Below are 72089 nucleotides of genomic sequence, written 5' to 3'. Positions count from 1 at the left end.
CTGGATATCCCCATTCCCAGAGCCTGGCCCTGTACCAGGGGCTGCCCTCTGGTGCTGGTGCAGAGCAGGGCACAGATATAAAGGCATACTCTAAGCTTCAAACAGCCCAGTAGACTCCCAAATTTAACACCTCTATTGAGCTATAAATATTGTTTGATTAGACTATGTTAATCTATAATTATCTTTTTCCAAGACAAAATAACTAAGTGGTATGTTTCCATTTAACTGGTACATGCCAAATTAATCTGTAACTGTAAATAGAACTAAACATCCTGAGAGACAAAGGAAAGACAAAGGAAGCACTTCACTATGTACTATGTACTATGTACTATGTACTATGTACTATGTACTACTTGGAAAATATAGCCAAACATGCTGTGATAATTATCATCAGGAGTTTTTTCCACAGTATAAGACTCTCTTAAAAGTAAGTTGCCTAAAAATATCTTCTCTACGCAGAAGGAATTGCAAGATAGTGATTGTGCACAGGAAGGAGAATTTCCTATTTGACTTATACAGATATAATTTTGCAGGTTGTGACAATACAATCTGTGAAAAGTTTCTGTTCCCCACATCTTTCCCTCTTTTCCAACCTATATGAATCTATGAGTCTATGACTAGGTAGAAAGTGTTATTTTTAACAAGACTCACCAGTGCATATGTTTACTCTTGTTTGCTACTGAGTAGAATCTCCATAGAACACTTCTATCATCTACAGAAACCCTGTCACTGTTTTCAGCAAGATTCCACTGTCTGCAAATTTTCTGTTCTCTGCCTGCATTTAATGCTCTTTCAACCATATACACTAAGAAGTAAATAACTTTTCCCCCAGATTTTTGCCTCTGTCCTTGCTATATTAACCAGGCTCAGAGCAGTAGCTTTGTTTTCGCCTCATTTTTGCTGAGTGAATTTGTTAGCAAACAATGACAAATTTTCATGAGCTAGCACCAGTTTTCTCTAATTGCTGATTTCTCTAACACAGCAGAAATAGAGAAACAGGTGCCAAGTGCAAGGTTAAATACAGTACTAAAACTATGTATTTAATAAGAAATCCTATTAGACAGTTTTAAAAAGCATTTAATAATTTGAAGCTAAGCTCTAAGTTCCCTCATCTTTCTAATGAAGGAAAAAAGTAAACAAGAGGATGTCAAAAGTTGTGAAATACTCACAAGTCTCGGAGTGCTGAGCAGCAAGTCGACACAACACACAAGTTAGGATAAGGTTTGCACAAGTGACACCAGCAAATGCTCCACCCCCTCCTCCATTCTGTTTTACTTTCAGTTGTTACATAAATAAATTTGTACCTAATAAGGTGGAAGTTACTCTCAGCACAAAGAGCAGACTGTAGGGATTTCCTGCTGCCCTTTCCTAGCAACTTTCAAACTTGGAGGAAAAAACCCTAAACAAAACAAGGCAAAAAGAACTGTGGGGAAATACACATGCCCACAATTTAGAAGGCAGTGCCAAACACGAAAGGCAGCTGCCTGATTGCTATCTGAAGCATGGACCTTCCTGGACATTCTGGTTTAGCATTCCCTAAAGGGCAGAACTCTTCCAGCTTGTGCCCTTTTCGCTGCACCTTGTAGTGCAACCCCGAGTGCAACTTCCTGACCAGGGCTGGCCAGAGCTGCCTGCCTCGGTAGCAGGCACTGTGGCTTTGTGCTGTGACTCCTCCTCTTTCCAGCCAGAGCAGTGGGTTTTTTGCTGGTGCAGCTGCCTTAGGTGGGAAAATGCAGCGGCCTTTCAGGACAACACCAAGAAGCCATGGAAGAAGATGATGAGGACAGAGAAGAGCTTCTTCAAAAGGCTTCTCCATCTGGCTCTCTGTGGAACAACAGGGTAGGGAGGTGGCATAGGCCAGCAGAAGAGTATCCTTGTAATGGAGCTGAAAAGATTAATTTACAAATTGCATTGAAATCCAAAGTTGTGGATTTCTAGCTGTAAAGAAAAGTGGAGGTTTAGTGTCTATAATAATCACTGGGAATGGCAGCTGTACACCTAAAGTCCTGCCTAGACACCTCATCATAAAAAAGCTTTTATTCCTTGAGATAAACTTGAATGTCTTGAAGATGGGGCTTAGCAGCTCCCCAGGAGTACTGTCAGGTTTCCAGCAACCATCACTTACCTATGTAAGGTTCATGCATTTGAGAGGCAACAGTGAAAACAGTTCTTGATCTCTGTGCAATCTTTTTTATCTCCTCGGCTGTGCTGTTCTGGGTGCTGGATGTTATTCTGTGCATGTCACACTGAGCGGTGGTAAAAATATTCTGCAGCTAAATTACAGGGTTTTAGAAATTACTCTGACTCCTTACTGAAGAAGAGATGAGTTTCTGGAGCTGGGCATTTCCTTCTTGTTTCTCAGTGAAATAATGTTGTTTTCAGGAACACTACTTATAAAACAATACCAGTTCACTGTGCTGGCACATTCTATTACAGAAAGATTCCTAAAAATCTGTTTATGAACATAAACAAGACTTCTGTATCTTCAACAGCTGGGACTGAATGTTTGCAGAGAGTAGTTACAGGTGGCTACATAAAAAATGCTTTATGTGGCACAGCTTTCTGCCATTTCTTAGCACCCTGGTGTCCTGAGGTCCAACATTTGGGTCCAGCATCCATTCTGCAGAGAAGGCACTGGAATGAAATGCTGCCACATTAATCACTTCCTGCATGGGTTCAGACTTGCCGTCACTGCTACTGCAAAGAACAAAAATAAAAATAAAAAAAAGAAAAAGCAGAACTCACAATTCCGTGCTTGTCAGGGACTCTTGGCTCTCTCACACAATACCTCATGTGTGCCTCCAGAAAGGCAGCTACCTGTGCTCCTGGTACTTTGCCTCAATGCAGGCTGTGAATGTCAGCTTTTAAGCAGACAGACAGACATGAGAGATGAAATCTGCTTCACCTGGCAGCTGTTAGAAACCGGGAAGGATTTGAAAGCGAAAATAAAAATACAGACTTTCCACGGCTAATGACAGGTTATGAAAAGTACCAACATTGCAGGAAAAACATCAGCTTGGATAAATATTTAAACCAAAGGAACATATCCGTTTATCAACTGTCTTGTGATAAGAGCACTTATATTCAAACAACTGTGGTCATAAATACCTGATTCTTCAGCTCACTCCACCTTAAAGAGTGAGAGTAAATAATATCAAGTATATGTGTAATTACATGTATGTATTTGGACTTGGATCCCAAGGTGTCTCATATTTTCCACTGTTTAAATCTGAAAGAAAATTGAGTGTTTTCCATTTTTTTCTTTTTGATGTGATAATTTTGCTATGCTAAATTTGACAGAATTTTCTAAACTAGGAGAAATTTATAAGCAAATGGACAAAAACAAGCACACAAAGACTGAGGCATTAACTAATTCTGTGAGAATAGGGAAAGAACAATTTCCTTTTCCCAACAATTTCCTTTGAACACAGCAAAATGGAATCATTGCATATTTTTTTAATGATCTCTCTGGATTTGTTCTTTTTTTAAGCACTGTTTTGCTGGCCTTTCTGAAGTTTAGAATATATTTCTAGCTTAATATAAAAACTATTCCTAAAAATGACATTATTTGTATAAAAAGGTAATGCAGATGTCACTATACATTATATTACAGTAGGGTGGCAATACCTCCAGCAGTCCCTCAAAATTTAACTCTCATTCTTTATCTTAATTACACAAAAATGTGCTCCCTAATTACACAGGAGACATTTTATAATCATCTGCTTGCTACTAGCCATACCAAGGTGTTTATTTATAGCAGAAATTATTCTCAGACTATTAAAAGCAAAATAACTTATAATTATTTCTAATATATGCATCTACAGAAACCCTGCAGATCTGTCTTCTAGATAAGGTAGGAAGGTGCATTTCTGGAAATTATCGTGTTCACACACAACTGAATTTGGTATCTGTTCTGCACCAGTGCTGTAACCACACATACCAATATTCAGGACTGAAATAGTTCTATGGAGCAGTTACTCCTGTCATAGAACATGTAATGTACTAAACATGGTACTAGGTGGGAATGTTTATCCTCTGAAAATCTAGGCAACTTCTGCTTCATGGCTCCTCCAGGGCTATAATCTGTCTCTCCTTTTTTCATACTAAATTTTGTAATGTTTCCTAAATTATAGACTCTTCAGACTGCTTATTAAAAACTGGCATTGCAAAACCAGTGTTTAATTTCTAGGCACATCTGGAGAGACATTGTTATTACACCTTTCAGAAGCATGCACAATATTTCTGGCGTGTTATAATTTCTTGCCACTAAGAATGAGCTATTCCTATTTAAAGAGACAGTGTTTCCGGGCAAAACCAGGTCAGTTGCTAAGTCAGCAAAAGCAAAACAAAGGGAAAGGCATTTAATGCATAAAATGTGTAAAATGTTTCTGAATCTGTGAAAAAAAGCTAACACAGAGAAATGTGCAGCTCTTTGTTGGAGTTATGTTAGGAGCATATAATCTTAAGTTCCACGTGGGCAAGTTCTACTCTATTTAAACAAAATATTTGCAGTATTTCAGCCAACATTTTTCCTAAGAAAGTTGCTCTTCAAATTGCATTATAGGAAGATTCTACATATAAATTAATTATAAAACAAATTGATTAAAGTTCACTATAAATAAAAACAAGCTGGCTAACATCCCAAAAGGAATCCCTTCACTATAGAGGTTCTCTCAAATTATACTTGTGTTATTTCTCTCTGTTAATCAGACTTGAGTGGAGCAGCCAGACCACAAAGCTCTTGCAGTTCACACTCTCTGATGCAGGGAACTACATGCCAAATCCACAAAATCGTTGATGACTCCAATCCTTGCACTCCAAGGTAGCTCCTACAGGAACAGAACTCAAGTGCTTGTATGAAATGAGGCGCTGTGCTACTTGACCCGAGATGACTGGACACCTTCTGCACTGGCTGGCTGGAGCCCACAGCAGTGCCTTGGGGAAGCAGGCACATTTCCCTGTTAGGTTGCTCATGCTGAACACAGCAATGCCTAAATTAGCTGAGTGGCAGGGCTGGCAAGAGCCTTTGAGGATTTAAATGCCCTTGGCTGCACTGTTTCTGCCTCCAACCAGGACCTGTAGCTCAGAATCCTCCCCTGAAAGCAGCACCTTTATGCAGTATAAAGCACAACATCCAAAACACGTGTCAGTCATTTTTTTTTTCTAGACAAGCATTTTCTAAGTGTTTCTCAACTGAAATTCCAGAACAGCGAGTTGAAGGGTCAAAATTTTACATTATAATAATCAAACTGAGTCTCTTGGGAGATGGGGGGGTGGATTCCTTTCCTCTTAGCTAACAAATGTTCCCAAAATCTCTCAGTCTCAATCCATGTAGACACCCTTTCTGAGGTTAGCAGTCTGCTTTGTGGCTCACTTCACTATTTGTAGTTGAAGCTTTAAGGAACACAGGAAAATTTGATGCTAACTTGTATGAGGATGCAAAGAAGTCCTACGAGAAAGAACAACATGAGAGAGGTTAATAAACTGGAGAGATGAAAGAGGAATGCAACTGAGTAATGATGTGCATTCCATCAAGATAGTTTCCTTTATTTTCTTCTTTAATATTGAAGTAAAATAACTGTGACATTTGTATCAAATTTCTTGTCTTATGCTTTATGCTGTCATACAAATATCTCTTTAAGGATCAGAGCTTTTGTGATAGAAGTATAAAACCCTTCTTGAAAACTAATTTCTGTATAAACAGAGAAAGCAAGATATTTAGCTACCACGTACACAGAATGTATTCTAAATCTAAAAATTTAAGAGACACTGCACAACACAGTGCATTTAGCCAAAAGAAAGGAAAGGGATTTATCCAACTAGTTTAAATTAGGAGTCATACCAAATTCAAAGTTGTCTTTAGTTTTGTCACACTGCTTTCAGACGTCTAGGGTATATAAAGAGAATATATGAAAATATATTATGACACTTGTGGAATACTGAACTCCCACCACACCCCACAATATCACTCCTTTACATTAAAAAAAAAATCAATGTGCTTTCTGTAGGTAATCTTAATATATGGCACACTATGTACAGAAAGAGTGAATGCCCTGGGAGCTGGCAAAATTTTGACTAGTTGATGAAAAGGTGGTGGTTTGAAATTTACCAAATAATTGGTCATTTTTCACCTCAGACCTGGGCTTTGCAGTAGTTCATTGTCCTCAGACCAGTTCCTCATCTGTTACTTTTCACCTCTCCCCAGAGCACCTGTTATTCAGAGCAGCAGCTTCCTCTGAATGCTGTGCCTTTGCTTTCACTGGGGCCACAAGGGACACAGAAATGTTCAACATGCATAGGAATGAAGATGCCCCATTTTTAACCCCCCCTAACCCCCCCTGCTCACTCTGATCTCTCCCATCCTCTGCCTCATGACTGTCTGGCCTAGGTGACTAAAATTCATTGTAGGAAATCATGCAGTAGCAAGGAGCTGGAGAACTGTACAGCACATTTCCAGTCCTCTCTGTCTCCCTGATGATTTATCTGTGTGTACTTCATGTGCTCCAAAAACAGCCAAGTGTTTATGGACAGGATTTCCATTGAACTCCACCTGTCCAGTGAGCAGCTTCTGTGAACTGTCTCTATGAATGTCCAGCACGGGGCTGGCTTGCAGGTGCAAACAGCGTTTCCTAATGCTGATAAGCCTAAGTATCTCTGATACATGACTTGATCTTCTTGTTACTCTTCAGTGGGCTTTGAAATCTGCTCCAGATTGTTCCAAATAGAGAAAAATCAAAGGCAAACTTCTGGGCTGTATCCTAGCCAGAGTGTAATGGAGCAGCAGCCCTTTAAATTGCTGCTGCAACATTGGCCAAACTAGGCAAACACAGTAAGCCAAAACTTTTTGCCACTATGATCAAAGTTCATGTGTATTAAAATAATAGATGAAAGATGCTCAACACATTATTATATTCTCTGCAGAGTTGAAAATGTAATGGTCTGTAAAATTGCATGTTTACTTGTTTCATTTCTGGGTGACTGTATGAAATCAATTCTAACCTACTCTCATACACGTATCAATAGAAGCTTAGACCTAAGGATCAGATAAACACAGTCTTCTGGCATTCCAGAGGAGCAAGAGATCCATCTTGTCTTTGGCAAGGGGGAAGAACTAAGCCTTTGCACTGAATGTATGAAAAAGTGAACTGAAACTGATGATGGTGTGAGTTCTTATTATCCTAAACTACAAGGGCTTGGCAGCCTTTTTCACTGCCAGTCATCTCAGTTAACAAATCTTTATTCAGCAACTTAAAATCAAATCCTCTGTGCTCTGGCTGAAGTAGGAAGTTTAGCTTAAAATGAGTTTGGGCTAATCTTTACATTTCTCAGGAGCAAGGTGAATATATGAAACTAGTAAACTTCTCAAGGCTTCTTTAGAAATATAAATGGCCACTGTGTGATTCCTGAGGGACAGGTAGCATAACTTGAGGTTTTAGAAGTACTAGACATATTAATATATTTTATCTGATAATTTAAAAATAACTACTTCCCCACTTAAGAAAGAGAAAAGCTGTTTTTATGGCCATCATTGTGATTTTGTGTTGTTTATACGTTCTAGTGTTTATATGGAATTTTCAGTTCCAGTTGTACATATAATACAATTTGGGAGTTACCTTTGTTCAAATAGATCAAAAACTGAGTTGTATAGGATTTTTGACAATGTCTAGTCCATTCTTCTGCCCTAAAGTGTGAGCACATATGCCTAAACCATACCTAGCAGATATTTTATTAGTGTTCTCTTCAAAATGTCCAGTGTACTGAAAAACCTTACAGGAAGTTGGCATAGGACATGCAAGGAAGGTGCACAGCAAAGGGAGGATCCTGTGGCAAATGCATGAAAAAGTTTTTCAATGTTATTTTATGGTCTGCTTTTCCCTTCCAGAACATTTCAGTCCTTCTGTTTAATACTGCCTCAGGTTTAGTGAGCAGAGTTTTCATTTGATAACTGCATCAAAAGTGAAACTGCTTGAGCAATCCTGACTGACCTACCCATTTTCCTTTCTTTCAATTACACATGTTCCTCTCTGTGCAGCACTCCTGAGTCCACCTCACAGGTGCACAGATTGTGCCCCCTCATGCTGACTGATTTCTTGCTTGCTTATATTAATTTTACAGGACAGGATGTCAAAAATCTTACTGAAGTCAGGATGATGTGACAGCTACTGCTTCTCCTGTATAATTTAGACTTTTTATCTTGTCACAAAAGGAATAATTTGTCAGAATTTGTCCATAATGAAATGTATGGGCTTATTCCTCCTCCAATTTTCATTTTGTCCAAGTGCTTCTCCTAGGAGGTTTTCAGGCATGGGAGATTACCTATCCAGACTGATGCACTCACTCTTTTTGCCCCCATATCTTGAGGGCAGTCATTCTGTTTTTATCAGCTTGGACCCCAACACTTCAGTCAGATCTTCAGGAAGGGAAGGCAATAGGAAGCCCCCACTGAGTCAAACCAAAGGCCTGTTTTCCCAGGATGCAGCCTACCTGCCATCCACTCTCCAGAAGCAAATGAGGAGTGTGAGAGCAAAGCCAGGGCACAGGGACCCTTCCCCAGTGATCCCCTTGTGTCCTCTGGAGGTGCCTCAGAGCTTGTCTCTCTCAGGTAGCAAAAAGCTCTGCAAGCTGTCATAGTCACTCACATCAGGTTTTAAACAGGAGTCCCCCTTTGTTCACAGTGCTATTTGCTCACTATTTGTCTTCTATGCTTCTCCTGCTAAAGAGAACTTACTTCTTATTTTTGGTGACATGATATGTTCCCTGTATAAATAAAGTTAAACATTTTAATCCTATCACTGAATATCCAAGTGATTTTCAGCTGTCTTGATAACTGAGATTTAGATTGTTTTTAAAACAGTCGTGAATCTAAAATTTTGGTTAATGCCTCTCTTTGTATCTCATGATAAATGCAGTATGTCCCTTGTACAATACTTCCAGAGGCAGGGAAAGTACAACTCTTTCATCATACAAATTTTGGCCCTAACTGAGTGCGCATGTGGTTCCTGATTTCTACGCTAGGTGTATCTGTGCTGCATTTTCAGAACCAATTAAACCTTTCTATGTAAATATTTGGACATTTGAGGCATTGGAATTTGAACATGGTGTAGGACATTGCATAACAGACTGGCTAATCTAATCCTAGAAACCACTACAAGTAATCACCTACATTTCATTCACCCTCATGTCTTCAGTCACTTGTTCCTGTGGTCTATTGTGACTAGTGTGTAGATTATACAGCTAGAAGTATTTTAAACAGGGGCAAGTTAAAAACTGTTGTCTGACACTGAAATGTATACTTCACTTATGTATTCCCCAAAGAGAGGGTTTGAAAAAAACAGGAGGACAGCAGGTCCAGTGGAGCAATTTCACTGGTTAGCTCACTTACCAGCTGCATCCGGAAGTTCCCTTCCACACACCTCAGGTGTCTCCTAAATTGTTTTCTCTGTTATATTTCTAGCAGATGTCTGGCAAGCTGAAGTCCCCCATGAGTGGGACTGTTCCCAGCTGCTTGTAGAATATCCCGTGTGCCTCTTCACCCAGGCTGAATGGTGTATAACAGACTCCCACCATGACATCTGTCTTCCTGGCCTTTCCCCTGATCCTAACCCCTAAACACTCAACACCATCGTCACCATCATTGAACTCTAGACAGCCAAATCCCAGCAACTTTTTGTAGGGAGGATCCCTAATTCCTATTCTCAGGAGTTTCCATGGTTTCTATCTCATCAATAATCCCTGTGGCTTTGCTGCCATGTGGATCTTCATCCTCTGCCCCTGCTGAGACAGCAGACTGAAGGACCTCACTAGCACATTGTCCCTCAAACACTGGTGGGCTGACCCCACGCTTATCTTATTTTTTTATTTACTTCTCTTACATTATTAACTACTGCGGCTTCAGTGGATTATTTCTTAATTAGGCTTTCAAAAAATTCCATAGGTTTATTCTTGTAGCATCTGACCTCTTTTATCTGAGTTAGAGCTTTATAATTATCTCTTAATGTGCTTTTCAAACTGTGACCTGGGTGTTTACAGTAGAATGGATCTCACAAAACATTTGAGAAGAGGCAAAAAAAATTATTTTATTTTGCCACAACCTTTCACTATTACCGTGTTTCCCAGAAAATTGCTGATCTTTAGGGATAAAGGCAGATTTGAACCCCATGTCAAGTAAGGACAAATCAGCTGGTATAAATTGGTGTAGCCTGTTATTTGCTGCTCCATGATAATTACTTACCATTAAGGAGAATTTAGAAATTGTCACTTTTAGGAAAGCCACTTTTCTTCCTGAAACAAAATATTATATTACTTATTTCTCTATTTTTATAATGTTTCATATTGTTACAACAAATAAACAAAAGGATTCTTCTTAGCATCCATGGATTAGATGTTTATAGGGAAGGGTAAGTTTTCTAAGGTAATTTTTCATTTGGAAAGAGTTCACTTCTGTATTGCTGTCATGTAGAAAGATGAAGGTACTTTTAAAGTGTGAATGTCAAGATTAAAGATTATAACTCATGAAAATATTAACACAGTGAAAATATTAACACAGGCTTCTTGAGGAGGATTTATGGAAGATCTTCACATCTAGGAATCACAAGGACAGGAGAAAGTGCTGCCTTTAAAAGAACAGACAATGCCACTAGGTAGATTAACAAGGGCAGTTAGCAGATATGCACATGATATCTTAAAGCTTTGAAAACATTTGTGTTCCAAGAGTCACAACCAACTTAATTGGTTTTATAGAGCCGTTGATTCTGTTCTGTGAGAAATATGAAGGATGAAATAATAGAACATTCTAGTAAAACATAGGAGCATTATTGCAAAAAGGAAGAGAGATCTAAAGGACATGTTGAAAAGAAGTAGGAAAATAATATTTCCAAGTTGAAAAAAGGGTAAATGTTGAGAAGAGCTTGGTGATTTAATGTTTTAGGATAATTCACTAAATTCTGTAAGTTTTTAGACAAGTTCCAGTTCAGTAAAAGTATCTTAACTATTCTTAGGCCAGTGAAGACATAAAATGGATTTTCAGATAGGATGCTGGTTAGGATTTTTAGCTATTTAGATAGCTGTTTATTTTTCTCATTTTTTTATGTTTTCTCCCACCACCTTAGAAGATAACTAGATGGAGCAACTTGTTTCTTAACCTTTTGAATGAAAAATTAGTTTGTAATGGCCATGGAAAATCTCCATCATAAATCAATTATTCTGTGGTTTGTGAGCAAATCTCACCTTTGTCAAGATTAAGAGACAAGACTTTGTCAAGTCTTTTATGCACTTGAAGTTAGGACTGCAAATTCAGGTGTTAGCTGTGTTTTACATGTAAGTGAAAATTACTATATAAAAGCTAGGAATTACTATTTATTTACTGTATGATATTCATAGTGAGCAGTATGTGAAATTATGTGGTAATGTCTCCTCTTTACATAAGCTGACCTTTATAAGATTCCCCTTCTCGACTAAATAAATCTTAAAATTCAGTTTTCCTTTGCACACCTGTAAATGAAACCACTGTCAGATGGGGATTATTACTGAATACTAAACCAAAAAAAAAGTACATAGTTGAAGAATTTACTGCTTACTCACTTACATCCATATCCTGAGGATTTTTATTCTGCAGTAAATGGAGATTTACTCTACAGAACTTAAAGCTTTCCCCCATCCTCTAAAAGCCGAAGGTTTGCGTGGAGAACTTTTCATTATATAACTTATGGGATATTGTTCAATGTGGAGACAGATAGGCAGGTGAGGCCTCTACCTTGGAGAGGTGTCCTTTAAATGGGCTATGGTAAGAGCTTCCCAAACCTCCTGGATTGAGAAACACTCCGTGGTCATGGTGAGTTCCCAGAATGCTTTCGGGTCCCATGCAGATTCCCTGAAACTGATTGGCTTTTCCCCCTTTGTACCACCTCTGCTTTTCCCCACACAAACCCCAGTTCCTGCCCTGCTCAGTAGGGTGCTGTTGTCCCTGGCCTCCTTGGCAGCCTGCTGGAACGAAGGAGCTCTGTGGAACAGCCCCACGGCGCTCCTGCCTCTCTGTCCCTGTGCTGGGCCCAGTACAGCTGGCAAGGCAGAGCTGAGATCCCTGCTCAGAGCTGAGCTGCCTGCCCCTTGCTGGCGTTACCAGCGGCTGAAGGGCTGCCTGAGACCCCTAGGGAGTTGTCTCTTGCAGCAGCACCTCTCTCTGGGAAGGTTGGCCCTCCAGGTCGAGCCATCAGACCCCCCGCCGGCTGTCCACAACAGCTCAGCAGCTGAAGTGTTTTGAACAATAAGGATGAGAATTGTGAACTCTACTTTTTTATTACTGATTTTTCAAGCCAGTCAACAGTGTGAAGAAAGTATAAACATTCACTGTTGTACTGGTGAGTCCAGCAAACAGAACTCATTGCTGTGTCTGTCCATCTGCTGACTCATGCCGGGGAAACGTTTCTGGCTGTGGAGCACTGACATAGTCTGTTCTCCATCTCCATCTCCCCTTGACCCTTCCCACCATGCTTAAAAGCCAGGAGCTTTACACAGTCACGAGGTGTGGAAACAGAAGTTGCATAGGGCAGTTATCACCCAGTGACCCTTTGGAAGAGCTCAATCTCTTGACATAATGCTGTGTTCATTCCCAAGACAAACACTGCCATCAGTAGTGGGGCACACTGTGATTTGAATACCAGCCTGTGCCTGTGGATATGTGATAATATGCTTATAACCCCATTCAGCCAGAAATTTGCTTTGCCTGCCAGAAAGCCAGCTGGACTTCAGCAACTGCGGCAGATAAAAGCAGTGTGTGAACGTATTTTCTGGGCTATACAGAAGGCACCCTCTCACAGACAATGAAAACAATCAGCAGCTTAACAAAAACAGGATTGATTACTTCAAATAAAACCGTATCTTGTTTCTATCAATAGCATGACTGTGCTCTTGCTTTACTCAGGGGTTAAGATAGGAAGTGTTTTTTAATAGTCTGATGAAACAAGTAGTGTTTTTTTCCCTGCTGGCTTTGAGGAGCCTCAAGACTCAATAACAAAACATAGCTCTTTCAGTTAGGAGCTCTGCTTTTGCTGCCAGTTTCATGAAGATTCTCCAAGGCCATATTTCACGCTAGCATGCATGTAGTTTTTTTATAATATTTCCATCAACAACAAAAAAGTGTGTTATGTAAATGTGAACATATCATAACAACTTTCATGTTAATTCATGTAAGAGCTTCTCCTCACAGAACAATTTAGAAGAACTTGGGCAGAGCAAAGAGAGTGATGTAGGAACAGTATAGTATATAGGAATAAGTATAAAGGAACAGTTTTAACATTTGTATTGTGTTGCCTTCATTTGGGAATAAAGCAGCTTTAGCTGATGTCATTTCAACACCAACCTAAAAATAAAGGTATACCTTTCTCTTCCAAAGGATTACAGGTAAAAAATGTCTAGGCCAGCCAAAGATTTTAATCTTTTGATACTATGTCATTTGGGTAACTGCTGAAATAATCCACCTCTTATCTTACAAGATGCAGTCCCTTTGCAGGGTTCAATATGATCAATTTTACTGATGTTTTAAAAGTTTCATTCTGTCCAAATAACTGAGTATGGCTTGGAGCTTACTGGCTCTGCCAAGTACTGTGAAGCAAGGATTACATAAAGAGTTGTTTTTAAAAGAGGTTAATTATTTCAATCTTGGCAAAAGAGTAGTTGATGAAAAATTTTCTTTCGTTCCCAAGGGTTACTGTGAAGAAAAGAATCTTGGCTTCTAAGGCATTTTAATTTTTGAGTCAAGGGATATAAGATCAACCTTCCGTTTATTTAGATCATCTCTTCCTACAAAATATCATTGTGCTTGTTCTTATGTTGTCTCCTCCAGATGTTTTTAGTTATCCACAAAATAGTTTTGAGATTTTTTCAATGCACTTCATTTTGTTTGCATGCCCCAATTAAGGCTGAAATATGTGTTTATCAAGATATTCTTATGTAGAGGCAAAGGAAATTGTGTAACATTTCATGTGTGTATTCAATAGTTTCTTGTTTATGATACTGTTTTGTATTCTAGCTAAGGAACCTGATTCTTCAGATTTGAGTGCTCAAAATTCTTTTTCATGACAAAATTTGAACCTTCCTGACCTGTAAAAATGCTTATAAGAAGTTATAAGCAGAAGTTTGCAAGCAAATCAGTCTGGTACAATTGCAGTAACATGCTTCTCATCACTTTCTCCCTTCCGTTTTTTACTCTCACGTTTTTTCTTGTAGAATATTTTCTCATCTCGTAGTTGCTAGTTAAGTAAATTCTTTCTGCAAAATTCTGCTTTTAAGTTTTTATTCATCACTTCACTTTTTTTCTTTTTAGATTTCTTAAAAACTCCTGCAATTTTGGCATATGCGCCACTATAACCCGAATTCAGGAATTTTGGTTGTCCTGTGGCTTGCTCTTGTATTCTTTTCAGGCCCTTATGTTTGCCCTTTTGCAGCCTCTGGGAAAATAACATTCACTTATTTAACATGCTAGGCCATTTAAGATTATATTTGTCTGTCAGATAGCTCTTTTTGCTCTGTCCTTCATATAAACAAATTTCACAGAAGACAAACCCATCCTGCTATGAATGTCTGGTAAAATGCATATATGAATATACATTTTAGTTAGTTGCAGAAACTAACCAGAGGCAAAGATCTGTCACAAGTCTGCTTATTTACTCTCTTACCAATGCTCTTTGCATTATTGAAAAGCCTATAAAATCAAAACACTGCCTTCTAGAGCCTGAGCTCCTGACTAAAAGTAATAATAGCAGCTGTAAATAATTAGGCTCAGGACAAGCAAGTTTATGCCTAAGCCCAAACTTGCAAATGTGGTTCTAATGGGCAAAGAAATTGTGACACATTCTTCAGCAACAGAATGAAACCTAAACCATTCCCAGTGAGAAGAGCTGGCTATATCTAATACTTCTTCAACTATAACATCTTCTTGTGATAGTATCTCAAGCCAGGAGGAAAACCAGGATCCTCATAGCACTGCGAGCACAGCCAAGATCTTTGGACAAGACATCTTAAACCACCATCAGGCTCTTCTGTCATTTGTTCACTTGGGCACCTTTTATGTTGTTTATTGTAGTGCTCTCCTCACCAAGAGCCCTCATCATTCCTGCTCTGTCCTTGAGGTTTCACTGCAAGCACTGAAATGGTGACAAACTGACACAGCAAGGACAGTCTCCTAGATCTGAGCCAGCACTGCTCCATCTGCTGTGGGGCAGCGGTTCATGGAAAAGGAGCCAGCCCAAATGCTCCTGTTAAAAGTGAAAATAATTTCATTTATGCATAAAACCACATTAGCCTTACTTAGCAGAAGCCTTGTTCCTCAGCGTGTGGGAAATGTGTATTTGTTCAGCAGGGAATCCCAGCAATGGTTTGTTTTCAGCCTCAGGTGATAGGCTGCATGTAACACCATCGGCCTTCTCCCAGCTTTGATCATTGCCTTATCAAACAATGCTACTTCCACGAGCTCTATGCACAGTTTTAGTATGGCAGAATTTCTCAAAACACACATTTTATAGCTAATCTGTGATAATTATAACTTAATTTGGAGAAGAGGAGGGTGAGAGGGCAAAAGGTTTAATTGCTGCTACATGGCTGGAGCTCTGTACCATCATCTGGTGAAGTGCTGTGTAATTTGCAGACTTTTACCTTGTAATATGTCTAACGTGTGATATTCCTAAATAATTTTCCATGAATGCTTGCAAATTTCATTGTTAATAACAGTCTTAATCTGGTATTCATTACCCTGTTAATTATACTGTCATTTAGAAATCCTTGCTTCTAATTAGCTTTAATGACAACATCAGAATACTTTTTCTGTGCTGCCATTTTTGTGCTACACTTTCCCATTTAAACTGACTGCTGTTCTATCTTAATTAAATTTAATAACAGTAGTGGTAGTTTATTGGGGACTTTTTAACCTCATTTAATGTCAGACCATTTATACTAGTTTGAAGCAGGCACTGAGAAAGTTTGCATTAATCCAATTACTTTTAAGAGAAGCAAACTTCACTTTTCAGAAGATTTTAATTAAGGCAAAATCCCTATGAAAGGTCAAACTCCCCGCCTGTGCAAATATGAGGAAACATTAGGGAGTTTTCTAGGTACAATGAAGATACATTAAAAAATCAACAATATCAAGAAACACAAAATCTTAGGAGAGGCTTCCTTACCCTGAAGTAGCAGAGCCTTGACAGGGCCATGGTCTTTCCTGGGTCAAGTTGCAGCACCAGATGAAGAAGGGGAAGGATGTAGGACAGTACCAGGCTACACAGGAGTGAAAAGACATGAAAAGACTTCATTCTGTGTGCTCTACTAGTAGTTTCAGAGGATGTCTCAATGCACACTCTTCCATCTGTGCTGTCACCAGAAGTTCACCTAATGCTGATAGACAACGATCCCATATAATTTTTTAAGTAGGACTTATATGACATATAACAACCATGATAATTTGGATGACCACCAGAAGAAACTATTTTTGACTATTGAGGTAACAGGAATAATTTGAAATGTTGATACCTGAAAGTAAAATGGAATAATGAGATAGATAATGAGAATGTCGTAATAATAATAATAATAATAATCTCATAAGTTTTATACCTTTAGTCCTAGTATGAAATCGTTATGCCCTCCTTTTTATCTGCCTGAAAATAGGGCTGCAAAGGGCTGAAGGAGGAGGGGTGTCCAGGGTAGTGGTGCTCTGGCTGCTGTGCACAGGGGGTGCCCATTGCCTTGGGCAGGGAAGGCTGGGGCGTGTGGCACCAGCACAGCTCCTGCACTCTGGGGGCTGACTCACACACCAGACACCACTGGTCTGTAGCTCTCCCTGGGCTCACTGTATCTGCCTGGGAAGCTGGCACAGCTGCATCACTCCTGTGCACTTCTGAAGGCAGGCTGAAGTATCATTGCTCCATAGTCTTTTCCACGGGGGTGTGTCCTCATAAATTGTGTCTGTTAAAACCCAAGGTGAGCATTCATCTGTGTCCTTATCCCTGTGCAGTGGGATCCCTGCACTACGTAGGAATCTGGCAGGGTGAACATTATGAGTCAGAGCTAGCCCTAAGCCAGCTGTCCAGGACCGACAATGTGAATATCCTTTCTGTGCTTGCCTGTGCAGCTGCAGCAGGACAAAAGCATTAAAAGCCAGAAACATTACTCCCCTACACTTCCCGCCCTGTCCTTAAACAGGCTTAGCTCCTCCTTATTCTGTTTTCTCTAGTTCTGTAGCAATTTCCATTTCAATTTACATTTTACTTCACAGACTCTTGGGTCACTAGTTTTTCATTCAGTATTTATTTAAAATATTAATTGTAATTCTATGTTTTCTTCACAGAAAAATTCATCTTGCTACAGAACCTTTTCCCAGTAGATCTTTTGCGTTACAACACTGAGTGTTTTTTCTTAACTTACAGTAATTAAGAAAATCTGTTTCTCCAGTAGACCCTGTGAGTAGTCATAGCAAAATTTAGCTTGGAAAAGACCTTTGGGATCACTAATTGCCAAAGGGAGCAAATTTAGGGAAAATTTCCCTAGCAAAGGCTCATGAGGAGCAACTTTGTGAACACAGCAGTTTCTCAGTGTAGTTGTAGGTGTTGTTGGTATCTTGCATAGCTGAGTGCCTTCAGTGGCTGATGGGATTGCAGAAACCTTTCCTGGGATCAGGAGAGAAGACTGCTTTTAGGCACATTGAAGTGAAAATTAGCTGTGAAAGTTAAAGGCAGATGGAAACTAAGATGAGGTTTAAATAATTCTCAGTGCAACTCAGAAGCAAATAAAAAGGACATTTCAGGATTACAAATGAGAGGAAGGAATAAAGGTGAATTGGATATTGAAAAAAAACAGGCAGGGAAGAAAAACCCACAATGTGCAGCTGATCTTCTTTTACTGCTGTCTGCCTTTTGGCCTTTTGAAGAATAAAACAATACACAGGGGTACAGTGCAGAGGTGTGGTATATCCTCCTGCACTGAAACACTGTAGCCCCAATGGTAGCAGTGTTTTTAATATCTCCCTGTCTCCAGCTCATCTGGTTAAAAAAAAAAATTAAAAAAAGAAGAGGGAAAAGAGAGGCAAGAACTCTAACTGTAAGAAAGAAATGCAAAGGAATGTTAGTCGGTGCAGTCTTTAAAGGAAACAGATAAAAGTGGGATTCATTGTCACTCTTGCTGAAGTCCTCAGTTGGCATCACGCAGCAGAGGGAATTCTGGAGGTCTATTCCAGGTGACTTGAAAAGATGACAAAAGGTGGTCTTGACGTCAGTGACTCCTGAAGTCTGTCCCACGCACGGTGCCTTATTTTATGTGGAACCCTTAAGCAGCCCAGCTAAAGGCTGCTCTAGTTGGACACAGAGGAATAAATGCACCTGCTCAGTGGAGCCCAACACACAAAGCCTGCCTGGGAGCCCAGGGGTACACCCAAGCACTGCTCCTCAACCTGCCCTGGGAAACATAGCTGGTTCTGAAAAGCAAAAACCTGCAGCCCAGGTGCAGGCATGTCCTGCCAGGTGCCCAGTGTTTATGGGCATAAAGAGAAGACTCCACTTTTCCCTAAGAAATTACATGAAATATCCTTTGGTAAAGTCTTTTGAAAAATTACATGCAGTATTTCCTTGGTCTTTTGACAGCAAGAGAAACAAGGGATCCACAAGTTCTAACTAAGCACCAAAGGTTAAACTGATTGGAAAAAGAGGATGGAGGAGATTTTCATAACAAAATCTTTTTCCAAATACAGTGTGTTTTTGGTATTTGCACAATTCCAGGAAGTAACATAATAGTGTTTTGATTAGTTTTTAGATCACTGAAAGCACCTGATTTGTGTGAAATGGCAGCTACTGGGTAGATGTTGGTAAAGAGGGAAACTCCGTAGCAGCTTAATATAGATATTACCAAATTCACCGCTACAGAGGTATGCTTGAATCCTTATTTTCTAAGCATGTCACATCATAAGGTCCTTGTGCTTCCTCTCTATCTACACATTTAGCCTTGCAAATTTTCCTTATCAGCTTTCTCATAGTTACTTTCTCTGTGGCTATTTTCTATTAAACCTTTACTTGTATTATTTACAGGCACGTCTGTGTTATTCCCAAGGAGTTTTTCATGTTGACTTCTTTATTTGTAGTAGTTTATATTTTTCTTTCATGGCTGGCTGTAGGTTTTCCTGAAATGACATTCCAATTTTAACATTGCCATATAATGTCAGTGTTAAAATGTTTCTAAGAAAGAAATACCCAGTGATAATTTAAGCCTCAGAAAATGAAGAGGAGGCTGTTGTAAAGGAAGAGCCTCCTCTGAGGTCAGGCAGGATTCAACACAGCAAGAGCTTGCTTCTGCCACCTTCAGTCATCTTGAGCAGCCTGTGATTTCTGAGGGGCCACACTCGTTCAGATCACTTGGGCTCCTTGCCCAGTGAAAATCTCTCCAGTGAAGACAAGGGGAGATGAATCTAAGAGTTTCTTGCCAAGAAGCTGTCTGAAAAGATTAATTACTCTGTGAAAGAGTCAAGTAATGAGAAATGACATTGCTTTTGTCATAGGCCATTGGGTCCCTGGGTGGCTGTCCCATTTTCCAGGGCTAATCTCTAAAGTAAATAGTTTTCTTTTGTTGGCTGTCAGTGGTGTGTCACTGTGCAGTGACCTGCATGTGGGAGTGCCCTGGACCCCTGTCACGTCTGTATGGGGTGCATCTCCTGCTCCCAATGCCCCTGCCATCAGTTCCTTTCAGCTGAAAGGAAGGAGATGGAGCAATTTGTCACCGCTTGTTGAGAAGTGGCCTTTGCTGCTTGATGTCCAAGTCCTTTCTTGCTGGCCAATTTCTTCTCTTGCTTTTGAACCTCTTTTTCATTTCTGAATTGATGTTTTGCTGCATCCCTCCTCCTGCCTTTTTCTGCTATTTTCTGTTCTCTGCTTAACTCCTTCCTTCTTTACAGGTTATGGCTTTATATGTTTGTTCATGCACACACACACAGAATTTAATAAACAGACAAATCTACTTCCAACAGACACCTACAGATCTACTTTTTTCTGTATGATTTCACAGTCTTGTATGGTCTATGGTTGGTCCCTGACTAATTAAAATTATCATGACACCAAAGCAGCATGCACATGCTCATCCAATTATTTTTTATTTAGTTGCATGTATTTGTTATTTCCTTTCTAAACCATATGAGAGCACCTTCTGAGGGACTGTTTCTTTGAGAACTGTTGAAGTCAGGGGACAGTGGATGAGTAGTGGTTTGCTGTGCAGCTGCACTGAGTCTTCCACAAATAATAGTGAGAATACTTAAATTAAAAATCTTCACTTTTATTAGGAAATTTGCCTTGGTCACATGAGAACTATCGCCTGGTGACAAATTCTATATTTATATCTATATATATCTAGTGGCAGCCTATGCCCCCCAAAAGATTGAAAACACCACAAAGGAAGAAGGTGAAACTACCCAGAAATCTAGTCCCCTGTATCCCACAAAAGTAATTTCTTTGTTCCTGCTGTCACACTCTGGAGCACAGCTGTCTTCTTTGGTTACAAGACTGAGGACTGCAATTTGGCTTTGGGAAGAAAACCGGGTGCACACACCTGTATTCTGTATACAACCATACAACTGTTGATTTTCCACGAGGCTGCCCTGTGATGATTCTTCATGAATAAAAAGATGCACTGAAGGGATTCTCACTGTGATGAACCCTGCAGTGCTGCAGCTGATGACTGAGGACAGAAGGGAACAAAACCTTAGACATAGCAGCCTAATGAAGTGGATTGTAATGCAGCACTGTCGCTTTTTGTCCCTGAACCTTTCAAGTACTCTATTTTTTTCTCATAGAATGAGCCAAAGGATATCAAAAAGTGACTGCATGCAGAAGGCATCACAGGGTTCCCACCTCCCCCAGGCAGCAAAACTGGCCAGGAAGCATACCACTTTATCACAACTGAAGGGGAAAACCAGGGATGTTTTCAAAACTAAATATAGGCCCAGCAGTCTCTGGGACACGTGAGGAAGCTGGATTTCAGCCATCTATGTCCCAGGCTTTACATAAGCTGAGATCTTGAGCATACACCTCTAAAAGGCCTGAACTGCTTATCTGGTGATTGAGTGTCTGAACTGTAGGAATCAAAGCCCTGCCCTCACCTCACAGATCTCGTAACTTCATTAGGGGATAAGAAAATGAGCAGATGTAAAACCAAAGGCAGCATCCAGCTGAGCTTGAGAGTTTGGAACAAGTATAAAGGGTCACTGTCAGCTGTTAGGTTTATCAGAAGGCATCAGTAAGTCTTAAGCAAAAATTTGAAGTGACTGTAGATTCTCTTTACAGGAAGCTTCTCATTTCCAAAAGGAACGCGATAGAAGAGGAAGAAGTGGTAGTGCAGTATTGGAGAGCATGAGCAGCTGGAGAGTCACCTCTCATCTTCTTAGTCAACTGCAAGCAAGCACTTGTGCGTGTGCTTTGATGGAAGGGGTAATAACATGGAAAAGATTTGATCCAGTAGAGGTAGATGAGGATGCAGAGTATGAAAATACTATAGAGGTGATAAATCAGCAAGATACATTTTTCTGCAGTGTGTTAAACAGTTTTCTAGGGAAAGAAAGTAGATGCATTGAAATCAGGAAGAGGAAGCTTCAGATGTAGAGGTGAGACAATGAAAATCTGAACCAGAGCTTTACCAAAGGAAAAGGGGCTGGATTTTTAAGGCAGTTTGCAGGTACAATGAACATGATTTGTGTTGAACAGGTTGCCTCTTCTCTTGCCAGCTATGTGCATTAAAGAGAAGAATGATTTTGCCATTCACAGGTTACTCTTCTTACAAAATTACTGAAAATTTCCATGCCTGTTTTTATTTAGAAACAGTTGCAATTAAGGAAAACCAATTATTTCAGTTCCCTCTGTTTTAGTTCCTCTTATTGCTGAAATTACTTCCTCTGCTAGGATCTGCAAGCTTTTGCAACTTCTGTTTCACTCTTTATTCCCAATGTAACCATTATGTCAGCATAAAAATCCTCCCAGTTTGCACAGTGCTTTTATATACTTCTGAAATCCTGTGAGAAGATTTTTGTTCAGGAACCTAAAACTTTAAGGCTATCCAGACTGTGTTTCTGAATTTTTATCTTCTTTTTTTTTTGTGTCACTACTAAAAGAAAAATGTCACACAACTCTAGGGCATTCTTTAATTAACCCTCATCTAAATCCCACTCATGTTCACAGAAATACTTCCTTTCATATCAGTGAACCTGATCTGAGTAAAGCTAAAGCCTTGATAATATCAATCTTCCTTCAGGAATATTAAGGGTTGTTGCAATACGAGCAAAGAACAATACTCAGGAAGTCTCCTGGTGATGCAAAACTGCGGGGAGTCACTGATACACCTGAAAGCTCTGCTGCCATTCCATGGGACTTTGATGAGCTGCAGAGTTGGAGAGAAATTTAATGAGGTTTAACAAAGGCAAATGCAGGGTTCTGCATGTGGGAAGGAATAACCCCAAATCCCAGCACAGTTGGAGGGGTGGCCTTCTGGAGAGCACCTCTGCAGAGAAACTCCTGGGAGCCTTGGTGGGTGGCGAGTTAACCATGAGCTGGCAGTGTGTCCTTGTGGCCAAGAGGGCCAGTGGAACCCTGTGGTGCATTGGGAAGAGTGTGGCCAGGAGGCTGAGGGAGGTGATCCTGCCCCTCTCTTCAGCCCTGGTGAGACTCCACCTGCAGTGCTGGGCTCAGTTCTGGGCTCTTTAGGACAAGAAAGACAAGGAGCTACCGAAGAAGGTCCAGTGAAGGAAAACACAAAGATGGTGAGGGGTCTGGAGCATCTCTCTTATTAGGAGGGACTGTGGGAGCTGGGCCTGGTTAGTCTGGAGAAGACTGAGAGGGGATCTCATTAATGCACATAAATACCCCAAAACTGGTGCCAAGAGTAGTGCCAGACTTTTCATTGGTCCCCAGCGACAGGGCAAGGAACAAAGGCCATAAAATAAAACACAAGGAGCTCCACCTCAACAGGAAGTAAAATTTCTTTACACTGAGGGTGTCAGAGTACTGTAACAGGCTGCCCAGGGAAGTTCAGGAGTCTCCTCTGGGGACATTCCATCCCTACCTGGGGGTGTTTCTGTGTCACCTCCTGTAGGTGCCTTTGCCTTGGCAGGGGGGTTGGACGGGATGATCTCCAGGGGTCCCTTCCAACCCTACCTATTCTGTGATTCCCTGTGTCAATGTACTGCACTGAAGTAATGTTTCCTGTACAGCAGACATCACTGAGGATTTTCCATGTACAGTTTTCCAATCTCTGTTTAGCATAAACTGTAGATGTGTTAGATTCATGTTTGTGGTGTGTGACCTATGATGAAAGAAACAACCCCTCTGGTTTGAAAGGACAGGGGAGGTGGTAGCATAAAGGGAGATGATTAGCCAGAGGAATTGTAAGCACTTGGGGTCAGTTGTCTCTTTTGGGGAGCCACTGGCCAAGAGGAGTCTACACTCAAGTTCTTCTAGGGAAGAAAGCTAAGATTATTCATCAACAATAACGTGGAGTTCCAGCAGCACAGGTTTTTGTTCAATACTGTCCACAGGGAGAAATAGCACAAAATTTCTCCAGTGTCTGAAGAAAGATGAAGCTCAGCTGGTGCACAGATAGCATTGCTCTCTTCTTCCTGCCTATCTACTTCCATGAAACCTGCAGAAAGATAACATACAAGAGACCTTGTGTTTCAATGGCCAGAGGTTCAGAATAATGAAGACAGGAACTGAGAAATACCAGAGCCATGACTTATGTTCTCCTTCCAGATCTTCTAGGCTAAAAATGGGCTGCTTTCTATCCAGTTAAGGAAAAACAAAACTGGGATGGTACCATTGTCAGTGGTGTGCAAAGTGTAAAACGGGCCACAGAGCAAAAGTAAGGCTGCCTTACTAGGCTGCAGACAGTAATACATAATTCTGCTAATAGAGGACAATGTAGAAAAGCAAAGATGTGTAGAAAGCCTGCTCTTCCTTAAGTGTGAATTCAAGACATTTTTACTTTGCTTCTTCGTGTTAAGACAGGTACGTGTTTCTGGAATTACAGTGCTTCATATAAAATCTGAAAGTACCTATAGCCAAGACTGTGATTAGGATACCCCAAATAACCATCCTCAGGAAAACCTACTTCAGTCTATAATAAGTCACTCCCCTCCTCCTGAGCTTTCTTGGAAGAAATATCTAGAAGTAAAATGGAATCTTGCTGACTGCACTTTTCCCCCAGCTTCTCAGAAATAGTTCCACTAGAAGGCAATGATTGCAGCAATTTAAAACCTATATTTAGAGGATGCTGAAGGATTTGTTTGTTCTCCATGAGAATGTGCTTCAGGTTTCACATGCAGAAATGGAAGAAAAAAGGTCACTCTGGCTCATAGTCTGCTAATTGAGCAAATGCTGGGGAGACAGGCAAGTGTTTTGTGTTTTCTGGTTGTTTAACTGCCAAAAGAATAATCAGTCAAGTAACTAATATTAGAATCTTTTTATCTTTCTTAGATTTGGGTTTGGGAGAGACTACATAGGAAACAAGTGAGCATAACCCTTCCTTGAGTGTGTGACAGCCATTGATGTACGTGATCTGTGCCATGGGTGGGAGAAAATTCCCTGTTTGTCATCACCACAGCAGCGCTTCTGTGGATAGAGCAGCTGCATCTCTTGCCCCCCTACAGCACTGGCACTTTGTGCACCAACAGCAGCCAGCAGCACTGCAACATAAATGTGTCCAAAATCATACTTCAATTGAATTACCTATAAAACTGTATTCTATAAAAGAGGAGGAAGAAAATGCCATTACTTTCCTTAAATAGATTGAATTTCAGTAATAATCCTGAAAATTCCTTTACCTTTGATTTAACAAATGCAGGAAGGGCCTGGGTAGTCACTAAATCAGCTGTGCACTGGTGGAAGGAACTTGGTACAGCAGCAGAGATTCAGTGCTCTAATTAAAAAGTCTCAGGCTATTGGAATTTTCCATTATGAGAACAGAATGTTTGTCTGCCTCACAATTATGATGCTATCTTGACTTGTCTCATACATCACAGATATGTAGAAAATAATTTTGGGGTAATTGAGAATGTGTTCTTTACAGCACTCTCTTTTAGGAAGGTTGGAAAAAATGTGCTGTCCATTTAAGGGCCCTAAAATTTGTTTCCAGTGTTCCTATATTGCATTCTGATACCAGACCTTTTTTTTTTTTTTTTATTATTTTCCCATGAGGAAAAAGAAAAAGGGAAGAAAAAAAACCTCTGGATTTCTCATCTTAGTGGTGCAATTGTGTAGGAGCTTTTAAAACTTTTCTTATGCTACAAATTCTTCCAGTTTTCTGGGTGTAGGGCATTGTAGCACTGCCTGTAATTCTTCTAAGCAACCTATTCCAGGTTAGTTTCCATTTCAAAAGCACCTGCTCCGTTTGAAAGCACAGTTTCTTTTGCTTCTTTCCAAATATTTCATGGAGGTCACATTTCTAAATTATGCAGGAAAGACTCCACAAAAAAAAATTCTATCAGCAATCAAAACTGTAGAAAAGGTTTTCTCTGTTGAGTGGTATCTGGTCCTGTTCGTATTTAATATAAAGGCAAGAAGGTAATGCAGTTCCAAGTATTTAGGAAGTCCAGTGGAGAACAGGAGAACTGAAGAATAGAGGCCACATTTGATGATTATGTTTTCAGTGCAATCACAGCACAGAACTGTCTTACTGCAGTAATTGGGGCAGGGTTATTGGCAATAACAAACAGCGTGCATGTTGAGGCAAACTCCAAAAACAAACATTCCCGAAGCAGACACTGCTTTTTGTAAAGCTTATTTCACAGTTCATTTCAGCTGACATCACCTTTTTCAGATCTCCTGTGTGGCTGTCACAGAACGAAGTTGTATCTGAATGGCAGCTTTGGCCATGGTCCTGTGCTCTCAGGATGTGTGTACATCCAGTCCCACCCCAATACAGAGGATGTGGAGTTACAGTTTAGATTCTACAGGGTAGAATTTGTGGCAAGGTTATGACTTGAGAATAAATCTAATACTTTCAGTCTGAAATAACTTTATCTGCATTTGTAAATTCACAAGGAAATTATAACTCTCTTATTATCCCAGTCTTTGGGGAGCTAAACTTCATGCCAGATAGCTGGCAATATCCTGCATCTTGCAGAAAGATTATCTCCTTCAGCCCTCAAGGGATCTGTTTCTCCTTTGTCAGGCTTGCTCCTCCACTTTTTCCTATTCACATTTCCTGTGTAAAGGCTGCTCCTGTTGCCTCCCATTCTGGATCTCACAGAACCAGCCCTGAAAATAAATTCATTAACTTGAACATATGGCTGCAATGCTTCCCAGATACCCTGCCTTCTGCCTACAGGAGCACAGGTCCTGCAGGACTTGCCTGGATGTCATGGTCAGGACTGCCACAACTGCACCACAGTCCCAGGCTTTTTGGTGTCCCCAGAGGACATTTTACTATTCCCGCTGAATTCAGTGGAGCTGGGATTTGGCAACTGCTCGGTCCCCAGAACCTTGTGTCTGTAGATGTGGGTTCATTCATCATGGGTTCAGGCTGGACCATCTCTTCTGTCAGATGGCCAGGAGCACAGGCTACATTGGTGATAAAGGGTGTGAGAGGACGAGTCCTCACCACCTTCCTCTTACTTGTAGGGACCCAGCCCCAGTCCATCTCTGCTGTCTGCTGCTGAAGGCAGAGCCAATCCCTCCATCTTCCCAGTCCAACAGTCATTCCCTCAGGTCCCAAAGGTACTGACCCACTGTTTTATCTGAAAACTTCAAGTTGAAGATGTGGTCTGAGAAAATGAGCATTCCTTTCCTTAGGGGTATATATTTCCCCCTGCACATCTCATCGCAGCCTAATCTGTTTAAACATCAAAAGTACTTGTGTAAATATATACAATGAGGCTAAGTGATTAGAATAATCTAATGCAAATTTCAAAGACTCTGAGGAGATCTGAGAAATCAACACTGTCATAAATTTCATTTCCACAGCATGAATGGAAATAATATTAGTAAAATACAGTTTGTACTTCAAAGAAAAGTGGTATTGAAATGCTAATAAGTGAGAGGATAGCTGGAAGGTGGGAAGGGGGACATGGCAGGTGCGGGGTAAGCTCTTTCTCTAGTTGTAGATGTATTTTCTTTGTTCATAAATGCCTTAGAAATGTAATAACCTCTCAGTGAGCAATGAGGCATTATTTTCCATTAACTTTTGCCACGTACTTTTTTCATGCATCCTCATTCGTCTCCTGAGCCTGACTTGAACTCCAAGGCTGGCACTGCCCAGGGCACGGCCCTGGCCTCTCTTGGCAGCAGCAGTGACAGCCACCACAAGAGCTGAAAATAAGAGCTATATAAAGTGACCCCAGGGAAAGGAAGCCTTCTCAAAGGCAGCACCCAGCCTCAGCCATCCCCTGCCTAGAGGCAAGGATGCCTTCCTCTTGGACAAAAGGGAACCTAGCAGGAAAGAAAAACACTCTGCTGTCCTAGGGTGGCATTATGATGCTTGTATCCCCATTCATGTGTTCTGTTTATGCTGGATATCATGTTCTGTGCCTTTAAGACTGGCTCTGAAGAGTGAAAGTTTTGTTTGGGTTTTCTTATCAGCCTGGCGGGACACAGAGGCAGGGCAGTACATGGTGCTGCTTTTGCTTTTTTGCTTTTGTTTTTCGCTTTGCTCTCTCTCGCTCTTGCTTCTGCTTTCCTTCTGCTTGCTTTTTCTTCTGCTCATTAGCTAGTTTAGCTAAACAGTCCAAATTTCTTCCTGGACTGTTTCTCCTTTCCCTTTTTTCGACCAACTCAAACCTGCTCTGGACTGGGACCTGCAAACCACAAGAGTTTGCACCTTGTGCCTGCAGCAACTGCCCAAGCACAGGAGGGACTGATAACAGAGCGACCACCCCCAAGAGAGACTTTGTGAAGCTGTCATCTTTTTCAGAGTGGTGTCACCCAGTATTGTTCATTCTGTGTGCTGGGGCTGCTGTGCCTGTTAAATAAACAGGTTCTTTCCACTTCTCTCTGTGGAATTCTTCCCGAACCGGTTGTGGGGAGGGGTTGTGTGGGTTTGCTTTGTGGAGGGGCCCTCCTGTGGAGATTCTCTACCAAATTTGCCCTAAACCAGGACATCTGCCCAGATGATTCAGGCAAGAAAATGCAGCGGAGGTGTAGCCCCTGCAGGTGCCACCAGCCCTATATCTGCAGTTCTTGTTCAAAGTCTGAGCATATGCTCTGTCCCCATCAGGCCCCAAAATGGCACCGTGTCAGCCCCGGTGTGGGGGCATTGTGTCTCCTGTCTGATGGGGATGTGAGAGACTCTCGTCTAAACATCCACTTCAGACTGAAACTCAAACTCTGCGAAGGCTGCACAGCTTTGCCTGCCAGCAGCCAGTTCATAAAAAGCTCCTGGGCTCTGGAGCTGACAGAACAAGAGCAGCCTCCTTCCTGTGACAGGAAGTGGCCCATCTGGTCCCTGTCCTTTCCCTCCTCCCTCCTTGTTATCCACTAAGTCCTAGTGCAGCTCCACTGCACAAAGTGCTCATTTCCTCCATGACCATCACTTGCACTGGAAGTGCCGTGGGCAGCTCCTCAGGGGTGGAGGAGCTGATGGAGAGGTGGCACATCAAGGCTAGGAATATGTCTTATTTTTTCAATTCTGAGGACAGGCATTTTCATGAGAAAAATAAAAAAGGTACATTTTTAGATCAGTAAGAGGTGAACAGTTCAGAAATAAAAGCTTTTCCTTCAGAAATGCAAATCATTTGGATTGCTCTAACATCTCCAGGGCTCTAATGATCTAAAGCAATGTCTTTTTTCCTGTCTGCAAAGCAGCCAAAGCTTGACCTGTGAAGGACAATTTCATTTCAAGCGACCTAGGGAAGCAATAAAAATGAAAAGACAAAATGGAAAGAAATATTTATTTCTTCACTCGTGGCACTATTTTTATTTGCATCATAGAGATCATAGACCAGTTCTGTGTGATGTTTCCATTCCAAATTGCAATGGTCCACTCTAGCAAATGCGCTGTTTAAGGTCAATCATAAAACAGCTACAAGTACAATTTAAGCCTTTGCAATTACCGGCAAAACAAGAGAAAAGGTACTTTGTACTCTATCTGGAATTCTACTCACTCTGTACACAGTGATAATAAAATACAGCTGCAGCTTGACTCAGTGGTAATCAGAAGTCATTAACATTAGAAGCTGTTCAGGCTTGTATGACTTGTATTTTGTTGGTCTTAGCTCAGTGCCCATTAGACAGACACTACAGGCAGAGCCATTGTGCCATTGGCAAGGACCACTGTGACACATATTCTCACTGAAGTCCCTTTCTGGAAGTGGGACTGACCACTTTTGGACACTGTGGGGTCCCTTCTCCCCAGCACCACCCGTGCTTATAACCTCCGTGGCCCCTTAGGGCAGAATGTGCACGTGCAGGGCGTTTGGGTAAAATGTAAATAGGGGCCAACAGAGAAAGCCACGACTGATGTACGAGCAGCAAGAAAAACCTATCAGGCTGTCTGTCCTACGTGGAGAGAGGTGATACTTCTTCCCCTTCTGAGCAGTCATGAGTCCCACATGTGACTGCAGCCAAAGGCATTGCTGCAACAAGAGGTGCTGTGTGCCTGCAAGACATCTCCCTGAGTGTACGACACGCAGCACACACAACCAGGGCCTTGCTATCTAACACAGCCCTGATCAATTAGAAGAAAAGATTGGTAAGAACGTGACTCTTCTCTGCCCTGCAACACTTCCCTAACCTGCCCGTGCTTTTTCTCCTGTGATAGTGCTTCATTCAGAGCATAATCCTGAGGCAGGACCTCCCTTACCACCCGTTCTGGTTTGTCCTGCTCTCTCTAAACCAGCACTGCATTTGGCATTGGAGAGACATCATTTTCCATCCCTGCGTTACAGGATCACCCTTTCTGAGGCACACAGAGCATGCTGTAGCCCAGCTTTCAAGCCTCACTGGATCCCTATGCTTCCAAAGATCAGGGTGATTTTCCCCCTGGTATCTGCATGGCTATGACTTGTACCTATCTCATCCATACAACCATGGCCACATGCTCTTGGGTACCAGCAAGAGCAAGAAGGAAAAGATTCCAGTCTTCAGGGAACTCTGTCCATCATTATCCCAGCTTCCACCACAACAGGACAGGGCTGGGGAGTTTCCAGTTCTCCTGTTGGGACTCTCTACTCTTCTGTGACATGACATTTTCACTCAGATTTGTCATGCACCTCCCAGGTTGGAAATCATATTTTGAGCCATTAAATCCCCAGTCCTATCTCCAGTAACATGTTTCATAGAAAAATGTCTGGAAGGCCTTTTTTTGCTGTGAAAATGCAGTAACAAATTTGGGGGTTAAGGCTGTAAGGATCTAGAAATGTGCATTCATTCATTGAGATGCTTTAAAAAGAGTACAAAGCTAAGCAAGTGAAAATAAAGTAGGTCTGATTTACACAGTAATACAGTAAAAAGGCTGTGCAGGAAAAAAAGCAAACAATCATTTTATGTATGTTTATGCACATTAACTTTCTAAGTGATTATACAGTCTCTAACATCTAGATTTTCATGGGGTTTTGTAATGCTTCAAAGGAATATAGCTACAAACAGGCAAGTATAAGTTTAAGTTCCTTCATTTCATTAACAGCAAATGCATATATTTTTCTTTCAGACACTGCCTCTTCTGTCAGTAGTACTTACATTTTTGTCTACTTTTCTGCTGATAAAATTCCACTGCTGTCAACTATAGCAAACATTCATGCTTGCTAAATTTGTGAACAAGAAGGCAATAAGGGCCACACTAAACAAACAAAAGTCAATCATCAAGGAATAAATGGGGTTTTAGCTTGCTCAAAGAAAAGGTAGGTGGAAGGGCCTTTCTATAACTCTTCCTTCATGCTCAAAGGTAATACATATGTGGTGTAATTTAAATAAAAGCTTATTTTTTGCTTTCTTTTTTCCTTGTGTGCTCTCAGAAGAAATTATTTTGAAAAGGCTAAAGCCACTGACATTTTGGTGTTGTGAAAGAGTGAGAATGTAAGCTAGAAATTAGTGGGAGTGGATACCTAAGTATATGATCTATTAAATTATGTTGCAACCCTGAGAAATGAAGCATAGGGTATTTTCTTAAAATCAATATCCTACAGGGGTGAAAGCAATATTAGGATCTTTCAATGCAACAGCCCAGTAAGTACCTAGGTATAAATACAAAAAGGGACTGCCCTGAATAAGTACCAGTGCAGCTGACACCAACCCAGGGCCTCCAATCCCAGCCTGGATGTCTCCAGGCTGGTGTTCCCAATGCTCTGCACCTGCCAGTGGCAGCTCACTGGAGGGTAGGAATGGGACCTCAGGATGTCCCATGCCTGGCCTGAGATGGATCTGAACTGATGTTTTCAGGGGTGGTCAGCTGCAGGAGATTTTCTTTTCAATAGGATGAAATAAAGACAATTGCTCTGCAGGGGAGTTCTTTACATTGCGTACCTGAACCTTAAATACAGAGAGAAGCCAGTTGTTGAAAGAGTGCCAGCTTCAAAAAGTTCTTGGCACTGACAGATGTGGCTGATCAATGGTGTTTTGTTGCTACAAGGGGAGCTTCAACTGAAGCTGCTTCCCCTTGGTCTGCTGCCAGGGACAGCAGCAGAGGTCTCTGAGGAGCTAAGGAAGAAAGGAAAAGGAGCCTGGAGGAATTCCTTTGTGACAGTGATTACAGACCAAGAGAAACCTCTCAGCCATATACATCTTCTATAGCCAAAACCTTTGCAAACATTAAAAGAAGTGAGTATGCTGCTGAAAACAAAGTGAACTCAATCCTCAAATACTCTTTTCACCATATTCTGTCTTCAGGTTCTGTGAGTGGCAGGTGAAATGAAACACATCTGAAGACAGGTGCTTCTCCATCACTCCCTCTGTGTTTGGCACACTGGGATCTAATAGCAGCAGCATTATGAAGCTACAATTGCCCAGCATAAGGGCTCTCTCCCCTCTGTCAGTTCAAGCAAAGACAGAATGACAGGGTCACAGAATGGGTCAGGAAGGGACCACACTGAGTCATCTGGTCCAACCTCCTTGCTCAAGCAGGGTCATCTCAGAGCACATGGCACAGGATTGTGTCCAGACAGTTCTGGAATATCTCCAGTGAGGGAGACTCCACACCTTCTCTGGGCAGCCTGTTCCAGTGCTCAGTGCTCAGTAAAGAAGTGTTTCTAGTGTTCAGGTAGAACATCCTGTCCATCAGTTTTTCCCTGTTGCCTCTCATAACTTGGCACCATGGAGATAAGGCCTGAGCAGGGTTTTTTCCTTGCTGAGGGGCCTTGTCCAAGCCCAGGAAGCAGCTTATGCAGGTTAGTGTGCCTCAGCCTGGTGGCCCCCTATAATAGAGGTGGCCTTTGAGTCCTAGCAAAATGCATGTATTGTATTTGAATATCTGTATAGAGGCTTTGACCTGGGATGTCCCGGTTGTCCTTGATGGGCTGCAGCTGTGATGTCCTTAATTGGGCTGCAGCTGTGACCAATGAAGAGAACTGGGATAAAAGGGGGCGGGTTGGCCAGGTGAGGGGAGCCTTGGAGGAGCCCTGAGCTGTGAGGGGATCACTTGCAGAAGAAGGAGTTTGTGCTATGAAGATCTGCGGCCATAAGAACGCACCAAGGAGGTATGGACTTGAGAGATCTGATAACAACAGTGTGGGACTCTAGAAACAGAACAACAGCCCCCATGCTAGAGCTGCAGCAGCTCTGCTGCGTGCAATGCCTGTCCTTTGCAATGCTCTCCTGGAGCACAGGCATGTGGGACAGGGGCTGCCAGGGTGCAGCAAACACTCTTCAAGCAGCAGCTGCTCCAGGGGGTCTTCAGCCTCTGCTGTAAATTGCTCAGGGAGACACAGCAGCAGACTTGCCTCACCAGGCCTGGTGTTAGAGGTGATGGCATCCCCCCTGCCCACAGCCTTGCTCTGGGGCAGCAGGCCCATCTCAGACACGCCCAGATCAGCTTCAACCCACCTGGCTCAGGTGCTGCATCCTGCTGAGGCTGGGGCTCCCCCACTGCTTTGGGCTGGCTTCTACTGTTGCAGTGTGTCGCCATTTCCTGTCTCACCTATACCATCCCCCTCAAGGATGCCAACCTTTCCCCCTCCCCTTTTGCCCTCCTGCTTGGCACCTTCCAGCAAGGCCTTGTGTGATTGGCAGATCCCCCCAGGCCTGGGCTCATTGGTTTGTCCCAGTGTCCACATCCCTGACCCTTCCCCTGCTCACACCTGGCTGGCCCTCACCTGTCCGTCCCCTTCCCCTGTCCCCGGGGCTTAAAAAGGACATGAGACCATGCGGCCGGGGTCTCTGCCATGGTTCTGTCTCTGCCAGCTCTGTCTGCCTGGAGCTGTTGCCAGATTCAGAAATCTGCCATGCTACAATAAACTCTGGATCTAAGCTATACGGCAGAACCCGCTCCTTTTCTCTTCACCGTTGCCTGAATCTTTTCCACCAAAGGTAAACTGAGTTCCTATTTTGCCTGGACTTGTTCTGAGCGCCCAGCTGCAGCACCCAGCCAGCCAAAGGCATCTCTGGGGTGAAAGACGCCACAGCTGCCGCCTTTGGTCCAGCAGCGAGGCCAGACGAAGCCAGGCAGGACACACCCCGAAACATTCGGGGCTTAATATTTAATATTCTACCACTGTCACAGCGACATCAGGCTCCTCAGCTGAAGTTAAACATGTGAGCCACACACTGACAGACTCCAGTTTGTACCTCCTGGGCAGGTAACAGGAGTTAAGCTGAAATTAGCAGGACTCTGGTGTGACTGACAATCATATACAAGAAAGAGAAGGGTCAGGGTCTCTGTAGTGTCACAGACTTAAACTAACGCTGTCTTTCCAGCTCTATCACACCCTTTTTGAAGCAATGATTTTTAATTTTTCTTCTGGAAATAAAACAGATGCTTTTAATACACAAGCAGAGCCCTTGGGTGCTGCATCTTTTTAACCAGATGACAGTGTCACCAGAAGCCGTCTCTCAGTGTGATAACTTTTGCCTTATCTCTAAAGTAACACATTTGCCTGATGAATCAAATATAAAAAAATATCATTTAAAACAGCTGCACTTTGGGTTTCTGAAATTGATCACATCTTTAGGCTGTTACTCCTATCCCCTAAGCTGCAATATAATTTTAGTTAATAACCTTCTCCTTCACCTTACCTTCTCCACTTTACAGTACGGTCCCGTTTCATCCCTTGCCTTTAAAAGCAATTGATTTAATTTTTTTTTTGAGGTGGGGGATGGGGGACAGGATGGCAGTGGGGAGAAGGGAAAGCTGAGTTTGTAGAGGAAACAGGATTGCTTTTCTGCCTAGTTTTTCTTTTTGCATACATGAATTTTAGGCAACAAGTAAACCTTGCCCACCTGTGACTGTGCAGAAGTAGGTTACACTGCCTAAAGCAATTGCAGTAACTCGTTTGGCTTTTTTATAGGACTCTCTGCTTTATTGGTTTTGTGCTGATAACTTTACTTTCCAGGCATATAAAAGGTAGGTAGTTGAAATCACACAGGCAGTTTAATACCTGAGCTATCATATCATCAGCTGGATGGATCTGAGACCAGGAAAATATACTGTGTGCATTCTTTCAGCTGGGCAGTGGTATAGTTTATGTATCACATAACTGAGTGTTCTCTGTGTAAAAAGGACAAGCGACAGAAGGACCTTTTCTCCTGACTGCAAGTTCTGAAGTATTTAGAAGCACTAATTTAAGACCATCTGGTCAGAAGCTACTCCTATACTAATAAAGGCACAATGGGATATAAATGTTTGGAGTAGTGGCATTATTAAAATCAGAAAATTTTACAAACTTTCTTGATCTTCCAAGTGTTATAGAACTTGGATTTATTCCTATGAAAAACAAGTGCTTTTGTGGCTTACAGGCACAGATGGAGAAACAGCTTTTGCCATTTTAGCCATGATTAAGTATTTCATGGTGGCTATCAAAATGCAAGAGTGAAGACTTCTCTTGCCATGGCAGAAATAAGAATGATGACCACAGATACCTGATGCAACCAGACCTCAGGATCAATCTGAACTGATAGCATGCAATGAATTCCAACACCTCAGAATATATTGCAGTATACAGTAGACCTGGGAATTCCACCTCGTACACTTCTACTTCACTACTTCATCTTCCACACCTCTAAAAGGTTTTCCTTCAGTCAGTCAAGCATGATATTGGTTTCTTCTTCTCTGCAGAGTGTGACTGTAGCAGCAAACAGTTGATCCAGTGTGCCAAAAATTTCCAGTTAGCATGGCAACAGAGGCCTCAGTATATGTGAAAGAAGAGTTTGGAAAAACTGTTTTCAAATTGGCTTCGTAGAAGCAAGGTGAAATGTTTGATTGTTCATGTAGTAACAATTGGTCTCCAGGCAGCTAAACATGACCCCAGCTGTGCCCAGGTGGCCAAGAAGGCCAGTGGCATCCTGGCCTGGATCAGCAATAGTGTGGCCAGCAGGAGCAGGGCAGGGATTGTCCCTTTGCACTGGTGAGGCCACACCTCGAGTGCTGTGTTCAGTTCTGGGTCACTCACTGCAAGAAAGACACTGAGGTGCTGGAGGGTGTCCAGAGAAGGGCAGTGGAGCTGGGGAATGGTCTGAGAGAGCACAAGCCCTGTGAGAGGCAGCTGAAGGAGCTGGGGGTGTTTCTCTTGGAGAAAAGGGGGCTCAGAGGGGACCTTATCACTCTGTAAAAACTCCCTCACAGGAGCTTGTGGCCAGCTGGGGGTCAGTCTCCTCTCCCAGGCAGCAAGCAAAAGGACAAGAGGAAATAGCCTCAAGCTGTGCCAGGAATGGTTCATCAGGAAGCCGTGCCAGGTTGGACATGGGGAAGAATTTCTTCACAGCAAATGTTGTCAAACATTGGGATGAGCTGCCCAGGGAGGTGGTGCGATCGCCACTCACACATGCCAACAGCTCACTCAGTGCCATGCTCTGGTTGACAAGGTCAGGAGTTGGGTTCCATGATCCCAGAGGTCTTTTCCAACCTAATTAATTTTGTGATTGCAAGTGGCTACTTGTTATCTCAGCACATTTCTAACTTTCTTTCCCGAGATCAATTGTGCAACTCTTGTAATTTAAATTACAGGAAATTATTGTTTATTGATTTTGTGCACTTAACACAGGCAATTTGAGCTGAGTCTTCAGTGAGGGCTTTTTAAACTGCAGCCTCTAATGCTATATGTGTATTCATTAATTTTGAATCTCAAAAATTGGAGATTGCTGTTGTCTGCAGAAACCCAAAGCACACAAACAGCTTTCTGTGCTGGTGTTTCTGTTCAGCTTCAGAATGAAATGTTGTGTGCTATTAGCTTGGATTTGCAAGGCTCTGAGCAGAGGCATCACTCGAGGGAGCACAAGCTCTGCAAGCAGCTGGAGCTTGTGCTCTTTGCCTTGGTCCTTGATTAGACTTGATTCTTCAGGCAGAAATAGCTCCCAGGAAACCAGCAAGTGGTGCTGGTTGAGATTCCTGAGACAAGAATTGCCTCCTGCTGTTCCCAGCTGCCAGCTCTGAGTTGTACTTGGGCTCTCCATCACTTACCATACTGCAAAAGCAACTTCCAAGGCTTCATAGATTTAATCTCAGACACCAAATGGTCAATATTAGTGACAGGAGGAACATTAATACTAGGAGAAGGGCAACACAATGGTGCAGACCCTGCCACAGTTGCAAGTGTGTCTGAAAGGTCTGCCTTATATCCCACAGGCTCAGAACAAGTGGGAAGTGATCCAAGGACAGTCCACAGGCTGCATTCCACTGGCACCCAGCCCATCCTAACAGTCATGGCTTACTGGACTAGACATCAACTCCTGCAGTTCAGCTGAACCTAAAGGTGAGTGGGCAACAGTGGGGTTTTGGCAGGAGGGAAGAGCATGGAAATTATTCTGAGCCAAGGACCACAACCCATAGAGCACTGTTCAGCACCTGGGCAGATGAAGGACTACAAGTGACAAGTACAGGAAAAACAATCCTCAGGTTTATTAGTCATGTAGTTTGGCAATATTCCATATATTAGAACAAAATACAATGCTAGACTTAGTCCAGTAAAGAACATGACAGATCTTTTGGCTTTTGTTCTCACCTTAGGGTATTTCACCAAAGAACCTGAGCTTAGTTGGGAACAAAACACCATGTCCTGCAACTTCATGGGTCACATCACTGCTTGGGCTGAGCTAATTCTCTGTCAGCTGCAGCAATGCCTGTCACCCCAGGGCACACTCTCCTGCTGGGCTGCAGCTTATGAGAGCAGCCTTGGAGCAAGTGGGAAGACCTCTTTACTTTCTGTATAAAGCTGGAAGCAAGTTATTATCTGAGAACCAAACATCTCTAGAAGGACAAAGACCTTTCAGATATTTTTAAATGGTACTTTAGGGACTCTGGCTTATTTTCAATGTTAATAATCTGATATAGCTGTAATATATTTTTTTAATATCCAAGAAAAGATTACAGCACATAAAAGACCATGAGGCCACATTTTAGTTTTCTAGAAGCTCAGATAGTCGTATTAATATATTATGAAGGCATTGTAGCAAGAGATTTTAAGATAAAACATTCAGGGTCAGCAGCAAATATATATCATCATCTCCAAATTCTTTTTAGTTATAATAAAATAGCATAGCATAGGAGGTCTGTCACATCTTAAATAGGATGAATGTTATTTATACTTTATGCTGCAACATTTCATCTTCTCAAGAAGAAGGAAGGTACAGCAGGATTCAGTATTGGATCATGTAGCATCTGCAAATGTGCGGAGCAGCCGCAGCAGCTCATCCACCACGAGAGTGCAGGGCTGCAGGAATTGCCATGTGTGGGGAATGCTGGAGGCCAGCTGAGGGGAGAAGCCATGCACACCTGCCCCACACAGAGTCAGATGGGCCCTGCTGAAGGGGTGCAGGTGGGAGAGAGGTCATAACGAGGGCAGCAGGCAGGCAATGAGCTGCGAGGTGTCAAGGAGCCTTGGCTGGGCTGGAGTTGCTTTACCCGTGGGTGGGTGGGTGACAGCTTGGGTTTCTCTGCAAGGGAAATGTGATTGCTGAGTGCAGGTAGTGGCAAGCAGAGGAGGGAGAAAGCTTGTGGCAGTGAGTGGTTTCCTTTGGGAGTGAGTTTGGTGCTTGCAGGAGTGGCTACACAGGGTGCAGCAGTTCTGACAGCCCAGGCAGTGGTGGGAATCCATACTCCAGCACCAGCAGGATGCTGGGCACAGCTCTACCCTTGGTTGCCTAAAACCTACTGACTTAAACCAAGGTCAGACATGTTGCTTACAGGAAAGGCTTCTTAAGCTGTTGATTTGCTGGTGACTTTGTCAACTGTTGAACAGAAGAGCAGTGTTTTTCTGCAGGTGCATCTATGCTTAGGTGGAATATGCTACGTTTTACGTTGGCCCTGTCTGCCCAGAAATGCTTTTGACAGTAGATCACAGCAGTGTTCTTGTGCAGTACTAGCAGGTAAATGTCAGGAGGGAATCTTTGAAATGCATGTAACATCAAGAAAGCATGGAGAATGTGGAAGGAATGCAATTTATTATCTAACTTCTGAATTATTTTAATGTTCCAAATCTGGCAGCAGTTGTTGTATGTGCAAAATGCCTGGTAAGGAGTTGTACAGTGCTCCACAGGAACTGTGAATGGTTTGGCAGATAAAAGCCCCAAGGTTAAGCTCTTTGCATAATGCTTTGTTGGTCTGCACTGCCAGACTAAAGAGGGGGATGCTGAAAAAGCCAGCTGTGAGCATATGGTGTTACCCTCTGCATACCCTTCCTTCAAAGCACTCAGTACAGCTTTGTTGTTCAGCTCTAGATAGGGAAACTTCTTCGTTGAACTTCCTACATCATTTTCTTGCTTAAATCTGTGCTCAGTTGATTATTTTTTTAATAAGGTAAAAATGGTAATAGTGACTTCTGTACGAGCTTGTGGACATATGATGTTATTCCTGAGGAAGAAAGCAGAGTGCAGATACCTTCTCATGGGATGCAGCTTTGCAGTGGTTGTTTTTCCAGGCAGGATGCATTTGGGTTTCTGCAGGCTCCCAAAGTGGTCTAGTGAAAGGTCACGGTTCAGTTGTTACCACCTTGAGCTGGCACACCCTGTGAACTGGTGTTGACATCCAGGGTGAAGTCTTTGCACACCTCTCCTGATGGTGGGGAAATCTCAGGGGGGCTCATCCTTGCCTCTGCCATCAAAATAAGGTGCTGGATTTAAATCAGACAGGAGGCAGCCCAAGGGTTTATGACCCTGACTGGCAGGGATTCACTTTGAAAATAATCAGCCTCTTACTCTATGCCTAAAATAAAACAGTAGGAACAGAACCAGGCAATTATAGCAGTAAAATACTTGTATTATCAGTTAAGGAAATTGTGGGGGGATTGGCATTTTTACACTCCATAATTCTTTTTTTTAATTAGTGTTTTTGTAATGTGAAAATCCACAATAGATGTGATGTAACATCAAGATGAAGTGAAAACATTACTTGGGCCCTGAGGCACTCAGTATTTCTCATTTCAGAAGGAAACCAAAGTGTATTTCAAATGACATTATAGCTGGGAAACACTTTGGGAGAATCACAGGCTGTAGAAGTGAGCTTTAAAATAATGCAACAAACAACTTAGCATACTTTAGTGTGAGAAAATAGTAGGAGTTGGGATAGCTACAGTAGGTTTTCTTATGCTTAGCAGTTATTTCTCAGCAAATGTGCTTATCTGTAGTAGCTTAATTTGGTGAGACATAGAAATGCAATTTATTTTTTTCCCCCTTCCATATTGAAGTACAGGCTTGTGAACCTACTGCTTGTTTAGCAAAGGGAAACTAGTGGCTTTTCTATGGATTATTCTTCACATCTTTGACATAGTCTTGCTGATCTTTGTCTATCCTGCTTATGGAAGCTAAAAACTAGGCTTTGCTTCAAATTTCCCATGTGTAGTAGCCAATTACAGCACACATAATCTCAGTAAAGGAGTGTCATAAAATCTGTTTAGTCTGGAGCTTCATGGGTGGGAGATCAAGAGTCCAAGCTGCAGAGGGCTGCTGCCAACTGGACAGGCTGTGATTTTGTCAACTACTGTGTTTTCTATTTATTTACCTAAAAAAAAAGAGATGATAAAATTTGGCTATGTCCTAAGTGCTTTGAGCTTTTAGAAAATATTTATTAATTACATGAAGACTTGCAGGAGATGAGTAAGTAGATTTCTGCATCTTGTAGAATTGGGTCTCTTCTTAGATAAAAAAACATCTGAGTTTGGCCTCTAACTCTGTGACATGCCTGCTACGACTTTTTCAGCTGCTCAGTACATTATAATGATCTTCCCATTCATTTTCTGGAAAGAAAATGAGCAATACTGGATTGATCTAAAGACTCCCAGTCACAGGTGCTAAATTACACCTGAGTTTAAAGGAAAATACATTAAATCTACAGGAGCATCCAATGAATTCATAATGAGCTGGTGCTGTCACCATAGTAAACAAATGGAAGAGCTTCCAGAAGTGACCACAGCTTTTCTTTTTTTTTGTTTTTCAGGTACTATAGGCACAATAAATGCTGCTGTGATTTTAATTCAAGTCCTACTTAAGCTTTGTTTAAATGATCATCACAGAGGTTAAAAAACCTCAAGTGTAAGATTTTATCAAGGTCTTAGTTTCCTGGAGTACAGCACATAACTCATGGGTATGAGTGGTTACATGTTAGAACTGTCCCACTCTCAAATCAGAATGTCCTTTAACCAGGGACAGTGTTTTTAAAGGAAATGTAAGCAATGAAGAAAAATTGAGCCAATATGGTTTTGTACCTGACCTCCTTTTCAATGAAGTCAGAATACATGTTCTGTTCCATCCTGTTCCTTCCATTTACCTTAAGTTAAGCAAAATTATGCACTTTCTCTGAAAGCAAGCCTATCCCAATCAGAGCAGCTGCTTTTAGCTGCACTGAATAAGCAGAGAAAACACATCACATCCTATCTGGCCTGTGTTGCCACAGATTGACATGTTTGTCTGCTCCAGCCTGAATCCACCAGATTATTTTAAAGCAGCTTAAACCTGCCTGTTCTGACCCTTGGAAGGCCAGGCACTGCAGGGCTAATTCCTGATCCCAATTTCCAGACAGGCTGAAACAGCACAGGCCTTTTCAATGGTCTGAACAGCAGCACAACAAAAAAGCAAATAAATGTCCACTGTGAAGTGACCTTGCTAAATTACAGCAGGTACCTTGAGCATCTGCTGCAGGCCCTGCTGTGCCTCTCACTTCCAATGTGCCCTAGCAGCTCACATGAGCTCTGGAGTATTGATCTAGCAAGGATCAGTGCAAGGGCACTTCAATGAGAAAATGAATATTTCTTTATCCTGATTATGATCATTAATTCTGTTATGTCAGCAGCGTTTGGCACAGCCAGTGACAGCAGCAGATTTCAGAGGGGAAAAATCTAATTCAAGAGCCAACAACCTTCAAGAGGGGTTTTGTGTGGCTAAGAAATATTAATAAATGACATACAAGCAGCCATAATTTTACATATATGGATAAGCACATGTATTTTCCTCAGTTCTGTATAGGACTTGCTACTGATGTATAAGTGTTTTGTATTTGAAACATCAGCCAAGATTTAAAACCTGGCATTGACCTTGCTGGAATTGACCAGTCACAGATGGACTCAATGTGGAAGTTTTTGGACCACAAGAAGCTGAGCAGAAATTGGCAGAAATTTGCCAATTTCACAAATAAATAATCAGTGTTGAACTGGCAGGTGTCCTGCTTCCATCACTGCAAGTTTGGTTATGACAAAGGCTAATCAAGACATCTCTCAGGTCCATCATTTAAGAAAGGCCTTTGCACAAGATGTTGGATGTTTCAATGTTTGAAGGGGATTTGGCTTTCAGACAGTGCATTGACTTATTTCCTCTCCAGTTCTGAAGGCATGCACTCACCAGCTGTGCCCCTCTCTCCTACAGAGTTTCTCCCTCAGCTGCCATAACCAATTGTACTGTCTGGCAGTTTGCTTTTGCCCTGCATGGGCCCCAGCTCTTGTCTTTCATGCATTTGGTAGGAGATGCATTTAGGAAGAAAGTATCAAGACCAGGTTTTCTAATCCTGTTTTGCTACAAAATGTTCATCTGGCAATCTTAACATCATTAAAAATGAGTCTTAACAGGGTATGCTCTGCTAAAACATGACCTTTAGCTCTTAAGAAAGAGTAGAGAAACACCACAAAAGGAGGTAATGGTATAATCAGTTCAGGTATTTGACAGATAACAAAAGGGGCTCTCTTGCATTAAGGCATGGCATTTAGAAAGCTGGAGCAACACTTCAGGTTGGCTGCCCTTGTATCATGATCTGTCTGCTGTAAAACATTCCCTTGCAGAGGGAAAATAAATGCCATCACTTAGATCTGTAGATGGGCAATTAGCATGTTCACTTTGAAATCAGAACACTGCAAACACCACTGCAGGTGTCACTGTCTCAGCTCAGAGTGCCCAATCGTTTGCCTTGTACTGCCAGGCTTGCACAGAACAGTATTGGGACCCAGCATTTTGAACCCCCCATGTTTTCTCACCTTCTCAGTTCACATACAGCATTGTTTCCTATCTAATTTATTTTTTATCATAGGCAAGGAAAAGAGTTCAAGGCTAGATACAGAAGAAACCAGTCTTTTCATCTAATGGCAAACTGCCTTACAGATTTTTGTGGCAGAGAGAGGATTCCAACATTTTTCTTCCATAAAAGTTTTGATTATTTGGGGTGCTCTTAGGGTGACTATATATAGCCCTACCAATTAATATCTAATAATAAAAATACTGAAAAAGTGATGTGCAAATATACGAAGAACTACATTTATCTGCCATATTGACATAAACAAGGAAGTAATTTCAGTGTCAATTTAGACTTTGTACACAACCTGCTTTCCAGCTATTCAAGGGAGATCAATAATTATGACAGTTCATTAGATAATGCAGTTGACTTTTATTGTGCAGACCAAAAAAAATGCAACCCACCACTGCATAATGTATGAAATCAGTTAACAAAATTATTGTAAAAAATAACTTAGTTTCTGATGGGCAAATGGAAGCAACAGCTACAGCTTTCCCACATTCCTGCGTTGATAGGAGGAAATGGTATTGAACCATTATACTCAGTAACTCAAGGACAAAACCATTCTGTTGTTTGGGGGAATAAAAATATCTTGTTTTTCTCCCCCAATCCCAAACCTAACACCTGTTCATCTACAGGAAAAATGTCCTTTGGAGTTACTGCAGAAGTCCCACATTGTTTGCTCTCTGACTCTGATACATAAGTACCTGATAGAGCTATCCTACTAGCATGTACACAACTCAGTGAAGCATTGCTTGGCTCCTTCCAAAGCCAGCATACTAAGCTTAATCTTCTGACTCCTCATAATGTGCATACCCACTAGCATAGGTCCTTCCTAAATTCAAATTGCTGAATACATCCGTGGCCTCAGAATCTGAATCCTTCCCTCGCTCATCATTGTCATCTTCATCATCATCTTCTGCTTCATACTCATCATACTCATCCTCACGGTCACCTGCCTCCCCAGTCTTGCTGGAGGAAAGGTTTTTCCAGTAGGCATCATAACCAGAAGCTCCATCTGCATCTTCTCCTCCAGTCTGTCGGCCAAATTTCAATGAACGTGCTGCAGGCAAAGAAAAATCATCATGTTCCCACTAATCTAACATTTCATTTCTATCTTTTTTTCACTACTTGAAGAGTAGTTTAAATGGCAATGATTTCTCATTTATCCACAACTAAAATCTCAAACTAGACAAAAGCTTTCATTTTCTTGGAATGAATTAATTGTTAAGAATGAGACTGCTCAATTCCAGAACTCAGAAACACAAAGTTTTTCTCAAAACAAATGAAGCAAAACTGTGCAAAACAATTGAATGTAACCAGACGTTACTCAGTGCTCCTAGGTAGAAATTAATCACTAATGGCTCTTGTATGGCTTGTTAGCTAGAGAAATTGGCTTACTTGACATGCTCAGATCCTTTGTCTGCTGAGTTTCATGGCCACATTTAGGGCAAGGAGGCTTTTTCCCTTTTTCCTGCTTGAAAACCTTACTTCGCACGTGATCGTCACAAAAACAAGCCTGTGTGTTGAAGGGAGAGTACAAAGGCCAAATGTTTTAATCACAGAGGCACATTCTTCAACAACAAGCAAGCAAAAATGTGTCTAACAGGATCAGGGTTTTCTGGCTGGGATTAAAATTTAATGAGGTCTCTCTTGCAGTGGACATGGGGTCTGTGCACAGAGGAACCACTCTGTGTCCAGTGTGGTCCCAGGGTTTCTGGGGAAGAGGCTGGATAAAAGTGCCAATAAACATGCAGAGATAGGACATAATCCAGGGCTGGATTGCAGTGCTGCCCACAAGGAGCCTGGCAAACTTGGGTCTGTGTTACAAGCTTAAATAAACATAATGGGATGTATGCCAGAACAAAACTATGCAGGAGCTTGAAGGAAAGAATTAGAGATGGGAAGTTCACAGGCTGAGCACCAGGGTGCAGTGAAAATACCTGGAAAAAGGAACTATTTGGAACAGGCCACCGATGCCATGGGAGAGTGCAGGGAATACATATGGAAGGTAAGAAGAGTAAGAGCAGGCAATGAACCAGCACCTGGAGAAATCTGGACAATGCTGATGATGCAGCAGGTGGAACTTTTTATACAAAATTACTTCTGAGTGTGTAAAAATGTAAGCTTGATGTCAACAAATCAGCCTGTTCATATGGAAAACTGGATTAGCTGTGGAGATTATTCCTTTGGATGCAGCGATTTCTAGTCAGATAATCACTTGACTGTTTAAAAGAACAACTTTCCTAATTGTTGCAGTTCCACACTGGATCAAAGCATTTTCCAAAGCCTTGGATTCTGTTCACAACCAAGGATTTATTTGGTTGTCTTGGTTGTTTTTTAAAGCCCCAACACGTTGCAGGCCCAACTTAAACAAAGAGAGCTGGATGAAGATCACCTCACTCTGTCTTGTGGCTAACAGGCAAGCACAGGTATAAGACCTTTTGTCCCGCAAAGGTTTGACCCCAGGCTACAGGAACTAATAAAAAAGTATGAATTTCCTTTAAATCATGGAGAGGAAGATGTGGCAAGGCCTGATACCAGCCTTGGAGGCCAAGGAGAAATAAGCCTAAAATCAGCTCCTCACAACTGTCTTTACTCTTTACCTTGCAACGCAGGCAGGAATGCTGCCCCAGCCTGTTACAGGAGACACCTGTTGGAGAAAAGCAGTATGACAAATTCAGTACTAGGAAACTGCACACCTGCCATGTTTTTAAAAGCTTGTAAAAGTATGCAATACCATAATTGAGACATTTATTTTAAGTTCCCTGACACAACTGTACTCTGGCAATGTGAATCAGTCATTTTACCCCACAGTACCATTTTACTGCATTTTCTTAACTCTAAACCTCACTTTGACACAAAAAATGAAATTTCAAGAAGGGAGAAGCGTTTAACTATTTCTTGAGCTTCTAAACTTTTAAAACCTGAGGTTTCAGAACCAATTTAGTGTTAAGGTCCCATCTTACTTTTCCTTTTCTCACAGCATTCAGATGAAGGAGTGCTAGAGATGTAAGAACACTTTAAGCTTGCCAACTTCCAAACCTAGGAAAGTTGCTACATTCTGTATTTTCTGTCACATCCTCTGGAAATGTACTTGACTGCACAAAACTTCCTAAGAGAATCTGTCTGTGTTAAAGAACTGGAACTGGCACACAAGCTGTCAGGAGCAGAATCAGTCGCCAAAATTTAACTTGTCTTGAACTTCAAATTGTTTTTATTATTCCACTAGAGGCAGTACAGTAAAGGCAAACACTCAGGAATTGGCAGCAACATGAAGTTTGGTGAATAGTTACTCCTCGAGAAGCAGTAACATGTACATTGCAGTTTCTGTGCAGGTACTCATTCCTTTCCTCCTTGTCTAACCCCTAAGACAGCAGTTTGTCAGTCTGAAGTAATAAATGAGTTCTCCACATGAGCAGGACAGATGTGGGATTTAGAGCTATGGCATGTTTCAAGATGGAACTGGAAATGCTGATGCTGAATATATATTCATTGTTTTTTGAGTACCTGCACTTCAAAAACCTCTCTCAGATAGTGATGGAAAGTAACAGCACCATTTTCACAGCTAAAATGGATTTATACTACAATTGCATGACCACAATTGAAGTTCATGTCTTCTGTAAAAATACAAGTTTTATAATCTTGTTACCTCACTGACAAAAATCTTGTCTCTACGAAGTCTGCTCTGTGCCACAAAACACAGTGAAAACCCTCAAAAAAAAATTCTCTCTCTATTTAGGGTGTGATACCACATCTGTGAATTGAGAGCTTCCAACAATCACTGAAGAAAGATTCTTATGGAACAGCTGTTGCTGCCTCAATATTGCTATGCAGGAAGAAAATGTATTCTGGCAGAATACATCTAGGGAATTCTGGCAGAATACATCAAGAGAAGCTAACCAAGGCTTAAAAAATAGCTGGCTAGGAACAGAAGTATGGAAGATGAAAAGAAGGTAAGAGATGTCTAAAGACACTGATTAAAATAGTGAAATCTCAAATATTCTGGACCAGGAGAAATCAATTAGGACAAGAGATTAGTCAGTTCAAAGGAAAACAGCATTATGATAAAGAGCACCTGCAATTTCTACAATAAGATTTGAAAATGTTGCAATAGTCAAGATACATGCATACAAGTTTTGGGAAGGACAAACAAATGCTTGTCTTGCCATAAATCAAATCCTATTTAATGGTGGGTAGGCAAGAAATGCTGCTAGAAAAATTTAGTTATTTCAAAAATGCATAGTCTTGGCTTGTTTTGTTTTATTGTTGTATTGTTGTTCTTTTTTTTTAACTTTCCTTGAAGATACCCTGTTTCAGCCAGAGATGAGTAATGGGTGAGCAATGTCGGGCATGGCCATCATGTCCTCTCACAAACAGCAGTTTTCTCCACACAATTAATCAAATTTCAAAAGGACATAAAGTGTTCAGCTACCTGTTCTTTACTCAGAAAGAGTGAACATGTATCAGCATTTGATACACTACTGACACGTGTCCACAGCCCACTGGTAAGTGAGGAAATGAACACTGAAATCATGCTCTGGGACTATTTTTGTCACTTCCTTCCGTGCTCACCCTGTCTCACTGAGTCAGATGATGACTGCTGAGTCACAGCCTTCCTCAGGACTTGAGCAACTGCTAACCTTACACCAGGACACAGGCCTTTCACAGCAAGCTGGGAAGGTTTAGCCAGGCTAAGACAGGTGGTGGCATTGTTTAGGGCAGCTGTCTTCCAGGAGGAACAGGTAGCTAGAACTAGTTCATCACTGGGTCAGAAGAGTGGAAGACAGCTCCTTCTGCCTGCAGAACTTGGTGCAGTGAAAAAGCAGCATCAGCACTGTCGGGTCCGTCTGTCTGTCTCTGCCCCGACACGGGCAGGGTGGTTCTTGGTTGGCACACGATGCAAAGGACAAGTCTGGACTCTTCAGCTTTCGGTCTTCAGGTTGTTTATTATTTCTTATCTACAAAATTTTCTGTCTGCCCAACAGAGGTCTGATCTGCAAGCAGTCACAGGCACTCTCTGACCACCCACGGGGCGGTCATGTCTTTTTATACTAAAATCTACGTACACAATATTTACCTTTATTTCCCAATGCTTTTCGCCCATGTTAGCAAGTGCACCTTCACCATAAACCAATCTCCAAGTGCCAACATCATCACAGGAGATGGAGGACAAGAAGAAGAAAGAAGAAGGACGAGACACGCCCTGATCCCTCCATCTTGTCTCCATAACCCCCCTGTACCAAAAACCTTAAAGTCTATATCTCACCCTCTAATTGTGTCTCTTTTACACCTTTTACTCTAAAGTGATTCTCTTGTCCTCAAACTCTTGTTACTTCTGTGGATGGATCAAAATCAAGCCACCAAACACTCTTGGCAACATTCCAGGATTTTCGAGACCCCCCAAGGGTTCTCCTGGCATCTCTGGACATCGGGAACGATGTGCTGAGATCCCACAAGCACTTCCAGTTGTTTTGCTGCAGTCCTGCTACTGCCAACACTCCAACTTTGGAGAATGGCTGGCTCCTGCAAGGGCAGCTTCCCATGGGAGGCCTGTAAGAGCCTGGCAGGAAAACAACAGCCAGGTATGCTCTGGCATGGAGGAAAGGCCATGAAAGAGAAAAAAGTTCTGGTCTGGATAACTGGATACCAAAAGCCAGTACATAGAAAACAGGCCCTTCCCTCCAGTGGGGGCAAAATCTACTTGGGAAAGGTGATGGGGAGACAGAGGAAACAAGTAGAGTCTGCTTTGCTGTGGTAAAAGAGATGATAAATAACTAACTTACATTTAAATGTCTCTGCTTCCAGAACTTGGCAGCTGGCTTGATGTTCAAACTGATCATCTTCACAGAGGAAATCATGGCAAAAAGAGCAGGCGAATATTCTGCCTCCTGAAAGATTTATCAAGGCAAAGTAATCAACAAGGGATAGAGGCATCAAGTCCTGCTCTGCAAACAATTTCAGCTGTAGTTTTGACTGAAGACCAGTTCTCCCTTCTGTGACAAATTCTTCAAGGTCCTAAATTAGACACTGCTATCCATTTTTACACTGAAAAATACCTCCTATCCTACAATATAAGACAGTGTAACTATAAAGCAAGTATTACTTGTAGTACTTTTCTTCATTTTAATTTGAATGTAGCATTAACTATTTTTTAAAATCAGATCACACTCTCATCCAGTCTTCCTTGCTCAGCTCTGATACACACTTGAAATAAAAACTTTAAAAGATTTAACAAAAGGAGATCAGTATGGTTTCCTAAGCACCTGGGAATCCAAATACCCGTGCTAGTGCAGAAGAATCGAGTAAGAATGGCAGAAAACTGTGTTGGCAATTTGATGCAGTGCTTAATTATGTGAATAACTAAGCTGATAAAACCATTATAATTTAGATTACATAATCATCCCTGAATTGAGCACTGTATGTTCTTGAGCAGGTAATTTACTTTCCCCATGGTAAAATTACTACTTTTAAAACGGGGAGAATCCTTGCTTTTAACAAATGTACTGCAAGGACTAATTTAATGAAGACTAAAAAGGCTATGTAAAGAATATAGGTGCACTCACTTAAGCAATGCAAGGGAAGAAGTGTAATTTATATGTTCTTATTTTTAAATGTGAGCAACCTACCATGGTCCCAGACACTTCTTTCACACTCAACGCATTCTGCATCTGCCAGAGGGCACATACACGCGTGGGTGCTGAGACACTTCCTGCCGTGACACACCCAGGCTTCACAGAAATCACAGATTGCACCCTGCAATCACAGCAAGATAGCACCTCAGGACTTCTGCAACACCAACAGAGAGACTCATCCCATAATCCTCAAGGTATCCTAGTATCCATTCTCTCCACGGGCTCACTTGGGCTGAGTGAGAGTATTGAAGCAAACCTGTTTTCCGAGTGTTCCAACCAAGCTGCTCCACAGTTCATGTTTGTTTGTTATTCATTTCTGCAGGATTACATATGATGCAAAATAATTTGGTTACCTATCTCAATCCTGGTTTTTACATTTCTTATCACACACTCCACACATGGAAAATTGTGTCCTCCAGTTGAAACCTGGGATCCATAAACAATAACAATGTTCTGGCAAAAATGAAATTTCAAAGACCTGAAAAATGCCTTTAGACTCTTAAAAGTGAAATCACACTTGGATTTTAAACTCTACTATATTAGAGCACAAGCTCTGTAGAGAGCAAAGAACAAATAAGTCATTAGAAGTAAGTTAGACTCTTTAACTTTTATTTGATTAAATTGTAAGATCTCCGCTTCAGCTATCCTTAACTGTAGCATTTAAGAAGCCCTCTCAGCCCATAGGTAAGAAAACAATGATGAATCCAGATTTAAGTGTTGATGTGTTCACTCCTTCATCAGTGAATGCATGGGATAAGCTCAGGAACACCAGCAGGTAAAGGCTGGCTCTGTTACTGAGAACAGCTGTTGGCCACCTGCAGGCAGCAACAGGACAGAGGTTTAGATCATTTAATCCAGAGGCTGTCACAGTCACACCTTGCTTTCCAGAAACTAACTTGTCCTTCTGAGAACAAAGCTTCAAAGGCCTGAAGCTATGATTATCTCTAATTAAGAGCCCAAAAGAGGGGTTTTGTTCATTAAAATTCCCCTCTAGTGGAACAGATTGCTCTCTGTGTTACTGAAAATCTCTGCAGTACTAAGACAACAGCAACAAAAGTCTGCAGGTTTCTGCAGAATAATCCTACATTTTAATGAAGGCTGGGAATTGTCTGTGGTGCATGTAAGGGTCCAGTGCTCTTCATGCATGTGCTTAGGACCTGCCACCAACACAGATCCATTAGCATCCAGGACATGTGCTGGAGTTTGCAGGAGCTGAATCTAAAACTTAAAAATTTGGGAGTTTCAGTATAAGGGAAAAATCAGTTTGTTACAGAAAAGCAAGGAAAAAACCAAATTTGGCACAGTACATGCTATCATCCCATAAATCTGTTTTATCATTTTTCCAGAAGATTTGAACAGAATATTCTCATAGTGCAAAGAGGGCTGTAATTTTGTATACATACCACCATAGCTAGTCCAGTACTGTACACACCAGCATGTTTTATAACACAGTCAGAAGACTTCATCATGCATTTGGTTTTTCCTGTTTAAAATAAAAAGGCAAGCAACCATAAAAAAACTATGTAAAAATAAAATTAAAAAAACCAAATAGAATGCATGTTTATGTAAGAACAGTACTTCAACTAAATGCCTGTGGTTAACCATAAATCTAGGTAAAAATAATGCAAGCAAAGCTGTTTGCATTCTTGCTGCATTCTGCAATCCACCTTCACACCTCCATTAGGTTAAATTAATTATTGTCTGTTTTCAGTCAAATCTCTTGCCCCCGTACTGAGATAATAAGACAATGTTTTGGTCTTGCTCTGTGTTTTGTAGCACTGGCAAAAATTTCAAATGTCAAAACAAAGACCAAAACTAAAGTCAAAGAACAGCAATGAAACCTTATGTTTAAAACCACTGCTACTTCTGACCCACCATAAAAGCAGCTGAGCTGGGCAGTGAGAGGTGCTGGGGGCATTACTGGGTGTGGAGCACTGGAACAGAGATACCTTGCTCCCATCCTCATCTAACTAAGATGCTGCTGTTTTATAGTCCCCAATGCTTGATTAAGCATCATCAAACAGCTCTAATGGTCTTCATTTGGAAAACCATGGGTCTTAATATAGTATTATGGTTGTTGACAGTAATGTTTTTCCTCCAGATTAAGATAAATGCAACACACAGATATGAACCATAGGACAGAGAGCATGTTTTTAGTACTTCACTGCATGGTGACAGAAAAGAGACTCATGAAGGGTGACACACTGCCACTGCACATTTAACAGGAGTGCTCCCAGAAATGCTCAGTATCTGCAGGTCACAACAAAGGCACTGAAAACTGCACATCAACAGCTCTGAGAGTCAAACTCCAAAACAGCCAAATTGCTTAATGACTAATTGAACATCTGCAATGATGTGTTGAAAGAGCAGAACATTCACCTCAGTATTAAATGAATATCAACATCTCCTGCAAGCAAGCACCTGTTTAAAAACAAAGGGTGTTTTAGCCTGATTCAGAGCAGTTCTGTCACTAGGAGTCCTTCTCTTCTAATTTAAAGCATCAGCCCTCAAGCCCACATAAATAGCAAGAGCTGCATATTACATTACAACCCCATGCAAGGTGAATAATACATTGATGCTTTAATTGATATTGATCAGAAATTATATAATCCCTAAAAAAAGCAGTATTTATTGGTGCCTTGCTAGCAGTCAGAGCTTTTTTAGTTTTGCTGCTGTTATGAAACAATGCTCCACATGGTCAATCTATGGAAACAGTCAGATTTCTCAAACCTAAAAGGAAGTGAGACAATTGTTTCCAAAGAAGACAAGCCATGATCCAGGCTTGCAAACCTCTAACCTCTAACCGGGGGTTAGAGGCATATATACTGATCAAAGAAGATCAATTCCCAAGGTGGATATTCACAGCAGATTCCGAAGAGCCTGCTCCACATCACAGAGGTACTTTAAGATAAAGCTACTGTAACACAGATACTGAGAGTTTAACATCACAAATAGGACTGAGGACAGCTTGTTTTCATTCATTACTTCTACTCACCACATTGTGCACAAATGGGCAATTTCTGAACAGAATTACAGAAGTAACAAAAAGCTCTATTCTTCTGTCGTCTAGGCACATGGAGGTGAAAAAACAAAAATAAAGTATTAAGCTTTAAAAGAAAGCATTAAGAATACCTCTAAAATGTCTGAAACAAATACTAAACTATTGGCTTTAGAAGGGTAAAAATTCTTACCTTTGGCACTTATCACATTCCTAAAAAGAAAAAAATAAAGCACTGGTTAATTACTTTCATTCTAGGAAAAATATATAAAATTTACAGACCTCCACAGGGAGTTACAATTAGGATCCAAACCTTTTCATCAATATTCTGTCTGGTGCAAACATAACCTTAAATAGGAAGGATAGCAGGAAGAATGACATTCTAGTGGCATTAAATGCATTCAAGGCGTTATCACTGGGTTTACATAACCAAAAATGAGGTATTTTAGTACAGAATACTTGAGGTCAATTTACCATTGAAGCATTACAAGGATGTTTGGCCAAGTCTATGTTGGCTCGTGAAGCCCTTATCTGCTTCTCACGTTCCCGACGGTTCTCAGCCTTCTTACGAGCACCGGTCTTTTTTTTAGGCATGTTTTACTCTCTGTGGGGGGAAAAGAAACAGGTATGGACTGAATGCATATAAAACTTTGTAAGTAAATACATGCACACACGTGACACACCCAGCACTAAACCTGGATTTTACAGTTCCTGCATTAAATGTACTTCATCTCCGTTCACTTCCTTGGCTGAAAGTTTCTTTTGAAATGCAGAATAAGGGGACAATCCATGAGGAAGAGCCATGTGATGAACCATAAAGTATCTTGTGATCTAGAACACTTTGCTAGCCTGAACTTTGTGCTTAACTCTCTTTGAAGGGTTTTGCCTTAAAAAAAAATGAAACCATGACTATCTGTAGGTTTATTGGTGATGGACCTCTGGTTTTGGTTTGCCTTGCCCGTTTAATAAGCATCTGTAAGGAAAGTTGCAGCATCAACAGGCAGTCAATTCTAGTAGCTTCAACTTGGAAGAAAAATTAGTATTTTCATTCAAAAGGTCTTATAAACCAAAGAATCCTACCTTCCCTGAATACAGAAATATATTGTCCTGACCAGATACTAAAATTTGCTTTTGATAGCACACATAAATCAGTTTTCTTGCGCTGTTGCATTTTGCACTATGTTTAAATTGTATTACTGTCATATTTTGTAGCCAAAATTATATTGCTGTGCTGCCTGCTGGCAACTGTCATTATTCTAGAGCGTGACATTTCTGACACTGGGAGTCCAATATCAGGCTCCACACTAATTTTCACACCACTCAAATGCTGATTTAATGACAGAATCTAATGGGTAGTATTTATACCTTGACTTCTTCACATTCCCTCATAATGGAAAGCACCAAAATGACAAACTGTTTTCATGAAAAGCACTGCCCCAGCGCCTCCCGAGGACACAGGCTATGAGAAATTTTAGATGGCAGTTTTCAGAAAGTTGCACTGAACTAAGTAACAACAGAACTGCAATGTCAGGTCCCTTTAGCAAAGCTGTTGAGTGAATCAATTTCAAACACCATGCAATAATAACAACATCCTGTAGATCAATATTCTTATCACTCTTTCCCTCTGAGCTTTCATTTAGGTTGTTTATTGTCTTTGTCCTGGGATCAAATTTCTTAAGAAATTTACCGTATTTGTAATTTTTGTACTAGACATTTAACAATGTTATGATTCCAAAAATTATGGCAGCATAAACCCTGTCTACCTTCAATTTCTTTCAAAGCAGAATATCACCTTTTGAAACCACTTATTAGTATTCAAATGCCTCTGCAGAGTGTTCTACCTTCACTTTTGGCACACTGTTACCAAATGCTCCGGCAGGAAAGATCCAGTGGATCCTGTCTGCAGTCCACACCCCTGAGGGGTGTGTGGGAGAGAAAAGTGCATCTGAAGGACCTAAATAAGAGGTGGTAGGTCCATGCCTGGTTCCCCCCTCAGCCCCAGAGGGTACAACTGTGCTGCCCTACAGAGCACTGGAGCTCCTGCATGGGGAGCATTCTACACAAAGGCTGTTTCACCATCTGAAGCTTCCTCCTCAGAAGTGAAATGCTGTGCCTGGGTCACAGCAGCAGCCATGGGAGTGAGCATGGCTCTCCAGCTCAATGGCTGATGCTGTGGCACAAGGAGCAGAGCTCAGATATCGGGAGGCTATGCAGGAATGAGGTGAGTAGCTCAAAGCTAAAATGTGTTATGTGAGTTTTGGGTTGCCAGCACTGTGTTCCTCTCTGCAAATTTTCACCTCCTGTTACTCTCCTGCTGCATTATTTGCTAAGGCAACCAGGGGCAAAGACTACGGATTTCCCACCACACCTCCAAAGAATGGTGGTCTTGCTGAGAGGTGCACAATGCCTGGCATCTAAGTTCTGCTGAAGTCACAGCTTCTTGTCCCTGGTGAGGTTGCAAAGACACACCCTGACTGCACCTGAACTGCAGGTTCCTGGATCTTCTGTGCCTTGCCTCATTATCTGGTGAAACACTGCCTACTCTGCTGTCACAGACATGGTGAACAGCTGGGACGGGCTGCTCGCTGAGGGGCAGGGAACTCTGGGGCTACCCTCGTCAGGCCACAGATACCAACACCCAGAAGAGGCTTTCTGTATTTCAAGGTTTCTTGTGCTTCACCATCAAACAGCTTCCACTCTATACGTATTCAAAATCTGTTTCACCACTCATACGAAATTACAATTTAAAATAAAAATGTAAGGAACCGTATTAACAGCAGTTCATACTTAAAAGGATCATGAACTGAACACCCTAATAATGCAAAAATCATTTTCCAGGTACTGTGATGCCCATGACTTACTCCACCTTTTAAAAGCAAGGGGACTAAACACTGTGGGCCCGCACACCCGGGGGCTGCTGTGGTGTCAGCGCCCAATGGGCGGGGCTTTCCTCAGGTGCCCCTCTGTCCGCCTGCCTGCTCAGGCCCGGCCCCTGGTCCCGCCGGCAGCCGGCCCAGATCCGCTCCGGGGCTGTGGGTGAAGCGCCGACAGCAGGGCTGCTCCTGCCGTGTGCACGCACACTGCCGGTGCTCAGCTTTTAGCGCTTTCCCTCATCTTCGCTACTCGGCTGCCCCGAACCTGCCGCATCACGCTGCCAACCTGGACCGCCGCGCTCCGCGTTCCCCGGCACTCGACTATGGGGGAGCCGGACTCCGCTTTGCTTGCTCGGGCACGGAAGCCGTAAGGGCCCGGAACCGAGACCCTCAGTGCCTCTAGCCCGGCCCCTTTGAGGCACCATCGCCCTTCAGCGCGCCGGGCCCGGGCCTGCCCCCTCCGTTCCCATTCCCATTCCTATTCCCATTCCCATTGCCGCCTCCGCCCCGCTCCAACCTGGCTCAGGCGGCCGCGCGGAAGCCGGAAGCGGCGGTGCGCCGCGGTGCGCTGCCCGCCCGGCCCGCGCCGCCCGGCGGGAACGTTCTGAGCACCATTCCGCCCCTTTCCCCTCACGGAACGCGGCGCGGCCGCCAGGGAGGCGCTTTTCCATGTGCTGGCCTGGATGCTGCTGCTCAGGGTATGGCCCAGCCTCAAATCTTGTTTGTTTCGAGGCAATTGCACCTCTGCTCTCAGTCGTCAAGAGACCGAATTTTGGGCATGGCAATATACAACAATTAGTTGTGGTTGTAAGGGGCATCTGAAAAGTTATCTCTGAAATCTTTCATCTGTGGCTTGAGCTGTTTTTAAAATGAAGTATTGATTAATCTGAATGGTAGGAATACACTGTACTGAGAAAGGGAAATTACACCCGTGCTATAAAAAAACTGCACAAAGCTCTGTCTCCTCTGAAGGTACCCAAGTCACTGTCATTGTTGGATATTGCCTTGAAAACCCTTTGTGAAAATCATCAGAAAGTGTATTGCATAGATGTTTAATGGAAGATGAGTGCATAGATGGTATTCCAGTGTATTTCATGGTCTTTCACCAAGAAAGGGTTTGATACATAGTTCATAGAAGTAAGATCTAGGGCATTGCTTCGTGTGCTTTGATCATCGATTCACTCGAGTGAGGTGGTTGTGTTGCTTCACATTGTACTTGGTCATGTAATTCTTCCTGAAAATTGGCTTCTGGTTATGGAATGTGATTTTCACTTAATGAGAGACACAGGTTTTCATGGGCCATCATTGCCTTTCCAGGAAGACACTCCTAACTTTTGTGAGGCTGCTGTTGATTCTCCCGCAACAATTTGTTTGCTTGTCACACTTTTCCTTCAAGATGTGATCTTCACAGCAGGTTGGTGGGACACACAGAAAACAGCATTATTTTTATCAACAAAAAGAATAGTGGTGGTCACTAAACTAGATGCTTCTTCTTCATGAGAAGTGTGTGGAAAGGTAATTTTTCATTATTGTTAATCACGTTGTTTGACTAAAAACCTAAGTAGAAAATACCATCTTTTCTGAGATGTTAGGGGCATTTTTGTGTAAGTCTCAATTTTCTTAATGAATGTCATTAATCACCAACATTCTTGTATTCTGCTTGTGATCATTGTAGTCTGTTTTAGGCATCCATGAATGCAAGAACACAATTAGGATAAATGTTATAGCACTGGAAAAGAATACAAACATGTGGCAGCAGCTCTCTGGCCACAGACAGTAAGGCACAACTTTCCCAGGCATAGTCCTGCGGAAGGTTGTGAGAAGTTCAGAGAAAAGAATGATGAAGAATTCTTATCTTCACTTGCTGCACCTGTTGTCGTGAACATGTGGAATGTGTTATGGAGATTTGTTTACCAAAGGGTGATTTTTTTAATTGGCCAGTGGTGATGTGTTTGGATTCAAGGACCAATTGGGTCCAGCTTTATCGTGACTGTCTGTAAGGGCGATGGGTTCCTTAGTAAGTATAGAATAATCAAGTGATTGATCAGCCTTCTGAGAAGCGTGGAGTCAGTGCTAATTATTATTATTAATTAATAATAATTATTATAATTATTATTACCCCTTCAGGGACGCCTGGTTACAACACAAACAGAAAGTTTTAATCTGTTTTATAATCATTATCCTAGTGAGCTAATCTGCTTTCATGAATGAATGGAGCTGTTGAAAAAAGGACTATTATACATGCACAGATGTGACTGGGCATTTTTACATAAAGTCATGAATGAAAAAGAAGAAGTGTAGAAAAACCCCCAAGGAGATATGTAGACGCTAATATTTTTATCTTAGTTTTATTTTACCTTGTGAAACATTACCTGCCTCAAATATGTTTCAGCAACCACCCTCTAGATGGCAGGAGTTTGTCACTTCTCTTGTGAACATAAAAACATTTTCAGAACCAATAGAGTGACCTAAGGCTGTAATACAAGTGAATTAAAAAAAAAAAAGATGAGAATAGCCAATTTAGAGCTTACAGAACTTCCATTAGCAGTACTGGAGTAGTCTCTGGGGAGTTGTTGCAGACTTGTTTCAAGAAAAATGCAGAAAGTAATGAGAGTCAGCCTCATTTTTAGAGGTGTTTTCAGTTGCTTTGTGTGAGAAGCAGTGGAAGGACAGTGCGTGTGTCTCTGAATGGTAATCATTCCAGATTTCCTGTCAGAGCATCAGAACTGTCACGACTTCACTTAATGCCTCCTGGCTGGCTAGCCAGGCCAAGGTAACAGATGAGGGCCACCCTACACTGCCTGGAAAAGGTATTTGTCTAGTCAAGAGCTTTGAAGACAGCGCATTGGTGACTGTCTTATCCCTAAGCTGAGCTACCTGCAGAGGTCACTAGAGAGAAAAGTGCAAGTCACTTCTGTAAGCTGAATGATACAATGACAGCGGAGCCGCTGGTCTTCCCTCGCTCAAGGCATAACCCTGCAGCAGCATGCGCCGGTTTCCTCTTCTGTTCCACTCTGCCGTGTCGTCATGCATCTCATAAAGGTAGTTTTACTTATACAAAGGGCCAGAGGATGCTAATGAATCAGAATCTCTCAAAAATAAATGGATCTCCTGGATACAGAACTAAGAAATTTTGAGCAATATCTTTCCACCTTGCTCTCTTTTTTGTTCACCTTTCAGAGTCATGTGGCAAGTCAGAGGAGTGACACTCTGGATTACATGGTCATTGCTGGTCAGTTACATATTTTTAAGGCAGTAAATTCACATTTGAAATGGGAATAATGCAGCAGTTGACTGAGGGAAGTGGGCTCGCTTTGTCTAAGGTCACAGCTGAGTAGTGCCATTGCAGCGCCGCATACCAGCTCACGTGGACACTAAACATCTTCAGGACTGTTCTGCTCACTCCTTCCTCTGCTCATCTCATACAAATTCTTCCTTTACTGTGAGAGCACATTTCAGGAATGGACATTTACTTATTCCTTACATTACTCATGTAATAATAAAGGATTCATGCCTTCTCACTTTTACTACTGAAAATTATGGAGATCAGAAGGGAAAATCAGGAAATTAGATGTGTGCACAGCCTCTATCAGAATGGCAATATTCTGGGGCAGATAAGACCTTCATATGCAGTGACACCAGACTATGCTGGATGAAAATGAAATATTTCACTGCCTTTTGCTGTGATATCTCAGTCCCTTTAAAGATACAAGAAAGCACAGTACTCTCAACTTGAAATAAATACTGACCTAAGTTGTTGTCATTTACTTGTAATTTAATGGACTGAAATTTCTTTTTTCTCGGAGTAATATTTTCTGATCTATTTAAGCCCCTATTGCCTACCTGCCTATTAGCATAATTATCTTCATTATTGCAATGTCTGCTTGCAGCATTCAATATGCTTGCCTCCCTGGGGATTGCATTGTAAAATAGGTGCAGCATACACCTTTCCAAGTGACCTTTGAAATGGCATGCATCACATTTAATTTGTTTTTAAATCCTGACCTTGCAGCAACAGACCTTAAAAATCATGTCAATATTTGTTTGATGTAAGATAATTTTGTCTGAAGACATTGATACTTGCTGATTTAACTACATAAATAAATGGGAAACAAAGAAAATGACTTGAGGCAAAAATCTTTAGTGACATCTACTAAATTGGCATGTTCAAATATAATATTTTAAAATAAGCATCCCAGAATTAGATGTAGAGATTTTTTGTGTGTATGTTTTCTTTTCCCCCTGCTATTATACCTGCTTCTTGCAGTCATTAATCTTAGCCCTGGAAAGTCATGCCCCAAGAAATTTCTAGATGGTTATTTTGTCTGGTCAATGTTTGTATCAAGAGGGAAACGAAGAAAGATAAGAGATAAAACAAAAAGAGAAATTTTGCTGTTAAGTGATTAGAGTCTTGATTCAGGGAGCTCACTCAGTTGTCAACTTCTTTATTAAAATCTATTAATCTTTTCTATGATATTCAAGTTGCATTTTTCTGATTTCTTCCATGACTTCAACAAAATACTGAACAGCATTTTTACCATGGTATCTTACTGGGGCTTTTTATTTTGATTTTTGAGATGAAAGATATGCAGTGAAGCTAGTACTGCAATTTATGTGCACAATTACTGTGCCATCATATGTTAATTACCATATATTAATTAAGATTGCTGAGGTGAGGGGATAGTGCAAGACTAATCAGTTACTCATTTTGTAACATAAGGGGGAAGCTATAACTTCTTGTTATCGAGAAATAAGTTGCTGTCTGCTGGCAAGTTATTAGTATTGTTTTTCCATTATGAGATTGCAATATCATAAATTACCTTCTTTCTCTCTGATCCTATCAAAAGGCTGGCACATAATGATATATTTGCTGCATAGGTGACACTAGGAGGCTTGGTTTGGGAAGAAGAGGAGGGAGATGTTTGATAAATGGCAGCACCTGTGTGACAGAAATGAAAAAGGTAAAAAGAAAAAAAATCAAGGTCAGACAGAGGATGACTGGTGACAAGAATTTCTCTCTCAGTGCTGGAGGCTTTTCAGGTGGATGTGGCAGAGGAGAATGAAAAATGTGAATGTTTTAATTGGTCACAGGATATGAGAGTAATTCACATAAGTGATGTGATCAGGTAATCAATTGATGTGATCAGAGTAATTCACATAAGTGATGTGATCAGGAGATGCCAAGGTGATCAGGAAACTGAGAAGCCAGTCCCATAGGAGGAGGCCAAAAGAAGGTGCTGTATCTGGTACAGTGAAAGGTGGGAATGGGAGGGTGGAGTTTCTATCCCCACTGTGTCTGTGCTGAGTTAGAGGGGTGAGCAAAATGCCTGTTCTGGCCCAAGAGCAAACGGGTAAGAAACTTTACAGCCTGGGGCCACAGGGGGAGAGAGAGAGAGAACAGTGGGAAAGTGTCAAGGTTCAGGGGATGTATTTTCGTGATGTATGAAGAGAGCTGACTCAGTTTAATCTAGAGAAGGGAAGGCTGAGAAGGGCTAGTTGCTGTCCTTGAGGACCTAAAGGAAATTTATAGAGAAGACAGAGCTAGGCTCTTCTCAAGGGTACCCCGTGATGACGTGACAGGCAACAGTCACAAGCTGCAGCAAGAGGAATTACAGCTGGTATACAGAAAAAGATTCTTTGAAACAAGAGTGGTTAAGGAATGGAAGATCTGTGATGGAGCCCCAAGCTCTGAGGTCAAGAATCTCTCTTGTATTTAGAATGGATATTATTCAAATAACACAATGAATTAGAGAGGAGGGGACCTCTGGAGGTCACCTATCCAAGACTCCTGATCAAAGTTTCTACATCAAGTAAGTCTGGTCAAGGCCTTGTCTAGCTGAAACTTTAAAGTCACCATGGATGGGGATTGCACAACTGCTCTGCCCTTTTCCCAGGATTAACAACCTTGCCTGCAAAGATCCTGAATAGGAGGATCCTACTGATTTCAAAAGCAGTTGGACTGTGTCCTAGATGAGGTAGAATATTTGTTTGCCATATTTTTCTGAAATATCTGTTCTAACAAATTCAACATTTCAGCTGTTCCTTGTTTTCCTTCTATTATTGAGCTGTGTGACATGTTCCTCTTTGGTGTCACTTCTTATCTAGAGAGCAATTTTTCTCCTTTAATTATGGCTCTTCCTTGTTTAGTAGAATTCTTTTGTAGAAATCTTATGCAAATATGAAGTGAATGGTTTTCCTGTCTAATTACAGCTCCATTTAGATGACATTAATATCAGTGGCACTGAGCACTGGCTGAATTAAATAGTGAATTTATTCAGCTAATGAAAGCTGAAGGACAGATCATTTGTTTTATGACATACAACATGGGTGGCTTAGCTGTTGATTCAGAGGACTGAAAGAGAATTTTTGCATCAAGTGTTCACTTCCCTGACATTGTAAGGAGCTCTCTCTTATAATCTCTTTCACAAAATTAACAAGCTCCCATCTTACTTGCCCTCACCATGTTTTTGAAAAGCACTACGGATGAAGAAGAGTATTGCACCCACTGTAGCATAGCATCATACAGCAATCCATCATATATTGAATTTCACAGTGTAGGCCATGTAATACCTGTATTATAAATAAGATGTTTGAATGCAGGTAATCAAGTGTCAAATCAGATGCTTATGGCACTATGAAAAATTACACTTGGAACCATTTCTAGGCATGGGTATCAGTCCTCAGTATTCTGATTGATTTAGAAAACCCATTTGTTTATGTTCCACTACTGTTAGCTGGTATTCTGAAAATAGTTTCTATTCATTCTCATTTGTGTTTTATTAGATTTCATTTATAGTCCAAAATTGTAATAACAGTTCTATTGCTTCTCAAGTACCTGTACATTTAGACTTCTTGAAATGTCATTCTAAATAGTCATGTGCTCACTATGTGAATAGTCATGTTCACTAAACTCCTTATTTATATTTATTGTGGAGTAATGAATCTCTAGTCCTACTCTGAGCTAGAGCTTATCCACTGGTGATATATTGTGAAATACATTTCCATTTTTATAATAGGTGTTTGAAGCATAGTGCTGTTAAAAAGCTGAGCAAAAGCCTTTTTGATGGATTATGGGGGGGAATGGAAGAGTTTGCTCCAATTATTTAATTGTATTCAAATATTATTTAAAACACTAACAAAAACTGCAACACTGTTGACAAGACACAGAGCAGGACAAAAGCAAGCAGTTTCTGAAAACAGCATTCTGGGCTGTGAGATGGTTTCTTTGCTCATTTTTACTAGGTTATATCTCTTTTTGACAAGATAGAGTTCTGCAATCTCTGCATTGAGTGTGGGTCTGATGGGTCCTGGAAGTATCAAGGTGTTTGAAGACTGTTTGTTTGTTTGTTTTCCTATGTTTCTTGTTGGTGTCATGACTCTGGGCAGACTGTTGCCATCTGCAGCTAGGACGTGGCTATGTTATTTTATATGAAGTTAAATATTTGTCTGCAAGGGCTTTGAGGCTATGAATTTTGCAATTTGCATTATGATGAGTGAAGTTAGAAAGGAATAACTTTTGGTCACTGCCTGCTTCTCTTGGTCTGACCCACTCTGAGCTTGAAGACCTTCCAGGCATCCTACAAAAGCTAGTTGTGTAACAGATTTGGGCTGGAAGATGGATGGGATGCCCCTGGCAGCCAGTATGTTTTCTGAGCATTTTCATTACCCAGCTGAAGTAAAATGTTGCTTGCATTTTTTTTGGTCTTTTTTTGCAAGTGGCTGCTTGTTGGAGTTTATTTGCATAGTGGTGTTTTTGTCACTGGTCAGTTAATTTTAAATCTAATTCATTTCAGAGAGCTCAGACCTTTTAAATGAGCTCACTGTTTTCCTAGTTTTCCTATGTTCAATCCAGCTAAAACAGCCTAGAGTGAAGTGGAGCACTGGCCTAGAAAGGAAAAGCTTCATAGCCCATTACTGATCCCCTGAGCCATCTCATCCCCTTTACTGTCATGTAATGTTTGTCTAATGTAAAATTTCCATATAAGCCAAACAAAATAAAACCCAAAATGCAGAACAGCAGCTCTTTGCCGTTCAGATATTAAAATGCAAAGGCAGTGAAGATGAGATTTCCTTTCATAAATGCATTAGTGACCTTAGGGAGACCCTCACCAGGGAAATGCCACGGTGGTGAGAAAAGGCTCAGCTCAGAGGAGGAGGTGGATAAGCCCCTTTTGGCACCGTGGGCTGGAGTCACTGGGGAGTTTTGTTTTCAGCTTCAAGGGAGAGGAGGCTCCTGTGGGAGCCTGCAAGGATTGCTAAAATCAGTGCTCTGGGCCAGGCTGTCACTGTGCACGTTGCCAAGTATATCTGGGCAGGAGTGTGTCACAGTGTGACTGACTGAGGATTGCTGTGCACAAGGAAGCACATCATTCCGTGAGTCACTGCAGATTTCCATGCATGAGTGACTGTTTCTCTGCTCAAATATGAATAAATAGCATTCAGAGCCTCCAGGCATTCCAAAAAGGTTTAATCAAGGCTATCAAGTAACTGGATTGTCAAAAATCCAAAAAACATCCTTGCTGAATTTATTCATGAGGTTTCAGGGGCTAAAGTAAATTCAGCATCCCAGCAGTTCCTCCTGGGTCATTTAAAGTTCCCAGAAAGATCAAAGGAAGGCTTCTAATTAAGATCTTTGAAAATCTGAAGCCCAAATGGGATCACTTGTGTGAAAGGTGGAAATGATATGTTCAGAGGCACATATCCCCTCTTGTGGGATGCTTTCCAGCTCAACAAGTGCCTCTGCAGTCACTGGTGGATCTGTCGAATTTTGCACAGCATTGGGTGTTGACTGCAGCATTCATCCACTGGTGAGTTGGGGATTGAAGGTACTTGGCAATGAGGAGAGGGCATGTGAAATGGGAAAGACAGCCTGAAAATACTTGCTGAAGGGAGAGAATTTCAGAGCTCCCTTGCTGAGCATAAGGTACAGTTTCCTGTTTTCACATGGACCTGCTGAGTCTGGCACTTAGAGCAAGACCCTGACCCTGTGTTCCACCACCCCCAATGTTACCTTGGCCTCACCCTACCTTTGCCCTGTGCTGGCACCCAGGGGAACATTTGTGTCACAGCCTCCCCCACCTGCAGGTCTGTCCTTTCCACTCTGTCTTTCAGATGCTGCCATGGCCCCACCAGCACTGTGAGGAACAAATGAAGGTGAATGAGGTGAGTGGGCCATTCTGTGGATGAATATAAAGACATTTCAGGAATGCTATGGAGTTACCAGGGCTTTTCTAAAAGACTGTTTTTTTCACCACAAAGTTGGTGAGTTGTGACCATGTTAACAGGGGGTTTTTGGATTGGGGAAGAGACGAGGATCTGACTCCATGATTCAGAAGGCTTGATTTATTATTTTATTATATATATTACATTAAAATTATACTAAAAGAATAGAAGAAAGGATTTCATCAGAAGGCTAGCTAAGAATAGAATAATCAAGAATGATAACAAAGGCTTGTGGCTCAGACTCTCTGTCTGAGCCAGCTGACTGTGATTGGCCATTAATTAAAAACAACCAATATGGGCCAATCCCAGATCCACCTGCTGCATTCCACAGCAGGCAGATAATCAATGTTTACATTTTGTTCCTGAGGCATTTCAGCTTCTCAGGAGGAAAAATCCTAAGGAAAGGATTTTCCATAAATTCTGTCCATGACAGTGAGTGAGTCTAATTTGACCTTGAGAAGGTTTTGAAAAGAATGGGGCAATGGTCCTGGTTATGGAGGGGTGCAATTTCTTCATTTCACAGTTGGACACTCACAAGCATAAGGAGTCTCAGGGAATATCTGTGCCCTGCATCTCTTAAAGAGCAGTGGAAGCACTGGAAAGGTGTTCTGAAAGAAAGCTATAGAAATTACACATTCTTCCCTCTGATTAACCCAATCTGCAGTTACATCAGACTTCCTTGGATTCAGCTTCAACAGTTGCTCTTCAGCCTGGTGGTGAGCTCATCCAAATGGGTGAGTATGTTACAAATAGCCTTGTTTCCATCTGAGGTGAAGTGGATGTAACATTTGGAGTGATTTTTTACTTGCTGATATTTTATCCTTGTATTTTTAGTATTTCAATAAATTGTAGCTGCTTATGAGGATAGTCTGTCACTGGTGCTAATTGAATGTTCCTGGATTGTTAGGTTTGATCTGTGATGAGGTTTCCATGGTGATATCCACACATGATACTATGGCCACTACAACAGTTTCTTTGTGCTGATGTGACTCTCAAGTGCCTATCCAGCTGACTATGACATCCCAGCTGAGCTGAAGATTAGCAGGAGTTTGCTGTTGACTTCAGTGAATTTGGTGCTGTCTTTGTTGTGACTGGAAACTGCTCTGGAATCATGCAGGTCCCAAGTGAGGGCATTGTGTAGTCAAGGTAATACTTCTGGTTTAAATTGTTCACTGTGTTGCCTGAAACCAAGTGGAATTTGCTGGCATTCAAACCCACTCCCAGACTGACCATGCCTCCACACTGAATAAGTTATGCAAGCCATTTCCCTCACAGCTCAAGCCTCCTGAGATAACTTGATTCCCTTGAGTGGAAGCCCTTGGAATGGAGCAGGATGTTATGGCATAAGAGATGGTGAAAGTACAGAAGATGGTTCTCTTTCCAAGAGCTTGCATATGGATATGGATGGGCTTCTGAGAAAGGCTGGGAGAGAAGAAGGAAAGGAGAATTGGCAATGATCAAAGCAAATCATTTGCCTGGTTACACTGAGATTGATACATTACCAGCTGAATAATTGACACTGGTTTTAAAGAGGCTTTTGAAGGAAGACAAAAGGATGCTCTTCTGTGTGAAGCAGGTGGAAGAAAGTGTGTGCTTTTTGGGAGTTGGGTGGGCAGAGGGTATCACTGGGCAAGGATGCAGCAATGGCAAACTTGAGAGGGATTGCAGTGCCCATTTTAAGGGATAGTTGGAGGCAAAAGTATGGCATGAACAATAAGGAAAAGCTAGTGGATGAATATAAAAAAAGGAAGGAAAAGGGCCAAGATAAGATGATGATCTCATTTTAACAGTACTCTGAATTGCCCTAAAAATGGCAAGTGCCCAGACAAGACCTAAGGTAGCTGATGAGATGGGCAAAGGAAGCTACATAAGATGGGTCTAGTTCCTGTTATGGCATGAGATGGGTTCCTAAATAAGACTTCTAACGTACAAGTGTGGTTAAGAAAGTCTTAACCCAAATCATTTTCAAGAGATTTTGTGGAAAAAAAATAGCAAGTTTTAGAAGTAATCAGGGTGAGAGAATCTGTGGAGTATAAAACAGTTTCCAGTGAGACAGTCTTGGATCAGATAACAATAGAAAGGAAGCATTTTTGTAATATTTCAACTTTGTTTTTGAGAACAGGACAAGGGGCAAGATTGATTGTTGAAGGTCAAAGGATCTCTTAAGGAAGGTGTGAGTTGTGATTTTTATTATCTCTTCTTTTGGATTGATAAGTAGCTGTTTCTCCTAGGAAGAAAAATGTCCCAAATAATATCCCCTTCCTTGGTCCTTGTGTTAAAGTTGAACTATGAGCATGTGGAAAGGTTCAAGAAAGAAATTTAAGGAAAGTGATAAAAATGTATTAAAGGTACATATTTTTAAAAAACACTTTGAATTTACTACAGAAACTTTTTTTTTTTTTAATGAAGAAAGCAGAACAATCTCAGTTGTGTCAGTTTTATGTTCAGTTCTGTAATTCCTGAAAATACTGAGTAAATCCAGTACACTTGTGAAGACAGTTTTCCTCATAGACTGCAGAGAAAGGCTTTTCGTGGACCAAGGATGACCTCTTGTGGTTGGTTCTCTAGTAGAGATTCAGGCTTGGCCCGTGTCTAAAAGAGTATGGATATTTATTAAATGAGGGAGAGTCACAACATACACTAACTATTCCTATAGCAATCCTTTATTTAAGTGGGGAGCATGAACGTTTTGCCTCCTTGCTGGAACTTCACTCATGTTGAGGTTAATGTTCCCAGCTGAAATGGCTTTTTTTTTTTAATAATCCATAAAAGTTAAACAAAAAAGCAAATAAACGTTGTGTAATTAAAGCCTTCCAGGTAAATGTTCCTATCAGTCTAAATGGGTACAGTGCAGAAGTTGTAGCACTGTGCTGGTATACAGGAAAGTACCATATTTTCATTGTTTATGCTGACTGAGGTAGAGACTAAATATTCTGCATCAGCTGGAGAAAATTGTATTTCTAATATGTCTTGCTTATAAGTAATCTAATTTGCTTTCACAGTAGCTGGTGGTTTTAATACTTTGTGCTGACAATATTCTTTTAAAGTTACATGACCTCCAGTCATGTAAAAGCTTGTACTGTTTAAGATTGTATTGTTTGTGTTTAACCATGGTCTGGAAGTTAAAAATCTACTGACTGACCTGCTTGTGCGTTTGAGAGAGGAGACAATTTGTCTTTTGTAGAACATCAAAATCTTTGCTAGACCTCCTTTGTGCCTCTGCTAGGTGGTGCAGAATGCTGTGAAATGTGATATGCAAGAAGCCCTCAGTGCCTGTGGACAGACCTAAGGTTTGTAACGTTGTTCTCTTTGGGTATGCATTGCCAACGTTACTGTAAAATCTGTATCTTGAAGATTGGGAAGTCAACACAAAAAAAAAGTCTAATATCAGTATATCAGTGAAGGAGCACATCTAAACTTCTCAATAACCTTGGGAAGAAAGGCTTGATTAGAAACAGAGAGACCTCATTACCATGAGATGTCACTGTACCTGAGAGTCTTGGAAAACTCAGAGACTGCAGTGTGAGGCATTTCAGGCTGTAGTTTACTGATGGTTCATGTTACCACAAAACAGAGATCTTGTGCTTAGGTATGTAAGCCAGTCATTTCTGGCAGGCAGTGTAGTATGAGCTGGAGGCACTGATGGGAGGACAAATCAAGTGCTTCCTTGTGCTGAGGGCTTGGCTGCTTCATGGTTTGACACTGGCCAAATTCAATGCACCCATGAAAGCCATTGGCTCACTCTCCCCTGCCACAGCTGGGCAGAAGAGAGAAAAAAAATTAACAATGGGTTCATGAGTTGAGGTGAGGACTGGGAAAATACACTCCAAGGGCAAAATAGGCTCAGTTTAGAGGTACAAGGTGAATTTATTACTAACAGAGGAGAATAATGAGAAGTAAAATAAGCCCTTAAAAAAGTACCTCTTCTTCCCAAATCCCTCCCTCCTTCCCACAGACAGTGCAGGGAGACAAAGTATGGGGTATATGGGGGTTTGGTCATTTCATCACCTGAGGTTTTCTTCCGCTCTTCAGGGAGAGAAGTTCTTCCCCTGCTGCACCCTGAGGCCCCTTCCATGGGAGACAGTTCCGCACAAACTTCTCCAGCATGGCTCCAAATCTCACAAGCAGCAGCCACACCACACCTACTGCAACATGAGTCCCTCCCATGGGCACACAGTCCTTCCCAAACTGCTTCAGCATGGGCCACTCTTCCACGAGGTGCAGTGCTCCAAGGCCAGGCTGCTCCAGCCGGGAAGCTGAGCCCTCTCTCTCCACCAGGGCTCCCACTGGAGCAGAGCCTCCTCCAGGCTCTTCCACTCTGCTGAGGGCACCTCCCCAGGGGCTGTGGGTGGATCTCTGCATTCCCCGTGGATCCCCATTCCCTGTGGGTGGATCTCTGCATTCCCCGTGGATCCCCATTCCCTGTGGGTGGATCTCTGCATTCCCTGTGGATCCCCAGGGACTGCAGGTGGATCTCTGCATTCCCCGTGGATCCCTATTCCCTGTGGGTGGATCTCTGCATTCCCCATGGATCCCCAGGGGCTGTGGGTGGATCTCTGCATTCCCCGTGGATCCCCATTCCCTGTGGGTGGATCTCTGCATTCCCTGTGGATCCCCAGGGACTGCAGGTGGATCTCTGCATTCCCCATGGATCCCCATTCCCTGCAGGTGGATCTCTGCATTCCCCGTGGATCCCCAGGGGCTGCGGGTGGATCTCTGCATCCCCCACGGATCCCCATTCCCTGCGGGTGGATCTCTGCATTCCCCGTGGATCCCCATTCCCTGTGGGTGGATCTCTGCATTCCCCATGGATCCCCAGGGGCTCCAGGGCCACAGCTGCTCCACCATGGGCTCACCATGGGCTGCAGGGGAATCTTGGCTCTGGGGCCTGGAGCACCTCCTGCCCTTCCTTCTCCCCTGACCTTGGTGTCTCCATGTTCTCACCTCCTGCCCTTCCTTCTCCCCTGACCTTGGTGTCTCCATGTTCTCACTTCCTGCCCTTCCTTCTCCCCTGACCTTGGTGTCTCCATGTTGTTTCCCTCACGTGTTCTCACCTCCTCTTCTTCTCTGGCTAGGAGAAAAAAAAACTTTGTGCACTTTGTTTTGATTTTCTTCTTAAATATGTCATCACAGAGGCATCGCCAGCCTCTCTCCTTGGCCCAGCCTTGGCCAGCAGCATGTCGAACCTTCAGAGTCATCAGGGATTGGCTCTGCTGGACATGGTGGAAGCTTCCAGAAGCTTCCCACAGGAGCCGTCTCTGTGGCCTCCCCTGCTACCAAAACATGGGATGTGGAAAACCAGTACAGCTTCCTACCAGGTACCACCGGCTGTCCTAGTTTTAAGTTTAGTTAATTAGTTTTAAATATAAATAATGATGTAAATAGCCAACTAAATAAATAATGTTTTTCATATGCTTTCAGAGGAGGGTAGAGCATTTTCTTTTTGGTGTGCCTTCCCTTCTGCTTTAAAAAAAAGAGATGGAAGACACAGGTGATACCTGCTCCAAGAGATGCCACTTTTCTAGAAGACCTTTCAGCAACATGAAAGGTGCCCAATTAATCTCCCACTCTTCAAAGATGATTATGATGATGATAAAAAAAATTAGCTATTATAATTATTGAAAGCAGAACATTAGCAGAAAACCACAAGTATGTATATCTATCTATCTATCTATCTATCTATCTATCTATCTATCTATCTATCTATCTATCTATCTCTGTAAAAATTGCATGCACATATTTCCAATCACAGGATCTTCCACCACTCTCAAGAGTGGTAAGTAATGTTTCTCAGACACAGCCTTCCTTCCCTTCTGTAGTGCAGAGCCCTGACTTTCCCCCACATGGTGAGACAGGAGGCTGGAGGCTTCTCCTGTCTCAAGGTGGAGAGCAAATCCCTGTGCTTTCTTTGATTTCTCTGGATGTCCTAACAAGCTGAAGGGATGAGAGCCTCATGAAAAACAATTTCAGCATTTTGTCTTCAAAAACATGCCTAAAGGCTGATTTTCTAAAAGCCAAAAGGCTTGACATTTGATAAATATAGTAAAATATTTCTCTTAGGCCTCTCTGGATTATTTGGAAGCAAGAAAGCAACTTCTTGATGGCTTACATGTGGCAGGACAGGCAGCTGCCACTACTACTAAACCAAGCACTCTGTTTAGAATTGAAGTATTCAAGGTAAAGAAACCAGAACAAGGCCATGCTGTGCCTAGAGAAAACAACATTAGTTTTTTACTAAATGCGTGCTTTGCATGCATATTGTGATGACTTTTTGTCATCACAATACAGCAGGGCACCGTTGCTACCTACTGAAATATTTTGCTAGTTTTTATTGATGTTATGGATAGAAGGAAGAAAGTGATTTATAGTGGAAGTAAGTTTTTCTATATTCATGGGTAGCTTAGAAGTCAACTAACCAATTTCTACAAACTTTCTTTGAAGATCAAAAATTAGTTTCTAAAGTTTGAGAAGCATAATGAAATATAAACCTCTATATACATTATTGAAATACAAACAAGTTGAAAAATTACCTTTTTTTTTTCTAATTTCCTATAAATTGGAAATTTTTTTCTAATTTCCTATCAACATGGAGCTAGGAATGAAACCTGATATTAAAAACAATGTTAACAATTTAAATGTTAATACTGTCATTAGCGTTGTAGGAAATCAGAGTAGGTGATCATAATGGACTGTCTTGCAGGAACCCTAATTAGTCTTTGCTATCTGTAGCAAAAACAAACAAAGCCTCACTGACTCCAGAAAAGCCTTTTCTTCTCCCAAGATGATGTTATAATGAACCATTACATTGACTCGTATGACAACAAAACTTTTAGTCTCTGCACATAAAGCAGCTTTTAGACAACATATTGACTAAGGCATATGCCAAATAAAGGTGTAATGTAATAAAGGGATTGCAACAATTTAACTCTGTCAGACAAACAGCAATGTTATTGCAAACTGCTCTGCTAAATCCTTTATTTTAAAAAAAAGGTCTGCATAAGAGATTAGAACTAGAACTTGATGAACAGACTTTCTTGAATCATTTTTTTGCTGAAAGTGTACTTATAAATCTCATCAGTTCTTCCCCCACATGGGCCATTTCTCTGTCACTCCAGCATGGCCATTTCTTTGTCACTGTAATTGTAGTGACAAACAGTTTATAAAGGTATGAGGTAACAGCAATGCAAAGGATAGGGCTATTATCTAAACCCTAATGCAATGTCTGAAGTATTTGAGTGATGAGTTCAGAACACTTATTTTTGAAAACTAACCTTACAGGAGAACAGAAATCTAAAGCACAAAGGGTATGAGAAGAGGTAATAGCCCAAAATTTAAAATCTGAGCTCTATCAATTTTTGAAGTAAACACTTTGCATAATTTTTCCTTTAATTCAGTTCAAAGTCTCAATAGGCTGTAGCCTGTGCTGCAGTCCAGGTAACAAATACCCTTCCATTTGATCCAAGGAAGGAAATAAGAAAATGAGACAGCAAAATCCTAGGCTCTCATTTTTTTTCATGGGCTTGGCATTCATAGGACTCAGTGCAATTTTCATTCAAACTGGTGGTAAAAATACCAGCTGAAGTGGAATTTTAATATCTACTTATGAAAGTGCTTCCCTTGAGCAGTAGCACCTCTTCTAAGAACCTGTTCAGTCACAGTTTTCAGCAGCAAACAATCTGAAGAAGCATATGTGGGAGCATCCTAAACTATGCATAATGTGCCACAGCATTATGGCTATAACCTACAGATATGAAAGTCTGGAAGTACAGAGCTTGTAAATCTCTCCGTGACAGC

General features: G+C 41.7%; 2 protein-coding genes across 6 annotated transcripts in view; both read right to left on the bottom strand.

Moving 5' to 3' along the window:
- IL15 (interleukin 15) overlaps positions 1 to 1362 on the bottom strand; it is a 27295-nt gene extending 25933 nt beyond the window's left edge. Inside the window, exon 1 of one of the 2 annotated variants that reach the window (XM_054633588.2) lies at positions 1170 to 1362. The gene's annotated coding sequence lies outside the window, so the exon portion shown is untranslated. The remainder of the gene's footprint in view (positions 1 to 1169) is intronic. The other variant, XM_054633586.2, reaches the window with a different exon arrangement.
- Positions 1363 to 42919: 41557 nt separating this feature from the next.
- Positions 42920 to 55741, bottom strand: ZNF330 (zinc finger protein 330). 4 transcript variants are annotated; one of them, XM_054633181.2, is made up of 10 exons: positions 55591 to 55741; positions 52675 to 52804; positions 52394 to 52413; positions 52198 to 52268; positions 50606 to 50685; positions 49197 to 49323; positions 48354 to 48458; positions 45174 to 45220; positions 43969 to 44086; positions 42920 to 43630 (listed from the first exon to the last, which is right to left on the bottom strand). In XM_054633181.2, the coding sequence occupies exons 2-10, from the start codon at positions 52792 to 52794 to the stop codon at positions 43353 to 43355; spliced, it is 966 nt and encodes a 321-aa protein (XP_054489156.1). In that variant the 5' UTR covers positions 52795 to 52804; positions 55591 to 55741; the 3' UTR covers positions 42920 to 43352. The 4 variants fall into 4 exon arrangements, with proteins under 4 accessions (XP_054489156.1, XP_077032811.1, XP_054489155.1 ...); XM_077176696.1 differs by lacking the exon at positions 55591 to 55741 and adding an exon at positions 55339 to 55577; XM_054633180.2 differs by lacking the exon at positions 55591 to 55741 and adding an exon at positions 55360 to 55577.
- Positions 55742 to 72089: the final 16348 nt, after the last annotated feature.

The sequence above is a fragment of the Agelaius phoeniceus genome, chromosome 4 (genome assembly GCF_051311805.1).
Source record: "Agelaius phoeniceus isolate bAgePho1 chromosome 4, bAgePho1.hap1, whole genome shotgun sequence".
NCBI classification, from domain to species: domain Eukaryota; kingdom Metazoa; phylum Chordata; class Aves; order Passeriformes; family Icteridae; genus Agelaius; species Agelaius phoeniceus.
The sequence above is the reverse complement of the archived record's forward strand: the minus strand, read 5'-3'. Positions and strand labels throughout refer to the sequence as shown.

Coding starts and splice junctions, on each gene's coding strand:
- ZNF330 (XM_054633181.2), bottom strand. CDS start 52,794: ATGCCTAAAAAAAAGACCGGTGCTCGTAAGAAGGCTGAGAACCGTCGG. Junction 52,269..52,393: donor GAATGTGATAAGTGCCAAAG/GTAAGAATTTTT, acceptor CCATGTGCCTAG/ACGACAGAAGAATAGAGCTT. Junction 44,087..45,173: donor ATTCCTGCCTGCGTTGCAAG/GTAAAGAGTAAA, acceptor TTCAACACACAG/GCTTGTTTTTGTGACGATCA.